Here is a 72,089-nt window from a genome sequence, read left to right as displayed (position 1 = left end):
TCTCTGTTCTGCCCACACTTCATTTACATCTTCCTTTTGAAATATTAGCAAAGGAATCTTTGCTAGGAAATAGTAAATCTCATATGTTTAGCCAGAGGGCCTTTAATCAATTAGTCTTCCCTCCTTCCCTCCCTCCATTCTGTTTCTTTCATTCTTCCTTCTTTCCTTTCTTTCTTTCTCTCTCTTTCTTCCTTCCTTTATTTCTTTCTCATTTCCTTTTGCCTTCTGTTTCTCCTTCTCTCCTTCCTTCCTTCTCTCAGTCACTTTTGCAATTGAGCTAGCAACCTTAGCAAGCTAGGTGTCTTGCTCATGGGCTGTCTTATTTTTTATTTATGTCTTATTTAAGCTTAAGGTGGAGATTTTCCTGTGCGGTGCTCCATGTTCAATCACATCATCTTGCCACTTGTGGTTCGTTCTGCAGGCCTGTGCCCATCATGGTGTTGGGTTTTTCTGCATGACAAAATATTTTCCTCTTTGCCTGTCTTGTGTATCATCTCTCTCAATGTCAGCTTTGAACCTTTTAATTTCCACATTGTCTCTTTCCCTCTTCAGATATTGCCTTAAAGAAATACAATTTTATAAAAGTAAATGAACTTGTCATCATGCTTCCAGTTTAAATGCTTTTCCCACACCTTGAAAAGCTTTACACCTTACAGCACTTAAATATGTTGTGCATTTAATTAAAGGTGGTGTTTGCTGTCATTTCTGTAAGTCATCAAGCAACAGGCTCTTAGACACAGAGTCCCCTGTTACAACATCACTTCAATGGGAAAATCAGATTCTCCTTACATCACTGTGAATTACAATGCCTTTTCCAGGAACATAACTCATGGTAAATACAGGGACTGCTTGTAAACTTAGTGAGCTGCTCCTTCCTTTTCAGCAGTGAGGGTTAAAACAGTGGGAATGGTTTTTAGAGAATAACTGCTAAATGCCTCCTGTTGGAAGGAGGGACTGTTAGAAGTTCCTGCTGGGCAGGTCTCTGGCCACTCTGAAGAGATATTGCTGGAAAAGCTGCATTCTTCTTGTCCTGCTTCTTTGTGGTCTGATCCTGGATTGGCCCATCTGAAAAGTGTTTTACCGACACCATTGTACACATGTCTTGGCTGAAGTAATAGCCTGCAAGTGTCAGCAGAGCACAAGTTGACCATGAACCTTCTGGGGACTGATAAATTCTAAAATAACTTTGTGAATGTTGACTTTTGGCTTGATTCGGTTTGAAAGGCATGGACCACGCTCTGTTTCTCTTCTAAAAATACTCAAAAGACCAACTCCAGTCTGAAGTTATCATAAATGGCCATGTCAGTTATAAAATCGTGGTCCACTTCCTCCAGGGCATATTCAGGTAAAAATGTTGAACCGTTCACACTAACATGCGCTAAGATTCAAGAATCTAAAAGCCAGTGATACCATTCCCACTTTCAACCAGCTCATATACCTAAATGGGACTTATTAAAGGGGGGAAAGATATAAGCAAACATATTTGTAATAAGATAATGAAATAAGAAAAGTGTAAAGTATAACTTAGAAAGTTCTTTAAAAGTCCAGGTACACTAGATATATAGCCAGGATGGACAAAACCTCCTTACCCTGCATCCGCAGATTACTCAAGGGGAAATTCAACCTGTAGGGTAGAAACAAACTGTCCCCACTATTAGGGGCTTCCCAGGTGGCTCCAGTGGTAAAGAACCCGCCTTACAATGCAGGAGACGTACGAGATGCAGGTTCGATCCCTGGGTCGGGAAGGTCCCCTGGAGGATGGCATGGCAATCCACCCCAGTATTCTTGCCTGGATAAACCATGGACAGAGGAGCCTGCTGGGCTACGGTCCATAGGGTCACAAAAAGTTGGACACGACAGAAGCAACTCAGCACACATAGCCCTGTTACACTGGATTATGAACATATATTGAGTCGGTGCAAATGACCTAGCTGTGTAATTTAACTTTAATTCCATTAATTACTATGAGGCTGTGGAGTGGCCATGGGCAAGAAGAAGTTAACGCAGCTGATGAACATGTGGTATTCAAACCCATATATGTACATACCTAGGCCACAGCTGAACCTGGGAAATCTCTTTCTCAATCTTTCTTATCTGAAACAGTGTAATACTTCTTACAGTTCAGTTTTAGCCAACTTAAAAAGGGAAACATTCTTTGAACTTGAGGGTCTATTTCCATTCAATCATCTGAAATAAATTCTCTCATTTTACTCTTTCAGTCTCCAAGGACTCTTCTATGAGTGGATGTCACGTTTTGTACCTGGCCCTGTGTCTTACATGTTTGGGGACCTCACTTAGCACAGGATGAAGGAAAGGTGAGTGAAAGGGTGAACGGATTCACCCACACTGAGTTTCCGTGTTATCATCTCTGCAAGAACCCATCAGCTTCCTCTTATCCCCGTTAGTCTGTGGCTCCCTATGAGGAGTTAGCATTATTACTAGTCAGTTATCTTCCATTCAGAGTCATGGGTAAGCCAACTAGTCCTTGAAAACAATTTTTACAAAATTTTCTTTCTCTTCTTTGCCAAAATCTCAAAGAGGGAAATAAGAGGAAAGAAAGACTTTAAATATGATAGTAAAACTTTTGTATATGCCCTTGGTCTCCCTGGGATATGTTTGGTTGCCTCCTTTCCCCTTCTGAGTGGATAGACACAGAAAGAATTACATTTGAAGTTTTTACATGGATGAGTAACATCTGTTTTAACCTGAATGGTTCAATGTGTTCCTGAAGAACCATGTTTACAGAATTAATTTGGTTATAAATATGAGAACAAATTTAGGCTACAAATTTAACTTGGTTTTCCCTAAGGCAAGCTAATTCATAAAATCTGAAATATTGTTTTGGCCATGAAGTAATCTTTCCTCTAACTTAATAAGTAAATGGAAGGAGAAAACGTAATAAAGCTCAAATCACAGCAGCTAAAAAGTTAACACCTTAGTGGTGAATAGCCAAAATAAGAAAGAATGGGCTGTTGCCAGCAGGCAAAAGGTCCCAAACCTGCTAAACCTCTTTCTTAGAGCTGTAACACTTTTCTTTCAAGTTATTCAACCTTTCACCCAATAGGTTTCTTTCTGTGACCTTTGAACCATAGTTATTTGTTTAGCATTGTGGTAATAGAGTTTGGAAATCTGAAAAACATTAAGTTAAATGCAAGGGTGTTGAGAAGGTGGAATTCTTTAAGTGAGCTGCAGAAATTCTATCTGGTAGATTTAAACATTTTTCTTTTTTTTTTTTGTCCTCCTTGGAGTAAGGGAAAAGAAAAATATTGTGGGTCTTTGGAAACATTATCAAAGTTTTCTTTTCTTTTTTAGTAAAAGGAAAGAATGTCATTGATGATATGTATGTGAAGAGTGAACAAAAGTAATGATCTCTTTTAGCATCTAATTTTTAAAAAATTATAAAAGTAAAAATTTAACAGGCCAGTCAAAATTTTAATTGAAGTTAGATATACTGCCAATAATCCTCAGCCTGGAAAATATACTTTAATATTCATGTGATCATAATTTCCGATCTGTAAGATTACTAAATGCACAAGATTCTTACAGAAGTTTCTCTTTCTTTGCTGTGCTTAGTTTGGAGAATTTGTTTTGTTCTTCCTTCAAATGTATATGTAGATAAAATTTAGACCCTTATATTATGATTCTTTTGAAATAATATTAGCTGTATGTGAGACTTTGTGTTCAATTTAATAATGTTGTAATATAATTATATTTAATGTTCATGTTTATTACCCCAAAATACCATGATTAAAAAGTGCAAAACTTGAGAGTCAATGTCAGTAACTTTTTCTTTACAATAATTATGATCATTTAGAATACTACCCTTCCATTCACATTTTTAGCTTCATGTATCTGTGGCCTTTCTGCTGCCAGAGTTTTAGTGCTAAGACTTTTCTGGATTATTCTTAATAATTTGAAATTTAATACCTAATTAACAAGAGAGGAGCTTCTAATTTTTTGGTCAGGCAATGAGGATTGACAATGGCCAAAATTGTTATGTTACAATCTTGTATGAAAGTAACAAGATAAAATATTTTGCAATACCTCTAGTGGTGTCAGCTTTAGAACTGTTTTTGTCTGGAATAATTTGAGGGATGCAAAAGTGTTTCTGATCTCTATTATCTGTGTCTATCTGTCTGTCTATCTATCTATCATCTACCTATATTCTCTTTTTAAATAATTTTATTTATTCATTTTTGGCCGTGCTTGGTCCCCATTACTGCTCGGGCTTTCTCTGGTTGCGGTGCGGGGGTGCCCAGTCTTCTCCCTGCAGTGGTTTCTCGGTGGCAGAGCAAGGCTCTAGGGTGCCTGGGCTCAGTAGTCGAGGTATGTGGGTTCAGTGGTTGCGGCTCCCAAACTCTAGAGCACATGCTTTGCAGCTGTGGTGGATGTGCTTAGCTGCTCCGATCAAGGATCAAACCTGTGTCTCCTGCATTGGCAGGCAGGTTATTCAGCACTAAGCCATCAGGGAAGCTTATACCCTTGTTTGTATCTACAGTACTCAGTCCCTTCATTTACTTACTTATTCAGAAAAATGTACGGAACATGTATTTTATGACTAGTACTATGCAAAGCACCAGACATAAAGACAGAAAGACAAATCTCAAAGAGCTCCGGATTAAAGCACTGAGTGTTAGTCACTCAGTCTCTGTGACTCCATGGACTGTAGCCTGCTAAGCTCCTCTGTCCAGGCAAGAATACTGGAGTGGTTAGCCCTTCTGTTCTCCAGGGGAATCTTCCTGACCCAGAAATTAAACCCAGGTCTTCTGCATTGCAGGCACGTTCTTTACCATCTGAGCCACCAGGGAAGCCCTAAAGCACTGAAGACCTTGGTGAAGTACGAAGTCAGATAGATTAAAAAATTAGGCCCTCTAAGGAGCTGTGGATCTATGTAATGTAGTGGCAATGACGTTAGACCTAAAGTAATGATACCTGGGCTTTAGGCCTATGGCTCGTCCCAGTTTGTACTAACTATTCTATGAGATACCTAGGATGGGTCTCTTTACTTCTCACCCTCCTCTTCAGTCATTAACTCTGTAAGTCTTAAAGGAGCCCTGGAAAAACAAAGGCATCCAGGCACTCCCTGGCATGAGCATGCTCTTCTTGCATTCCCACGTTGTCTTTTGTGAAGCTCCAGCGGAGAAGGCAATGGCACCCCACTCCAGTACTCTTGCCTGGCAAATCCCATGGACCGAGGAGCCTGGTAGGCTGCAGTCCATGGGGTCACTAGGAGTCGGACATGACTGACCGACTTCACTTTCACTTTTCACTTTTCACTTTAATGCATTGGAGAAGGAAATGGCAACCCACTCCAGTGTTCTTGCCTGGAGAATCCCAGGTACCGGGGAGCCTGGTGGGCTGCCGTCTATGGGGTCGCACAGAGTCGGACTCGACTGACGTGGCTTAGCAGCAGCAGCAGCAGCATCACATGGAGCACACTGGTTACATATTTGTTTAGGTGTCATTTTCTCCCCTCTTCTTCTCACCTCTGTATCCCTAGCTCCTAGTGTGATGCCAAGAATGTAGTATGAGTCTATAAATATTTAAATAAATAACTGAAAGGAACAACTAGAAGGGAAAGGAACAGTAGAAAGAGAAACAGTGTGAGTCTGGCAGTGATTATAATCTTACCTAAAAAGATGTTTTATGTGTTCTCCATATTTTATTCTATAATAGAAATCTTGTGCTTTGGCGGCATTCCGTACTGAAGGCAGCTTTCACCGGCCACATGGCCGTGTAACTCTATTAGAGTAGGCTGTATGAATGGTTGAAGGGCATATCAAAACAGAGAACTAATATATGCGCACCCAGTACCCCACGGCACACAGAAGAGCAAATGCTTCCCTTCCAATCACCATGCTACTGGTGATTTATTGACACATGGCATCAGTCATCTTCAGGACAACAAATAATCTAATAATCGGAAACTTGTTTGATCACCTGGATAAAACTCCCAGATCGTTATGCCTACTGACATTAAACATCTAGGTCTTTTCAGATATTGATTACATTGCTGTTTCTACACACATAATTAGTTTCACCATTTTTACAAATCTCTCCAGTGAGTTTGGTTAAACAACCAGATAAGAGATTAATTTGTCTGATGTGCTTTACGTAATGTGTGCCTAATAAATATTTGTTGAGTTAGTGTTTTTACTGAGTTAATGAATTTGAGTAAACTAGTAAGTCTCTGAATATCAGAAATCCCATGAGGAAGAGCGACTGTGTTGTCAACTGGATATTTTCAAATGAGTTGTCTTCATTTGAATATCCATGCTTAACCTTGGGATAAATGGTCATATGCCGAACAAATGCACATATCAATTTCACAATCCATGAATGCAGATATTAATAAAATACAAAATAAAATCCACCAACATTTTTGAGGTACATGCAGTGCTCCTAAGATCTTTGTCTAAGGATTAGGCATCCCCAAGGATTAGGAAGATATGGTTTCAAGTTTTCATTTGTTTTAGAACTTTTTTTTGAGTTGAATTCTTATGAACTCAACAGCAACCTCAGAAGTTAATGCTCTTGAAAGGGAGGCAATGCTATATATTCCAATTCTATCAGTCACCATAATCTATGCAAGGATACTTCTCAATATATCATATTGACAGACTGCAACATTTGTATGTATTTCTTCTTAAGAAAAATATATGCACAGGCACATAGAATTGTTGGGTGAACATGCTTCATTGTTACGGAAAAAAAAATTTGCAATCCAAGTTATTTGTTATACTTTTTGTTCAAATCAATTAGCAACATCAAAGAGATTGGTGTATTTGCTGTACTAGAATGATATTCAAAATTTAAACATTACTATGTTATTTTAGTAAAGGATGAGTCTATTTATGGATTTATTGAGGGCAAATTAAGGGCAATTGTGGATTTTCTTTCTTGGATGAAAAAAAAATTATCCTAGCTTTAAAGAACCATCTGTCTATCCTCTTTCCTCATGGGGTTTAAAAAATGTAGTACCAAGGAATTTCATTGATCCTACTTTACATCCCCAAGGATTTCTCAATGTCCTTTTCCAAGTATTTGCCATTTCCCATGAAGCTATATCCAACTTTTTAGTACACAGTGTCCCATTCTTGCTTAATCCCACCATGTGTCTAGAACTATTCTTAGCCATAGTCAGATTTTCTTCTAATGACTGGCTTTATACACCCCCCACTCCCCCCACCCCCATTAATCAGCATCATTGTAGAATATGACTAAGATTATATCAAAGGAATCTACAACTCACTGATCTTTAGAAGGTCACTTCTTAGCTGTAATTTTTTAAAGCATTCAATTCCAGCTTCAAACAGAATTATGACTTCTTCACTGAAAAATTATAGTTTTCTTGTCTCCTAGTATTTTCATCCTCACTTTAACTTCATGTGTTTGTGGTCTCAGAGATCCTTTTTGTTCCCTACATACATTCTACTCTACTGATATTTACTTTGTCATTGATTCCTGTCAATAACATGTTGGTAACTTGTTTTCATTTGTCATGTACTTTCCCTTTTCAACTAGATGACATGGGTTTGGATCTTCAAGAGTGCTCTACTGTTTAGACTAATCTCTTAACTGAGTCTGCAAATCTCTACCTTCTTTAAGCAATTTTCCACACAGCTACCTAAAATACAGCTCAGAAACTCTCATTGTTCCAGACATGATTTGATAAATCCTTTGGATTCTACAACATACATGAAAGCAACATCTTATCTCTTGACTTCTCAAGGCTGTTTGATTCTATGGATATCTCCACTGTACCACATACCTCTCCTGTCTTTCACCCAGCCCCCAAGTTGTGTTTCTTCTCCTCCAGTGTGGATATAGAGCCTGCTAAAGGGTTGAGAACTGGAAATGATCATCCATTACTGTCCTCACTACACAGAAGATGGGTTCAGTAAGAAGCTCAAGTACATAGGAAAGATGAAAGGCTTTGGGGTCAGACAAACCTGGGGATGAGTCCCACTTCCCATCATGTCCAAGTTATGTCCATTCAAACATTTTAACTGGAAAATGGAGATAATCCAGCCCTTGAGAGATGAAATGACTGTCCATGTGAAAGTATATTCTGGAAGAATGGAAGCATTTATTAATGAGTATCCTTTGTGTAATGATCAAGTTGAAGAAAAGAAAAAGAAACATTATGAGTTCTGTTATTGACTCTGCTGTGACTGTCTGGCCAACAGTGTTCAGTGGGCTGAGTCTGGCAGCCGTTAAGGCCAGTGGTTCAGAGAGGTCTAAGCTCCAGTCTGCTGCCCTAAGGGCTCCTGATTAGCAAGAGTCTTGACTTTTGGGTGAGATTTTCATGCCCTGGAAATTGTTTTCACTGCCAAATAGCTTCTCATTAGTTTTTTTTCTTCTAAATAACATCTCACTTCAGATTTGCTCAGAACAACAGATCAAAGACAGTGTGTGAACTTTGGCCAGGGCAGGAGGCAAAAGAAGGAAGGATGGTGACAAAGTGAAATGCATTTTCCAAACTGATTTTGTCAGGGCTGAAGACTTGTGAAGAAAGACTGTGCCCATCCTTTTATTTCCCTTCCATTCATTAAAGTCTGCTGCTACCTGGAAAAAAAAATTCTAATCAAAAATAGAAACAGGATAACTTTTATTTTACTCCTTCCTATAAATACAGATTGCCAAAGTAGATTGTTCCTATGAAACCTTTAGTAAGCAGAAATTGTATAAAGCTGAGAAGCATTTACCTTAGGACAAACTTGCTAATGGATGCATAAAATAAATCAAGACAAAGCACAGATGCTCACAGATGCAATTCAGAGCTATGGCATCTTGACACGGAGCTGCTCAGTGCTGTTCCTGGGGAAGGAGCTTGGCAGTGTTCCTCTCATGCTTGGGAGTGTGAAGTCTGTAATGGTTCACCAAGAAACACATACTGAACTCTATTTTTGCTTTTTGTCTTTGTTGGAGTTGGGGGTGGGTAGGGTAAAAGGTAAATTCCATTTTGAGTTCTTTCGGTTATCCAAAATAGGAACTAATAAAAGTCTTTTTTTAAAAACAGGAGTATGGTAAAGCAAACTTTCAAAAAGTCAGGGATATCTACAGGAATCAAAGTGAGTTGAGTACTTTAACTAAAATGTATAATAAATATATAAGTCTGGTTAAAAATACACGGAGAAATGAATTGGAATTTCCACTTATATGATAATAGTGACATGTACTGTTTTGCTTTTCCAAAGTAAATGTGCTTTGTTCATTACATTTGGCCCTCATGATCCACCCTACCCACGAAATGGAATAAGGATCACTAAAAAAGAAAATGGTATTTCCCCCAAACATTGATCTCTTTATTGCGATTTGGCTAAACAATTCTTTCCAATAACAAGTACGTAGGAAAATCACATTTTCTTTTGAGTAAATGTGATTTTTCAAAGCACAAAAAATATGTATTTTTTAGGTATATGTAAAGCTCTTATTATGGGTGAAATTTAAGGTACTGTTTCTGTTCAAGCAAAAATGTTCAGAAAATATAAGATCACTATGAAAATATGAACTAAAATTTTCTCATTTCATTTTGTTCAATTATTGCTGCATTCCTTCTGCTATGTAGTGTGGATATATGTGTGTGTGTGTGTATAAAATCAAAGTATCCATGGTTCCTCTGTTTCCATTTAACAACATGTCTTGAAATATCATTGTATCTTAAGTATTCTTTGAAAACAAAATGCTTAATGATTTCATAATTTAACATAAAATAAAATTAATCGATCTCTTCATGTTGCAAATTAAGTTTTTTTTAAAAAAATTTTTACTATTATCATGTCTTTTAGTTATTTTAAATGTTTATGTCAACTCCAGAGGCTAATGTTTTATAGTTAAACTTTTGTATCAGAGGATATAAATTTTTTTTTTTAATGTATGTGTTGCATCTAAGAACATTTTTATTTAATAAGTTCATAATTGGCCAACAGTCTCATCAGATAGTGTTTTGAACAGGTTAACATTTTTTATTCACAAGAGAAACATGTAGAAAAAATATAACACATTAAAAAATTATATATATATATATATATATATATATTTGATCATCACTGCTGTGTGAGAACCCGGAACTTCTTCAGGGAACTCTGCACATGATCATTATAAACTAGAGGAAAAGGCCAGGAGAGGAAAAGCCAGAAAACTTCCTCAGAGGACTAGTGGGCACACAAACACGTGAGTTATAAGGAGTAACTGAGCACCAGGTGAATTAGGAGTGATGTAATGCACTTTAAGGCCTCTCTTCTATTCTCACCCCTTGCTTGGCTCCCAGATGACCAAAGAGTCTCTATCATTCAAGCTCTTTGCTTCCTTTGGACCCAAGTTTGGTCTCCTTTATTGTTACACATTGTAGCATTATCAGTACATTACCTCAGGAACTCACGGAGATCAATATGTTTGTAGGGCCAAATTCTTTAATAACAAGATTAAACTGTATATCTGCATTATCATGAATATTCAGAAAACTGGGTTGACTGAACGAATTCATTTTCTGAGTTATTAGCCACTGAAGAATTTTCAATGACCAGGGCAAGTTGATGAAAATTTCTCACCTCTTCTAGAGTTCCTGATTCTACCTCAAGTTATCCCTGAAAAGGGATTGTTATTGTTCAGTCGCTAAGTTGTGGCCATCTCTTTGCGACCCCATGAATCCCGTTCTAGGATCCCCTATCTTTCACTGTTTCCCAGAGTTTGCTCAAACTAATGTGCATTGAGTCGGTGATACTATCCAACCATCTCACCCTCTGATGCCTCCTTCTCCTCCTACCCTCAATCTTTCCCAGTATCAGGATGTTCTCCAATGAGTTAGCTTTTTGCATCACATGGCCAAAGTATTGGAGCTTTAGCTTCAGGATCAGTCCTTCCAGTGAATATTCAGGCTTAATTCCCTCTAGGATTGACTGGTTGGATCTCCTTGTTCTCCAAGGGACTCTCAAGAGTCTTCTCTAGCACCATAATTTGAAAGCATCAGTTTTTCGGCACTTAGCCTTCTTATATTTCAACTCTCACATTGGTACGTGACTACTGGAAAAACCATAGCTTTGACTATACAGAGCTTTGTCAGAGAAGTAATGCCTCTGCTTTTTAATATGCTGTCAAGTTTTGTCATAGCTTTCCTTCCAAGGAGTAAGCATCTTTTAATTTCATGGTCACAGTCACCATCTGCAGTGATTTGGAGCCCAAGAAAATAGTCTGTTTCCATTGTTTCCCATCTATTTTCCATGAAGTAATGGGACTAGATGCCATGATCTTAGTTTTTTTGAATGTTGTTTTAAGCCTGCTTTTTCGCTCTCCTATTCACCTCTTAGTTCCTCTTTGCTTTCTGCCATTAAGGTGGTATTGTCTGCATATCTAGGCTATTGATATTCCTCCCAGCAATCTGAAAAGGGACAGTGGCGCGAAAAAGACTAGCTCCTTTGCAATTATGCTTTCTTATTTGTCTATAGAATTTCTCTTTTTATAGTCTTAATATAGTAATTTTTTTTGTTAAAAAGATAGTACATTTGGCAACAATTTTTTATTATAATAGAAAATAGAATCTATTAAAAAGGTTTTATGCCAGATTTTCTGGGTGGAAATAAGAAGCTACAACTTACTTTTTTCATTTGTGTGTTACAAATATCATTTAGAGACTATCTGACTGTTCAGAAAGTGTCCCTTGTGAACAATATGTTGGTTGAGTCACCATGATAAAGGTTAAAATCATCAGCTAAGTTTTTCAAAATTCAAATTTTCTTTTAAAGTATTTACTCATTCAACTACTTACTTTTTCATTCATTCACCACAGAAAAAATACAGTGCTTAATACAATTGGTGAAGGGAAAAGCAAATATAATGTATTTGCTTGAAGAAAGTGAGTCATCAAAATTTTATTTTGATATTAGAATAGAAATTTGAAAATTTGTAGAAAACTGAAAAAATGAGGCAGAGTTCCTATGAATCTTATACCCAGTTCTCCCTATGATTCACATCTAACCTTAGTATGATAAACTTATCACAATTAATTAATCAATATTTATGCATTGCAATTAACTAAAATTATGCTTTATCAGATTTTTTTTTTAAATCAGATTTTTTGGAAGTCTTTACCCACTGTCCTTTTTATACCAGGCTGTGACATTTTTCTCTCATAAAGCAGATTTTCCCCTGTTCGATGACCTTCCAAGTTTGAGAAGTACTGACCATGTATTTTGGGTAGCTTCTCAGGTGGCTCAGTGGTAAAGAATCTACCTGCTTGTATAGGAGATGGAGACACAAGTTCGATCCCTGGGTCAGAAAGTTCCCCTGGAGCAGGAAATGGCAACCCAATCCCATATTTTTGTCTGAAAAAACCCACGGGCAGAGGAGCCTGGCGGGCTGCAGTCCATGGGGCTGCAAAGTGTCCGACAGGACTCAGTGACTGAGCACACCTTCTCTTCTGGTTGTATATTTTATGGAATGCTGCTCAACTGGGATTGTCTGATGTTTTTCTTGTGGTTAAACTGGAATTACAGGTTTGGGGTAAGAAGATAATCCAGAAAAGTGCTCTTCTCATCACATCTTATCAAAGGTATCTGCTGTCAATGTGACTCATCAGATTTCTCTACTGTAAAGTTATTATTTTTTCCCTCTTTTCATATTACTCTCTTAGAGAGAAAATCACTATGCATGGTACACGCTAAAGGAACGGAGAGTTATGATCCACCTTGCTGAGAGTGGAGTATCACATGAATTATTTGGAATTCTTCTACTTGGGAGACTTTTCTATTCTTTTTTATTTACTTATTGACTTATTTACTTTTTGCATATTGATAGCCAATTATTCTTACATCACCAGTTGAAATCACTATCTTTTAACCATTGGATTTCCTTTGCATTTTTGTAAAAAAAAAAAAAAGTCAGTTGTCTGTATTTGTATGGGCTTATTTCTGGACTCTCTAATTCACAAAATATCATGCTTTCAGGAATATCACAGCATTATATTAAACGTCAAATCAGATAATTTGAGTCCTATAACTTTGCTTTTCTTCTTCAGAGTTATATAGACTATTATAAATCTTTTGTCTTTCCGAATAAACTTCAGACACAGTTTGTCAATTTGCACAAAATAGTTTGCTAGGATTTGGATTCTTGAGATTGTCCAGCATCTCTAGATCAAATTGGGTATATCTGACATGTTAACATCACTGAATCTTTCAATTCATAAATTCAAAATATCTTTCCATTTGTTTAGATCTTCTTTGTTTTTTTCCACTGTATTTTGTCATTCTCTACGTGTAGATTTTAGATATTTCTCCTCTTCAAATATACCTATTAGTGTTATAAATCTTCCTTTTTGCTCTGCTTTCACTATATTCTACAAGTTTTGATAAGATGTATTTGTTTTCACACAGTTCAAAACATTTTTTCAGTTTTTCTGATGACCTCTTTTTGACCCATTATGGGTTTCTAAACATCCATGGATTTCATTTAATTTTTATGGTTTAATTTCTAAATACAGATTTCTGTTAATTTTACTCTAATTCCGTGGTTGTCTGAGGATGTATTTTGCATAATTTCTATTTTTCTAAATTTGTTAATACAGGTCATCAGTTTTTTTAAGCCAGAATTTCTACTTTATTGATATATTCAGTTTCAACTTCTCAGATTTGAATAACCTACCATATTTTTTAAAATGATATGTTAAACATGATGCCCATGAATTATGTTAATAAGAGCCATAATAGACAAGTAGATCGTTATGCTAACATTTGCTGTGGGAAGCATTATAGGAAGTCAAAGTCACTGGCCTGGTGTAGGAGTCAGAGCCCCGAGGTATGACAAGGCACACTCTCTGAGCTGATGCTTTGACATCAAGAGGAGGGAAGCCATGAGCGGATCTTCATTTTTCTTTTCATTTACGAATGGGAAATCTCATAGGTTTAGCTAATCAAAAATTCTGTTCAAGGACTTGAATTAAGTTTTTGATCTATAAAGATCGAATTGCTTCTCAGCCTATGAGTCTGGAATCTTCTTCAACTTCAGGAAAAAACATCTCAGTAATACTAGGATGCTAGTAGGAACTGGAAGACACCCAACCCCTGACAGGTCCAAAGACACGCAACCCATTGAGATATTTCGGCTTCATGTTTCCTCAATTCCAGGTGATCATCACATTTTTTTTTTTGTCTTTTCTCCCTGGCCATTCTCTTCTGTGTCCCTTATTGTAATTGTCAGATCAAACATGGTGGCATTCCTTGGACGCATTTTGTTTCTTCATGCTTTTGTTTTCTATGTTCTATGGGAACATTACACAGATATCTTTTGGGGTTCCATTCAAATGATATCATCTTTCAAGCTGTCATAGAAGTTGGTAAGCACCTCGGTTATGACACCCTGCCTTGTTATCTTTTTCTATGTTTATCTGATTCCTGCCTGATCTACTCCAGTAGGATGCAAACTCTCATCAGGTAAGTTTCTGTTTTATCTATCTCTGTGCCCCCTATAGCAACTAAAAGACATCAGGTGCCTTTTCTATTGAATGAAAAAATAAACGAACAACCATATAATGGAGCGGAGTTTAAAGTGTGATAGTTCTCTCTCTTCCATATGGAGTCAGTAATAGTGGGGTCAGTGTTTTGTCTAAATTAGGAGATTTTAGAGAAAACATAGGACAGAAAAGACAAGAGAAAAAACTGATAACATCAAGTTCTAGTCCAAGCAGTGGAGTTCCTGTAGAGCTCCTCTTGGGAGCATTTTTTTCCCCCCAAATTGAAGTATAATTGCTTTACAATGTTGTGTTTTTTCTGTTGCACACCAAAGTGAATAAACTATATATATACATACATATCCTCCCTCTTTTTTAATTACTTAATTTTTTGAGTTTACCTTTGATTTGTAAACAATTTTTAACTGGAGGATAATTGCTTTACAATGTTGGGTTGGCTTCTGCCTTACAACAATGTGAATCAGCTATAAGCATACACAGATTCCCTCTCTCTTAAGTCTCCCTCCAAGCCACCCCCCATCCCACCCCTTTGGGTCAAAACAGAGTACTGAGGTGAGCTCCCCATGCTGTACAGAAGCTTCCCACTATCTGTCTGTTTTACACATAGTAGCAGATAAATGTGAATTCTAATCTTATAATTCATCCCACCCCCATCCCCCTTTGTGTCTGAAGATCCATTCTCTACATCTGCGTCTCCATGCTTGGCCTGCGCCTTATACTTCCTTTCATTTTGGGGGCCTTGAACAGACAACTGGGTCTGTATTAACTCCTTTCTAAGCTCCCTGCAAGTATTTCCAAACCTTAGCCTTACTGTAAGGCTACTGAAGACACCTGAATGACTTCAGGGTAAAGATTCACTTCTCACAGATTCAAAGTATAAACTAGAACTAGAGCTTTGTAGGATGAATGAAACAGTGAAAAACAAAATGCTTTCCAGGTGTTTTAGCCATCAATCCTAGCTTCCAACCCCATCCCTCCCTCCTGACTCTACTCATGGAGGGTTGTCTTAAAGGAGGCATATATAGAGTTTCTTTTTTCAAAGTTAGATGATTGCTACTTTTCTAAATAATAGGCAAGAGAATTCTGAGTCATTCAACAAAGTGCTGGTGATCAAACTCTCTTGGAAGAGGGGAAAAGCACATTCATGCTCTCTTTTTCTCTCACTTTGTAAAAAGTGACTCTGATTCAGCTGAAATCTGGGCAAAGATTGTGTGTGTGTGTGTAAGCGTGCACATGTGCACGCCTACATTTCTCTCTTTTTTGGACAGCCTCCAGTTACACAGTCTTGAAGGCTGGTATCATGTTCCCCTTCTTCCCTTCTTATTTCTTCCATCCTGATAGCAAGGCCTCTCAGTCCCCACTTCTTTCTGTGGTTCCCAGAGAGGGACGTGAGTTTTGAAAGTGTCAAGGCAGTGTAAATGCTGATGTATAGGCCACAGTTGTTTCTCTGAAAAGGCCTTCAGAGTCCTCCCCTCTCCTCTGTTCCCTTCAAGTTGGAATGATTCATCAGCTGGCCTTTAGCAAGAAAAGAGGCTGGCCTGAGGTCTTGGGCCTTTGACCTCCGTGAAGAGAAAGGTTACACCGAGTGCAACTGTGCAAGGGCCAGGGCGGCAGCCACTGGCATAGAAACCCGAGGTGGGGGCGCCAGGCCCGGGGAGGGGGCTGGTGGGAAAGAGGGGGGACTCAGCAACGAGAAGAGTCTATTTCTAAGAGGCTCAGTGGATCAGCTGACAGCCGGGGTCAGGGGTCATATTTATGCTTGATTCCCTGAGCATGTTACAGTAACATCTGCTTGTTATCGGTCTTGAGGGAGCAGGCGTGGGGACCAGGCGCTCTGACCTCCTTCTATCAAAGGAGGCGGGAGAAGAGATTAGGGGTCCCTATTAATGTTTGTGTTAGACTTAATGCCTCCCCCCTCTCCTGAGCCTGATTTGTCAGCTTTCCCCTTTTTCTTTTTGTCGTCTTGCGAAATGTTTAAATGAGCCCCTTTGTTGTCAGTGGTAGAGCAATGGAAATTGCAGAAAAGAAAGTTAGGTTTCAATCAGAAGGAAATCTTGGTGAAAAATATACAGTGAGAAAGAGAAAAAGAAAAATCAACAACCCAGGAAATTCCTCACATGCTGGAATTGAATTGTTTCATAGAAACTTCTCGGTTTTGGACATCATACACAGAATTGAAAAATCGGTTGTAATTGTTTTCTGTCAGCTTCTGCAAAAAACTTCCTAACAGGAAAGGTGGTTTGGTCATTCATTTACCAGGGAATTCAACTTTAATGTAGGATTTGCCTCAAGGTTGGTGTCATCAACTCAAAACAAGGACAGAAGCCACCATTGGAGTGGGGGTTGAGGGTGGAATAGTAATTCTTCTCTTTGATTAACTTTTTAAATTTGAGTCAGTTTTGTGACTTTTCCACAAATTTCCCTAAAAAAATTTTTCCTTCTGTCACCAATGAATTTCAGCTTTTGAATTGTTTCATAGAAACAATTCAAGGAGGAGGCTGGTGGGCTACAGTCCACAGTGTAGCAAAGAGTCTGACACGTCTGAAGGGACTTAGCAGGCATGGATTGGGGCTGCTTTTCCCATCCTTGCCCTTTTAACTCTTTTCCTTGAGGGCTGGGGCTGTGTTTCCTGGTGTCCAACGCTGAGTAGGACTGAATTTCAGCTTTTATGTGCAAATATTTCCCCATCTCCAATTTCTCTGGCCAAACTAATAATCCATGGAAACATAAAGCAATTTCTGAAAATCAGGCTAAAGAAAGAAGAAAATGGACTGAGCTGCTAAGTTCTTTTTTCTTCATTTTCTGAAACAAACAAACAAAAAAACACTTGCTGTGTGCCTGCTGGCTTCTAGACGAAACAACTATCTATAATCTTGTGTTTCCAATTTCCATGATTTCTGTTCAGAAGTTTCTGGAAGGTCTCAGTTTAGTTTTGTAAAAATCTCTTGGTCTGCTGTAGACGGAGCATACATAATTGATACCTAGTAGATGCCTTAACCACTTATGTGACATTTTGTTTTAGTCTCAAGCCTTGCATGGAGGAATAAAATTTGGGAGTGAAGGAAGAGGTTGGAGATAGAGGATATTATTTTTAGCTAAAAAAAAAAAAAAAAAAAGAAAGTTAAAATAAGCAAATGTGATTTCATGGAAGGCAGCCACCTCTCGGGTCCAAGTCCATGGCAAAGTTCACACAGTCCAACTTCCATATAACTGTATGAAAACAACATGTTTGCTATTTATAAGGAATTCCCTTGGGGAAACCAGCTTTAAAAAGGAGGATAGGTTGTTGTGAGGAAAACTGGATGTGAGTGGATGGGGCCTCTTTAAAGGTAAGGGCTTAGATGTGTGCGTGTATGTGTGTGTGTGTGTGTGTGTAGTGGTGGTGGGATGGGTGATGGGAGTCGCTGTTCAAAACCACTTTGTGATTATAAATAATAAAAAAAAATTCAATCGGAAGTGCGTTCTGCCAAACTGGACAATAAAGCTCCTAGCAGGGCATTGAGATTTTCTTAATCAGGGTCAGACCCACATGCATAAGGCCAATGAGTTCAGTGGGAAAAAACGACTCTTCTTCCCCGTTTTTTTCCCCTTTCCTTTTTTCTTTCATTTGGAAGGGACCCCCTCATAAACATGCAGAGCAATTTTCCAGTACATTAACCCAGGAGGGATCCTCTCTCTGTCGGCTCAAGAGACAGAGAAGTTGAGAACCAGGGTGAGGGGAAGATGGATGAGCCTGGGATATAAGAGAGGGCAGTTTTTCCACTGTCCTGCCCTGTACACCTAGGACAAAGACTTCATTGACTGCCATGCTTGACATCAGCCTCATAAACTAGTAGTCAGGCACAAAGGGTCTGACACTTGAAAGTACAAGTCCCTGCCTTTTCTATTGCAGCTGTGCAGGGGGGTTGGGCCTAACAGTGGTGCCCCTTTGTCAGCCCACAGGACAAGAGGTGAAGATAAATAGTATTGACTTTAAGGTAGTCACCCAATCTTGCTATTTCCCCAAAGACAACACTTCCTCTCAGGCCGCACATCATGGCCCCAGGAGATCTAGCCATCTTCCCTTTGGCCAGGGAGCTAGGGTAGAGTTGGCCTGGGTAGCAAGGAAGGTGCAGAGTGGACATGTAGCTGGAGGGAAGGAGAGAAGACAGGGGCAAGTACAGAGTCGTGGGATCCGTTCCTCGTCCTCTGTGAGGAGGTGGTATGGTTTTCATGCATTCCAGCTTGGTCACAGTGGTTTCTTTCATTCTCTTGAGATACCCAGAAATTGTCCTAGAGGGAAAAAAACAAATGCAGGAAGCAAGACTGAAAACCATGTACATTTATATGATCCAAAAGATAGGGGGGAAAAAAAAAGCAACAACTCACATTGGTATCTCTGATTATCACAAGGCCAGAAAGCACGATACTTTTCTGGGAACATTTTGGCAATAAAACTTTAAAACAAGCACATAAGTTGAATGCAATCATTTAAGAATCATATGTGCTGAAGGCAGGGACACAGCTGTGTGATTTGTTGGGGTTTGATTGTTGCAATTGCTAGTTTTTTTCATTATTATTTTATTCATCATTAGTTTTTACTTGATGCATTTTATTATTATTTTTTATTTGCAGCTGCATAGGTAAACTTTTTTGTATTATTTCTATCTGTGTTAGAAGAGAAGGGATTTAAAATCCAAAACACTGAACCCATTTGGATTTGAAGGCTTATGTGCTGTGCTTAGTCACTCAGTTGTATCTGACTCTTTGTGACTCCGTAGACTGCAGCCCGCCAGGCTCCTCTGTCCATGGGGATTCTCCAGGCAAGAATACTGGAGTGGGTTGCCAAGCCCTTGTCCAAGGGATCTTCCCAACCCAGGGATCAAACCCAGGTCTCTCACATTGCAGGCAGATTTTTTACTGACTGAGCCACCAGGGAACCTCTTGATGGCTTATGACCAAGTTCAACAGCTTAGAGAGGATCACTCTTCCTGGGTGTCTTTCTAGACCTTCTGAATGCAGGATGCTATTTCAGATGTCTTTTCATCCTCTAAAGAGGCTCAACGGACAATGATTTATGAGCCCTCCTCAATGACAAGTGTCCATCTCAAGTTAAACCTCTTGTCTTTAGAGTGGACTTACGGGTCTCAGAGCAGACAGATTCTAAAGAGCTCTCCAAAAATATTTTATGTACACAGAGAGAAGGGTGTGGTAGCTCAAATCCCTATAGGTCCCATGTTCAAGCTGAAGAAAGGTTACAGTTAGGATGTGAACGCCAGAGGGGAGTTCCATTTAAACCCTAACAGTGGAACTCAGATCAATCACACATTAGCTGGTTTATAAAATCTAGCTGAGCTTCCCTTCCCATTGCCTTTTCAAAATTTCTCAGTTTAGCCCCTTCTTCTATTGACAATGCCACTTTACATCATTTGAGAATATATCCTTTATCCAAGTCATTTCAAGAACTCTATTCTCTAAAACTGTGCTATAATTTCATTTTAGAGAACACTGCTTGAGGCTAAGATAAAAAGAGATCACATTGATAGGAAACTGAGATTAGCTCCTTTCTATGAATCTTTTAAGTAAACATATTTACTCTAAAAACTAATAGTTTCAAGTTGAGAAACAAGTTTCTTGAAAATAGAGGACATATTGACTAGCTTCGATTCACATTCGTTTAACCTCCTCTTTAAGGGAGTCCTATAGCTGATGAACTTAGAATATCTGTTTTGAACTTGATTTGCCTTTGAACAATTATGTGGCAATAGTTTTGTACATGTGTGTTCAGTTGTGTCTGACTCTTCTGTGATCCCATGGACCATAGCACACCAGACTCCTCTGTCATGGGATTTCCCAGCCAGAATACTGGAGTGGGTTGCCATTTCCTCTTCCAGGGGATATTCCTGACCTAGACATCAAACCTGAGTCTCCTGCATTGGCAGGCAGATTCTTTAGCACTGAGGCACCCGGGAAGTCTGGCAATAATTTTGACTTATTGATAAAAGCATTATGTCTTGAAGGAGGTGGATTTCATTCATTGCCTTTTGTTTTCACTTCTGGAGTTCCTAAATTCATTATTTCCAGGATCTAGTCATGTTCACTTACACTTCAATAGAGCTTTGATTATTTCCAGAAACCTACAAGTTATCTCAGAGTGACACTTTTATTTTCATATCTCAGCGATGGTTTATGGGGCAAACTGCAAGCTGAGCGTAACTTTGTCCTTCTGCCTCTGCCTAATGCCTCCTTCCTCTTCCCAGAGCCATTGGGTCTTCATTTCTCTGGGCTCTTGGATATTCCTCTGGGGTCTCTTCATCCTTCACCCTCCAGACTCTCAAACTGACATTCTGCATAGGACATCATTTGGCAACTCTCAGATGTGACGTGCTAAGTCTCCTTATAGCAGGAAAAAAAAAAAAAAGCTGAACAGAAGTAAACAGAAAGCTAGTTTGCAGTTGTAGGAAAGAAAAGTGAAGGTTATGTCTAGGGCATTTTCATGGGATGATGAGATGTGAACTTCTGGGAAATTTGTTTCACTTTTCCTTTTCCGTTTTTGCCTCTTCTAGTCCATTCTTTTCCAGAGAGTACATTGTTTCACGGGTTTTCATTGTGAAATTTCTGAAATAGATATTGAACATTCTAAGCAGATCTTCTCAAAAGCAGCAAAGTGATTAGCCTTGACTCTCCTCTTTGCCTATGCTATCCATTGTATTTCTACCTCTTGACTCAAAACACAGAAGGAACTTTCCATCAGAGGTTATCTGTCAAACCCTAGGGTAGGGAATATCTCTTAATGTTTTCTTCTGAGTCTCTTCTTCCTGAGAGGCAACAACTTTGTGGGGAAAGCTCATGGATTGGGTGCTGGGAAGGCTTCTGTTCTAGTCTAATTCCGTCCAGTCTTGTGCTCCCTTCATTGATCTTGGACACTCATTCCATCTCCCTCAGTTTTCTTACCTGTAAGATGGACAAACTACACATATCTGTACGATTGTTTTCTTTCTTTCTTTCTTGTCCCTTATGTTCTAACAGTGGACTGCATTTTTCCCCCATTATAATTACGGGAAATAAGCATGTTTAAACAGATAAGTGAACATTGAAAAATATAATCTCAATTTTAGGTATTGTTGGTATCGCAACTGGAAAGGTCCATGAATTTGATGTATATACATGACCTAACATTTCCTCTCTTCTTTATTTAGACCTGGGTCATGCACTTGGCAGAGAAGGCAATGGCACCCCACTCCAGTACTTTTGCCTGGAAAATCCCATGGACGGAGGAGCTTGGTAGGCTGCAGTCCATGGGGTCACTAAGAGTTGGATACGACTGAGCGACTTCACTTTCATTTTTCACTTTCATGCATTGGAGAAGGAAATGGCAACCCACTCCAGTGTTCTTGCCTGGAGAATCCCAGGGACGGGGGAGCCTGATGGGCTGCCGTCTATGCGGTCGCACAGAGTTGGACACAACTGAAGCGACTTAGCAGCAGTAGCAGCATGCACTTGGAATTGATATATTTTGGGAGTTTTTCTTAGTTCTAGTTGAGGACATGTGGTTTTGTAAAGACACCATTAAAAGCTAACTTACTGGGTGGAGACCTTCGCATGTGCTTGTCCCATGGGATTCAGCGACTGGCCTGACTTTCCTAGTCTGAATCAGAGTTTAAAAATTCTTTTAAATAAACATTTGTGTTCTGCCTTGTCCAAGGTCTTTCTGACAAAAATATATTTTTATTTGCATACTATTTGACATTTATTTTAGGTAAAAGATCTATTTCAGCCCATTTGTATTTATGCTGATATAGGCTGTGGGCCACCTTGTCTGTCTGGTGTGTGTACTGGGAGCTGAGTTGAACCAGGAGGCCTTCCTTTGTCTCTCACTAACTTTGTCTCCTCGAGCTAGACTGTGGCTTCAGGGAAAGGAAAGAGAACTCTCCCTGTGTAAAGCACAGTGCGGGTCCCATACCCTGTATCCTTGTAGAACCAAGGCCAAGGAAATACGAACAGAATGAAATAAGTCATAAAGAGAAAAACAAATATTATATATATTAACTCATATGTGTGGAATCTAGAAAAATAGTACAGATGATCTTATTTGCAAAGCAGAAATAGAAACACAGATGTAGAGAACAAAGATATGGACACCAAATGGGGAAAGGAAGGATGGGATGGGTTGGGAGTTTGGGATTGACATATATACACTGCTATGCATAAGATAGATAACAAATAAGAACTGACTGTATAGTGCTGGGAACTCTATTCAGTGCTCTCTGGTGACCTAGAAGGGAAGGAAATACAAAAAAGAAGGGATATATATATTCATATAGCTGAGTCACTTTGCTGTACAGCAGACACTAACACAGCATTTTAAAGCAATTATACACCAATAAAATTTTTTTTAAAGAATGGCCACCTTGGTTTTGTCCCTCTTCTCCTTGATGTTGGCCCCAAGGGACTTCTGTTAAGAGTCTGTGAATACCTATGAATCTTGATACTGAACTTACAAGGACATGGGTCACTTACATTAAAGGGTTAATTGTTGCTTTTAACTCTCTAATTTCGCTTTCCCCTCAGTGATTCAACCTCATATGACAGACTTAGTAAGCATGTCCAATTTGATAACCTGTGAACCTCAAACTCCACCTATGTTAAACTCACTTCCAGTCTCCCCTTAGAAAAGCAAGCTCTGCTTTCTCTTTCATTTTCCCATTTCTATAATTATCATTGCTTTTGTTATCCAAACTCAGAAATTGAGCTGTATCTCTGATTTTTTTTCCTTCTTCTCTTTTCCTCTTGCTCCCTTTGTGACAGCAGCGATGTGCTCCTACTGAGTCTTGTCACTTCTACATCCTGATTCTATCCTATTTCTATGGCCCTGTGTAGTTGAGACTCTCAGATATTCATTGCTAAATTACTGCAGTGACACCCGAGGTGAGTTTCTTTTTCATCGCTTACCTAACACACTTCTCCATTCCAGCCAACTCTCTTCTATGTATGTTCCAGTGACCTGTGCCTCAATCTGGTTTCCTACCCAGAAGGAGGTCATTTTTGTTCCCTTGTACCTTTCAACTCACATTCCTCAGCAAGTCTGCCTTGAATTCTCTAGAGATGAGTGAACATGCACCCTCTGGATACCCATTGCACCATTAGTCTTTATCATCTACTTCATTATTCTCATTTGAGAAAACACATAAAATACCTATTGTAGTTTTCTAGAAGCTGTTTGAATTGTGAACAAGATGGTATGAAGCTTACAAATCAGGTCAAGAAATTCAGTAGAGAGGTAGGTGGTAACAATAAGACGGTGATACTCTCACGGGCTAGGAAATATTCTAATCATTTATTGTCATTGACGATAAATGTCAATGTCATTGACAATAAGTGTCCTTTTCCACAGGACTGGAAAAGATCAGAGTGCTGACAATAACCCTATGAGGCTGTTACTCAGGATTCCATTTCATAGATGTGAAAACAGAGGTGCAAACAGGCTCAGCCCAATGAAGAACACGTTTTATAAGAATGACAAAGGATTATGAAAGCCTGGTAGGAGAGATGACTCCTGTCCACTTGAAATAAATGTTATGAAGGAGGTTTAAAGAAAGAGGAAAGTGATTTGGTATTTTCCAAGTAACTAATTAGAAATGCTCCGTCTTTCAGTCTTATATTATTGTAGTTCTATGAGTTTATCTTTGCACTCCTGATTGGATGGCTCACTCCTTAGGACAAATATTAATTCTCTTTGTTCCCTCCACAGCATCTAACCCAGTGTTTTTCATATAGCAGCTGTAGTTGATAGATGCTTAATTACCTTTTGTTGTCTTGAGCACAGAGATGCTGCATTTCAGGGTCTTTTTTTGTTGTTTTCTTTTCTCACCATTTCTAGATATATATATTGATTTAGTCATTTATTTTGATTTTGGGGAAATAAGTTATTTAGTGTATATACTATATGCCTCAGTTCAGTTCAGTTCATTCGCTCAGTCGTGTCTGACTCTTTGTGACCCCATGAATCGCAGCACGCCAGGCCTCCCTGTCCATCACCAACTCCCGGAGTTCACTGAGACTCACGTCCATCGAGTCAGTGATGCCATCCAGCCATCTCATCCTCTGTCATCCCCTTCTCCTCCTGCCCCCAATCCCTCCCAGCATCAGAGTCTTTTCCAATGAGTCAACTCTTCACATGAGGTGGCCAAAGTACTGGAGTTTCAGCTTTAGTATCATTCCTTCCAAAGAAATCCCAGAGCTGATCTCCTTCAGGATGGACTGGTTGGATCTCCTTGCAGTCCAAGGGACTCTCAAGAGTCTTCTCCAACACCACAGCTCAAAAGCATCAATTCTTCAGCGCTCAGCCTTCTTCACAGTCCAACTCTCACATCCATACATGACCACTGGAAAAAACCATAGCCTTGACTAGACGGACCTTGTTGGCAAAGTAATGTCTCTGCTTTTGAATATGCTATCTAGGTTGGTCATAACTTTCCTTCCAAGGAGTAAGCGTCTTTTAATTTCATGGCTGCAGTCACCATCTGCAGTGATTTTGGAGCCCAGAAAAATAAAGTCTGACACTGTTTACACTGTTTCCCCATCTATTTCCCATGAAGTGATGGGACCGGATGACTATATGCCTATATAGGTTAAATAGCAATGACTTTTAAATTTTTGATTAATTTCAAGATAGAATACTTTTGAAGCAGTTTTCCTTCAATCACCCTAATCAATTTTTGCCAAGTAAGAATGGACTTACAACATAAGGAATTAAGGCTGGTATAAGTGAGCCAATGTTGTTCAGGTGCTGAGTTGCGTTCAACCCTTTGTGATCTCATGGACTGCAGCACACCAGCCTTCCTTGTCCTTCACTATCTCCCGGAGTTTGCTCAAAACCATGTCCATTGAGTCAGTTAGGCCATCCAACCATCTCATCCTCTGTTGCCCCCTTCTCATCCTGCCCTGAGTCTTTCCCAGCATCAGGGTTTTTCCCAATGGATTGGCTCTTCACATCAGTGGCCAAAGTATTGGAGCTTCAGCTTCAGCATCAGTCCCTCCTATGGGCCAACATAAGTTAGTAAAGACTTTTCACAGAACCAGTGATGTTCCCTAGAGCTTCTCATTCTGGTGGTATGTCCTTTCTAATGTTCCGGTGACTTTCTCACAGGGTTGTTGAGAGGATTAAATGTAACAAAAAGTTAATCAGAAAAGAAAAGTGTTTAACATATAGTCATTTCATATTTGTTAAATGTCATCAGCAGCAGCAGCAGTATTATCTTCAGTGCTTTATCAACTTCATCGTCTTCATCACATCATCCTCATCATCAGTGTCACCATCAGCAGCATCATCCATCATTACCACTCATATACATGATCTGTAAATGTCATTGGCTCTCAGTGACCAAAATTACAACATGGTTCTAATATTAATGTGATACTATGTTGGGCTGAGTGGTCTTAGTAAAGCACTTACAATACTAGACTCCGGTGATTTTCCCAGAGCAAAGACTTTTTGTACTTCATTAGTATACAACTAGGAATCGTTGCTTCTCATGTATCACATATGGCTTTCTTCTGTGGGAGGGTGAGCTGCAGTGTCTTCTGCTTGATGAAATTAGCTATGACTCCCTGCACACTCTCACTTCCAAGTGGACCCTTATTAGTGTCCTTCATCCCCAAATGGATTCACTTACAGGCCATTCAACAAATAAATACATTTATGTTTAAAGTCCTTTTAAAGTTTACTAGCAATTGATAGCTTTGAAATTTCTAAAATGAAGCTGAATTTATGGCTAGCCAGCAAATATTTTTGTTAAACAAATCACATATCCTTTACACTAAATGCAACTGAAAACTATGCAAAAAAAGGAAATTATTTGTAATTTAACTGAAAAATAGAGGTAAGGTAAGAAATTTGTATGCAGGTCAGGAAGCAACAGTTAGAACTGGACATGGAACAACAGACTGGTTCCAAATAGGAAAAGGAGTTCGTCAAGGCTGTATATTGTCACCCTGCTTATTTAACTTATATGCAGAGTACATCATGAGAAACACTGGACTGGAAGAAACACAAGCTGAAATTAAGATTGCCGGGAGAAATATCAATAACCTCAGATATGCAGATGACACCACCCTTATGGCAGAAAGTGAAGAGGAACTCAAAAGCCTCTTGATGAAAGTGAAAGTGGAGAGTGAAAAAGTTGGCTTAAAGCTCAACATTCAGAAAATGAAGATCATGGCATCTGGTCCCACCACTTCAAGGGAAATAGATGGGGAAACAGTGGAAACAGTGTCAGACTTTATTTTTCTGGGCTCCAAAATCACTACAGATGGTGACTGCAGCCATGAAATTAAAAGACGCTTACTCCTTGGAAGGAAAGTTATGACTAACCTAGATAGCATATTGAAAAGCAGAGACATTACTTTGCCAAAAGGTCCGTTTAGTCAAGGCTATGGTTTTTCCTGTGGTCATGTATGGATGTGAGAGTTGGACTGTGAAGAAAGCTGAGCACCGAAGAATTGATGCTTTTGAACTGTGGTGTTGGAGAAGACTCTTGAGAGTCCCTTGGACTGCAAGGAGATCCAACCAGTCCATCCTGAAGGAGATCAGCCCTGGGATTTCTTTGGAAGGAATGATACTAAAGCTGAAACTCCAGTACTTTGGCCACCTCATGCGAAGAGTTGACTCATTGGAAAAGACTCTGATGCTGGGAGGGATTGGGGGCAGGAGGAGAAGGGGACAACAGAGGATGAGATGGCTGGATGGCATCACTGACTCGATGGACGTGAGTCTCAGTGAACTCCGGGAGTTGGTGATGGACAGGGAGGCCTGGCGTGCTGCGATTCATGGGGTCGCAAAGAGTTGGACATGACTGAGCGACTGATCTGATCTGATCTGAAGATCTATTTTGCTGCTGATTCATTTGTCCTTTCCAAGGGCAACTAATACATATTTAAATAAAAGAAGTGATCTGTTAAATGATATCTATTGAAAACAGTCTTGTCCAGAAAGTTACATGTTCAGAAATATTAATTTGACTTTCTTTTCTGAAATCATCTAAAATAAAAATAATGTAGAGAGTTTTAGATATAGACACTATTACCAAGGACACAATCCTTTCATCTTGACTTCCTTGAAATTTGTATTTATTACTAGTTAAATTATTGGCTACCATAAAAATAACATAAAAAATAAAGAGAAAATTTAAATGTATGTCCAAACGTATGGATTGCTAACACTGAATTTGTTGTTTTTTGTATTTGATCCATCCTGACATTCTACAGTTACAGAATTACTTAGTATATAACCTGTAATTATAAGATACGTCCACATAGCTGGTTAACAGAGAAAAGTAAAAATGTTTAACAGATTTTTTTTTTTTTTACCTTCCTAATTTCTCCCACTTACCTCCTCTCAAGCTATAGTTTAAAAAATCCTAAAAAGACTTTGAAGTTTACAAAGAATTAAAAATCAGTATGACAAGTAACAGAAGTTTTCCTAGTCCATCATTCATCATAAAAATTTAATTAAATTAGGAATTTTTGAATAAAATATATATACCATAATAGTTTATAACATTGTACAGGAGATGGTGATGAAAACCATCCCCAAAAAAAAGAAATGCAAAAGGCAAAATGGTTGTATGAGGAGGCCTTGCAAATAGCTGAGAAAAGAAGAGAAGCAAAAGGAAAAGGGGAAAAGGAAAGATATATCTATTTGAATGCAGAGTTCCAAAGAATAGCAAGGAGAGATAAGATAGCCTTCCAAAGTAATCAATGCAGAAAAACAGAGGAAAACAATAGAATGGGAAAGATTAGAGATCTCTTCAAGAAAATTAGAGATACCAAGGGAACATTTCATGCAAAGTTGGGCACAATAAAGGACGAAAATGGTATGGACCTAACAGAAACAGAAGGTATTAAGAAGAGGTGGCAAGAATACACAGAAGAGCTATATAAAAAAGGTCTTCATGACCCAGATAACCACGATAGTGTGATCACTCACCTAGAACCAGACGTCCTGGAATATGAAGTCAAGTGGGCCTTAAGAAACATTACTGTGAACAAAGCTAATGGAAATGATGGAATTCCAGTTGAGCTATTTCAAATCCTAGACAGCATATTAAAAAGCAGCAACATTACTTTCCCGACAAAGGTCCATCTAGTCAAAGCTATGGTTTTTCCAATAGTCCTGTGAGCATTGTGATGTGAGAGTTGGACCATAAAGAAAGCTGAGCACAGAAGAATTGATGCTTTTGAACTGTGGTGTTGGAGAAGACTCTTGAGAGTCCCTTGGACTTCAAGAAGATCCAACCAGTCAATCCTAAAGGAAATCAGTCCTGAATATTCATTGGAAGGGCTGATGCTGAAGCTGAAGCTCCAATACTTCGGCCACCTGATGCGAAGAGCTGACTCATCTGAAAAGACCCTTATGCTGGGAAAGATTGAAGGCAGGAGGTGAAGGGGATGATAGAGGATGGGATGTCAGATAGAGTCACTGACTGAATGGACATGAGTTTGAGTAAGCTCAGGGAGTTGGTGATGAACAGGGAAGCCTGCCATGCTGCAGTCCATGGGGTCTCAGAGTTGGACATGACTGAGCAACTAAACTGAACTAAACTGAATGAATAAGGACCTACTGTATAGCACAGGTAAATACCTCCATATCGTGTAATAACCTATAAAAGAGGATGTAAAAAAAGAATATATATATGTATACATATAAAACTGAATCACTTTGGTGGGCACTTGAAACTAACACAACATTGTGAATCAACCATTGCGAATCAACTAGATTTCAATAAAATTAAAAATAAAAATTAACATAAAATACCAAAAAATTAGAAAATTAAAAGAAATATAATATAAACTTTAAACTTATTAAGTACATTTTATTTTAGATTCATTATCTTTACATCTTTCATTTTGCTGCTAACTGGTTTGGGAAGCTTACTTCTTACCTGCGGGAAGTAAGCATCCCTTTAGTATACTTTCTGAGAAATAATGTCATTGAAATGTGAAAGAATATTCAGGTGAATTTGATGGAAATTTCTGATTGTGTGCTATTTTTCTAAAAAAAAAGGTGATAATTTTTTAAATGAATAATGGTAATTATCAAGCTATTTATAGATTAATTGATATGAATTGTTTGGTTATTTCTAATTTCAATGTATGATCAAGTCTTACATGACACATGGAGGAATCATAAATAAAGTCAACACCAAACTAGTGTGAGAGGAGAAAGTGAAAGAGGAGAGTGGAAAAGCTGGCTTAAAACTCAACACTCAAAAAACAAAGATCATGTGATCTGGTCCCATCACTTCATGGCAAATAGATGGGGAAACAATGGAAACAGTGACAGACTTTATTTTCTTGGGCTCTAAAATCACTGTAGATGATAACTGCAGCCATGAAATTAAAAGATACTTGCTCCTTGGAAGGAAAGCTATGGCCAACCTAGACAGCATATTAAAAAGCAGAGACATTACTTTGCCAACAAAGGTCCATCTAGTCAAAGCTATGTTTTTTCCAGTAGTCATGTATGGATGTGAGAGCTGGACCATAAAGAAAGCTGAACATCAAAGAATTGATGCTTTTGAACTGTGGTGTTGGAAAAGACTCTTGAGAGTGCCTTGGACTACAAGGAGATCAAACCAGTCAATCCCAAAGGAAATCAGTCCTGAATATTCATTGGAAGGGCTGATGCTGAAGCTGAAGCTCCAATACTTTGGCCACCTGATGTGAAGAGCCGACTTACTGGAGAAGACCCTGATTCTGGGAAAGATAGAAGGCAGAAGGAGATGGGGACGACAGAGAATGAGATGGTTGGATGGCATCACCAACCCAATGGACATGAATTTGAATACAATAATTGTAGTGTTGATATTTAGATTATCTAAATATTGTTTGATTGATCTGTAAAAAATAGTTGTTAGATAAATTAGAAATATAAACTTTATTTTGGGGGAAGATGGATTTTTAAATGACTTAACACCTTCAAAGCACCTGTTTATTAGCAATGACTATGGAACTGCATCTCATTCACTGTAGAACCACAGAGAATCTGAAGTATAAACTTTTGCAGGGGACATTTTTCTTGTCATTCTCAGGGGTACAGCATGGATTTTAAATAATATTCTTAACTTTTTAAGCTGTTTGCACTCTTCACCAATTAATTCCATTTTTTAGCACCATTCCCCCAGCAATTAGTTCTAAGAATGAAATATTTTACCTTATTAACATTTCATTTGACTATCCAGCTTCATTGTTTGAAAACAAATTGAGCATCTCTAGGATGAATTTAACAAATTTTGTCTTTAGAAAACAAAATTATATTCTGATTCATTGTGATTGTGTCAGTACTAAATTACACTGGAAGTTTTACAATAAGGCATCACCTTCAAGTTGTATATTAAAATATCCTTCCCCAAATAAGTAATCCTTAACTTGTGAATTCATGAGGGAGTTTTGAAGTATTTTTGAAAAATTAGGGAAAAGGGAAGGAGTTCCATCTTTCTGCTTATAACTCCAAAGAGTTAGTCTTGAAAAATCAAAAGGGATTTGTGTAAGATATACCAACGTGCTTATTGGGGTAACCATGTCCTCATCTTACTCTGAAGGAGGATTTCTTTGTTATAACACATCAACCTACAGCCAACCGTTTGGTTATCACAAAAGTACAAGTACTTGAGCAGTCATTGAGATGAGAAAGCCTAATAAAGAATCAACAGAACATTAGATTTTAACACAAACGTGCCCTCCATCACACATGGTAACAGAACGCAGAATGCATTACAGAAGAGCCTTGTCTCTCATGTGATAGGAAGGTGCTGGAAGAGGAAGCACTTTTGCATTTATTCACACCCCAAAATGTTCTGTATCAGGGAATTCACTCCATCAGAGAAGAACGATTTCTATCCTCATTTGTGTTTGAAACATGAAAACAACATAACAGCTGCATACTGCATTGAATAAGGAAGATCCACATGCATTTAAATCACTTATATCTTACTTTTTTATGATGCAATTGTGAATTATGTTCCTTTTGCATCTGTAATTAGAGGGCAGAACAGATGGCGAAGGCTTCGTTTAAAGTGATGTGTCCATTAAAATAACCTATGCTGCCAAATGATTGTTCACTATAACAGGGTATTCATTCACTGTGGCAGGCACTTTGCTGTACTGAAATATGTTGCAAAGGCCCCTGGACTATACATGACGCTTATTATTTTTAAGGGCTTTCCAATAAAAGGGTTCACTGTAGCACAGCTAGCTTTGTACCTCATTTATCTTGTGAGCATATGTTTTACTATATTGTTCTAATTAAAAAGTGACCTTGTATATAATGATCAGAACTCAGTGCTGAAAATGATTCATATAGGAGCTGGGGATACGAGAAGACAGTCCAAGCCATATTAAACCGGGCAGTGAGGCAAGGGGGCGGGGCAATCTCTTCTTGTGCGTTACTTGGAGATGATTTTTATTTTTATTTATTTTTTTTTTTTTAATTTTATTTTTTAAAAAAAAATCACATGCTCCCCATCCTGAACCCTCCTCCCTCCCAACCTCCCCATACCATCCCCCTGGGCCTTCCCAGCGCACCAGCCCCAAGCATCCAGCATCGTGCACTGAACCTGGACTGGCATCTCGTTTCATACATGACATTTCACATGTTTCAATGACATTCTCCCAAATCTTCCCACCCTCTCCCACAGAGTCCATAAGACTGTTCTATACATCAGTGTCTCTTTTGCTGTCTCGTACACAGGGTTATCGTTACCATCTTTCTAAATTCCATATACATGCGTTAGTATACTGTATTTATATTTTTCCTTCTGGCTTACTTCACTCTGTATAATAGGCTCCAGTTTCATCCACCTCATTAGAACTGATTCAAGTGTATTCTTTTTAATGGCTGAGTAATACTCCATTGTGTATATGTACCACAGCTTTCTTATCCATTCATCTGCTGATGGACATCTAGGTTGCTTCCATGTCTTGGCTATTATAAACAGTGCTGCGATGAACATTGGGGTACACGTGTCTCTTTCCCTTCTGGTTTCCTCAGTGTGTATGCCCAGCAGTGGGATTGCTGGATCATAAGGCAGTTCTATTTCCAGTTTTTTAAGGAATCTCCACACTGTTCTCCATAGTGGCTGTACTAATTTGCATTCCCACCAACAGTGTAAGAGGGTTCCCTTTTCTCCACACCCTCTCCAGCATTTATTATTTGTAGACTTTTGGATCGCAGCCATTCTGACTGGTGTGAAATGGTATCTCATAGTGGTTTTAATTTGCATTTCTCTGATAAAGAGTGATGTTGAACATCTTTTCAAGTGTTTGTTAGCCATCTGTATGTCTTCTTTGGAGAAATGTCTATTTAGATCTTTGGCCCATTTTTTGATTGGGTCATTTATTTTTCTGGAGTTGAGCTGTAGGAGTTGCTTGTATATTTTTGAGATTAGTTGTTTGTCGGTTGCTTCATTTGCTATTATTTTCTCCCATTCTGAAGGCTGTCTTTTCACCTTGCTAATAGTTTCCTTTGATGTGCAGAAGCTTTTAAGTTTAATTAGGTCCCATTTGTTTATTTTTGCTTTTATTTCCAATATTCTGGGAGGTGGGTCATAGAGGATCCTGCTGTGATGTATGTCAGAGAGTGTTTTGCCTATGTTCTCCTCTAGGAGTTTTATAGTTTCTGGTCTTATGTTGAGATCTTTAATCCATTTTGAGTTTATTTTTGTATATGGTGTTAGAAAGTGTTCTAGTTTCATTCTTTTACAAGTGGTTGACCAGATTTCCCAGCACCACTTGTTAAAGAGATTGTCTTTAATCCACTGTATATTCTTGCCTCCTTTGTCAAAGATAAGGTGTCCATATGTGCGTGGATTTATCTCTGGGCTTTCTATTTTGTTCCATTGATCTATATTTCTGTCTTTGTGCCAGTACCATACTGTCTTGATAACTGTGGCTTTGTAGTAAAGCCTGAAGTCAGGTAGGTTGATTCCTCCAGTTCCATTTTTCTTTCTCAAGATCGCTTTGGCTATTCGAGGTTTTTTGTATTTCCATACAAATTGTGAAATTATTTGTTCTAGCTCTGTGAAGAATACTGTTGGTAGCTTGATAGGGATTGCGTTGAATCTATAAATTGCTTTGGGTAGTATACTCATTTTCACTATATTGATTCTTCCAATCCATGAACATGGTATATTTCTCCATCTATTAGTGTCCTCTTTGATTTCTTTCACCAGTGTTTTATAGTTTTCTATATATAGGTCTTTAGTTTCTTTAGGTAGATATATTCCTAAGTATTTTATTCTCTTCGTTGCAATGGTGAATGGAATTGTTTCCTTAATTTCTCTTTCTGTTTTCTCATTATTAGTGTATAGGAATGCAAGGGATTTCTGTGTGTTGATTTTATATCCTGCAACTTTACTATAATCATTGATTAGTTCTAGTAATTTTCTGGTGGAGTCTTTAGGGTTTTCTATGTAGAGGATCATGTCATCTGCAAATAGTGAGAGTTTTACTTCTTCTTTTCCAATTTGGATTCCTTTTATTTCTTTTTCTGCTCTGATTGCTGTAGCCAAAACTTCCAAAACTATGTTGAATAGTAATGGTGAAAGTGGGCACCCTTGTTTTGTTCCTGACTTTAGAGGAAATGCTTTCAATTTTTCACCATTGAGGATAATGTTTGCTGTGGGTCTGTCATATATAGCTTTTATTATGTTGAGGTATGTTCCTTCTATTCCTGCTTTCTGGAGAGTTTTTATCATAAATGGGTGTTGAATTTTGTCAAAGGCTTTCTCTGCATCTATTGAGATAATCATATGGTTTTTGTTTTTCAATTTGTTAATGTGGTGTATTACATTGATTGATTTGCGGATATTGAAGAATCCTTGCATCCCTGGGATAAAGCCCACTTGGTCATGGTGTATGATCTTTTTAATGTGTTGTTGGATTCTGATTGCTAGAATTTTGTTTAGGATTTTTGCATCTATGTTCATCAGTGATATTGGCCTATAGTTTTCTTTTTTTGTGGCATCTTTGTCAGGTTTTGGTATTAGGGTGATGGTGGCCTCATAGAATGAGTTTGGAAGTTTACCTTCCTCTGCAATTTTCTGGAAGAGTTTGAGCAGGATAGGTGTTAGCTCTTCTCTAAATTTTTGGTAGAATTCAGCTGTGAAGCCGTCTGGACCTGGGCTTTTGTTTGCTGGAAGATTTTTGATTACAGTTTCAATTTCCATGCTTGTGATGGGTCTGTTAAGGTTTTCTATTTCTTCCTGGTCGAGTTTTGGAAAGTTGTACTTTTCTAAGAATTTGTCCATTTCTTCCTCGTTGTCCATTTTATTGACATATAATTGTTGATAATAGTCTCTTATGATCCTTTGTATTTCTATGTTGTCTGTTGTGATCTCTCCACTGTCATTTCTAATTTTATTGATTTGATTTTTCTCCCTTTGTTTCTTGATGAGTCTGGCTAATGGTTTGTCAATTTTATTTATCCTTTCAAAGAACCAGCTTTTGGCTTTGTTGATTTTTGCTATGGTCTCTTTTGTTTCTTTTGCATTTATTTCTGCTCTAATTTTTAAGATTTCTTTCCTTCTACTAACCCTGGGGTTCTTCATTTCTTCCTTTTCTAGTTGTTTGAGGTGTAGAGTTAGGTTATTTATTTGACTTTTTTCTTGTTTCTTGAGGTGTGCCTGTATTGCTATGAACTTTCCCCTTAGGACTGCTTTTACTGTGTCCCACAGGTTTTGGGTTGTTGTGTTTTCATTTTCATTCGTTTCTATGCAAATTTTGATTTCTTTTTTGATTTCTTCTGTGATTTGTTTGTTATTCAGCAGCGTGTTGTTCAGCCTCCATATGTTGGAATTTTTAATAGTTTTTCTCCTGTAATTGAGATCTAATCTTACTGCATTGTGGTCAGAAAAGATGCTTGGAATGATTTCTATTTTTTTGAATTTACCAAGGCTAGCTTTATGGCCCAGGATGTGATCTATCCTGGAGAAGGTTCCATGTGCGCTTGAGAAAAAGGTGAAATTCATTGTTTTGGGATGAAATGTCCTATAGATATCAATTAGGTCTAACTGGTCTATTGTATCATTTAAAGTTTGTGTTTCCTTATTAATTTTCTGTTTAGTTGATCTATCCATAGGTGTGAGTGGGGTATTAAAGTCTCCCACTATTATTGTGTTATTGTTAATTTCTCCTTTCATACTTGTTAGCATTTGTCTTACATACTGCGGTGCTCCCGTGTTGGGTGCATATATATTTATAATTGTTATATCTTCTTCTTGGATTGATCCTTTGATCATTATGTAGTGACCTTCTTTGTCTCTTTTCACAGCCTTTGTTTTAAAGTCTATTTTATCTGATATGAGTATTGCTACTCCTGCTTTCTTTTGGTCCCTATTTGCATGGAAAATCTTTTTCCAGCCCTTCACTTTCAGTCTGTATGTGTCCCCTGTTTTGAGGTGGGTCTCCTGTAGACAACATATGTAGGGGTCTTGTTTTTGTATCCATTCAGCCAGTCTTTGTCTTTTGGTTGGGGCATTCAACCCATTTACGTTTAAGGTAATTACTGATAAGTATGATCCCGTTGCCATTTACTTTATTGTTTGGGGTTCGAATTTATACACCATTTTTGTGTTTCCTGTCTAGAGAATATCCTTTAGTATTTGTTGTAGAGCTGGTTTGGTGGTGCAGAATTCTCTCAGCTTTTGCTTATCTGAGAAGCTTTTGATTTCTCCTTCATACTTGAATGAAATCCTTGCTGGGTACAATAATCTGGGCTGTAGGTTATTTTCTTTCATCATTTTAAGTATGTCTTGCCATTCCCTCCTGGCTTGAAGAGTTTCTATTGAAAGATCAGCTGTTATCCTTATGGGAATTCCCTTGTGTGTTATTTGTTGTTTTTCCCTTGCTGCTTTTAATATTTGTTCTTTGTGTTTGATCTTTGTTAATTTGAGTAATATGTGTCTTGGGGTGTTTCGCCTTGGGTTTATCCTGTTTGGGATTCTCTGGGTTTCTTGGACTTGGGTGATTATTTCCTTCCCCAGTTTAGGGAAGTTTTCAACTATTATCTCCTCAAGTATTTTCTCATGGTCTTTCTTTTTGTCTTCTTCTTCTGGAACCCCTATGATTCGAATGTTGTAGCGTTTAATATTGTCCTGGAGGTCTCTGAGATTGTCCTCATTTCTTTTAATTCGTTTTTCTTTTATTCTCTCTGATTCATTTATTTCTACCATTCTATCTTCTAATTCACTAATCCTATCTTCTGCCTCTGTTATTCTACTATTTGTTGCCTCCAGAGTGTTTTTAATTTCATTTATTGCATTATTCATTGTATATTGACTCTTTTTTATTTCTTCTAGGTCCTTGTTAAACCTTTCTTGCATCTTCTCAATCCTTGTCTCCAAGCTATTTATCTGTGATTCCATTTTAATTTCTAGATTTTGGATCAATTTCACTATCATTATTCGGAATTCTTTATCAGGTAGATTCCCTATCTCTTCCTCTTTTGTTTGGTTTGGTGGGCATTTATCCTGTTCCTTTATTTGCTGGCTATTCCTCTGTCTCTTCATCTTGTTTAAATTGCTGAGTATGGGGTGTCCTTTCTGTATTCTGGCAGTTTGTGGAGTTCTCTTTATTGTGGCTATTCCTCACTGTGTGTGGGTTTGTACAGGTGGCTTGTCAAGGTTTCCTGGTTAGGGAAGCTTGTGTCAGTGTTCTGATGGGTGGAACTGTATTTCTTCTCTTTGTTCAGTCGCGCTGTGGGGAGGGAGGGAGGGATGCTGCAAGCAAATAACACTGGCGTGCGCTCGCAGTGCCTCAGCCACACTGGGTCTGCCCCCGCTCACTGCGCGTGTAGCCTCCCTGCCCACACTGCTCGGGCTCTAGGTTGTTCCGCCGGGAACAATCCAAGGCTGGCCCTGGGTTGCATGTACCTCCCAGGTCCAAGCCGCTCAGGTTCAGGCACTCGGATAGTCCTCAGAGGCGCAGACTCAGTTGGGCCTGAGTATTGTGCTCTTCCCAGGTCCGAGCAGCTCAAGTGATGAGGTGTTTGGCGAGCGCCAATGCTGCGACTTATCGCCTCCCCGCCACTCGGTTATCTGGGCGCAAAACCGGCGCACCTTCTTAGGCAGATGTTAACCGTCCAGACCCCCAAGAAGTTTTAGTTAGCAAAGAAGCCTGCTTACAGTTTTATAGATAATGTCTCTCTGGGGCTGCGATTGCCCCCTTCCGGCTCTGGCTGCCTATCACCGGAGGGGGAAGGTCTGCAGCCGGCTATCTCTGTTCAATTCTTTGTTCCGTGCACGGGCCTGGCGGTCTTAGGTTGGGGCTGGCTTTTCGCGTAGTAGATATCCCACAGTCTGGTTTGTTAGCCCAAATTATTTCGCTCAGATAGTGCTCAGGGTATTCAGGCCAGATTCTTACTCTAAGCGATGCAGCCCGCGCTGCGCCTCCCTGCCCAGCCCCCGCTTGTTAATGGCGCCTGCAGGCGTCTGCGCTGCTTCTCCACTGGGGGAGTTACCGTAGGACTCGCAATCTTCGAGTTTTAATTGTTTATTTATTTTTTCTTCCTGTTACGTTGCCCTCTGTGCTTCCAAAGCTCGGCACAGATTCGGCAGTGAGAAGGTTTCCTGGTGTTTGGAAACTTCTCTCTTTTTAAGACTCCCTTCCCGGGACGGAGCTCCGTCCCTCCCTCTTTTGTCTCTTTTTTTGTCTTTTATATTTTTTTTTCCTACCTCCTTTCGAAGAGTTGGATTGCTTTTCTGGGTGCCTGATGTCCTCTGCCGGCATTCAGAAGTTGTTTTGTGGAATTTACTCGACGTTTAAATGCTCTTTTGATGAATTTGTGGGGGAGAAAGTGTTCTCCCTGTCCTACTCCTCCGCCATCTTGGCTCCTCCTCCTGGAGATGATTTTTAAAGAGGAAAAAAAAAATAAACACAGGAAGAAAAGGGTAAAAAAGTCATCATAAGATTTGGTTCAAAGATGCTCGTATGAAGTTTAATTATTTTACATCTGGCCAAAGCATACTGACTTCTGTGTCGTTCAAAGCTATGAAAGATGCACTTTGTTTTGCTTTGCTTTGCTTGGTTAAGATTGTCGGAACTTTTTGGCATATCAGAGTCTGGTCAGCCATAATAATAAATACTATTGAAATTTCAGATTTTTCAGCTTCTGAGGGCAAAAAAGAGCTTTCAAATACGACTTCACAGAATTCCCCAAATTTTACAAAATAGTTATTATAATTTCTGCATTATGAAGCAAAAAACAGTTTCAAAGAGATTAGGAGAGCAGCCTGACTCATCCACTGGTAAAAACATTTAAAAAGAAAGTTTTGAAAACAATAGGAAAAAAACATTGAAAACAACAGATGAAAACATAAATAACTTCTTTATGTAATTTATGGAGAAAACATTTTCTAGGTAAAAATTGGTGAAAAAAGTCAAAAGCACATGTTACAAATTTCACAAACGAAATAAAAGTACACACATCTAACTGAAGAAATTGTTTGTAACCAGTATGAAAGGAACTGTCCATCCTTGATATGTGAAGAACTCACACAACTCAATAAGGAAATACTGAGACTAGGAACATACCACAATGTTAACTATCTGTTTACAGCATAAAATACAAATAGTTTACAGATAGCTTACAGCAGAACATACAAATTAAAATAAAAAATATGTTCAACTTAATTTGCAATCAAACTCTTTTAAAATAAATAACAAGAAGTACCATTTTCAACTAATATTAGGAAGCCTTTTAAAATGTTCATGCCCACTTCTTGGGAAGTTTCGGAAAGGTCTTTGTGGTGATGCTAATTTGAGTCAGAAAGATATTTCTGAAAAGTGTTTGAATAATTTAGGTCAGAAATATTTTTTTAAAAATGTGTGCATTTTATCTATTACTTCTACAAGTCAATGCTAAGGGATCAAGCAGAAATGTGGCAAAATTTTGTGCATTTGGATTCAATTATAATGTTATTTATTTAGTTTTTAAAAATCTCCTAATTATCAATACCCTGGTAATAGTTTGTAAAGTTTTAATATTTTCATCCCCAAACACTGTAGCATTAAAAATAATGTGCTTAAAATCTGAGTTCTGTTTGCATTCAAGGAAGAAATCTTGCCATCAGGGATTTATTTCAAAATTCATTGTGAAAATTCACTTCTGGCAGACCAAATTTCATCTATTAGGGAGGCTTTTCTTAATTTTGACTAATCAATAAGAGATTCTCATACTTTGGCAGTTTTTCTCTACCTGCTTTTTTGCGAGTAGTTAATAGTCTGTAAATACCATTTAAGAAGCACCAAGGGAGTACACTATTAAGAGGAAATCTTCAGGGAACCCTTTCGTAGAGCGAAAGTCTTTGAATAATACAAATATTTACTCCTAAATAACTTTTATTGGTTTTAACATTTATTTTAAAATCCTTTAGGTGGAGCTTCCAGTCATCATGAGTATTTTTATTTCAGAAAAAAAAAAAACAACAACAATCACTTCCTTTTTTATCAGAGTTCTTGTTTCCCCAACTTCTTTAGTAAACTTGGATTTGGCTCTACAATAAGAGGATGGGCTGAGGATGTGGAGAGCTTCTGAATGACAGTGTCTGCTCTTCAGATTCTTTGAATTTGCATTTATGGAATCTGCCAACATTTTGATGGGCATTCCCAATCTGGTGTGGAGCTGAGAGGTGAAGTAGCCAGCACAAGTGAAATTAAGCAGCTTCGCCAGGACTTTACATCCTTCTGGGAGGAACTTAGACATAGCCACAGGCTTAGCACTCCCATGGAAACACTGGAAAATCACCACCACTCCCTGCCGCCAGGAGTGGGGAAACGGAGGTCCACCCCCAGACCTCCTACCTGACTCTAGGTCATCTCCCGATGTCTCAGAATGTCCCAGTGTGAACTGAGATGATAATTAGCACCTGGTCCATAGGATAATCAAGAAGATTAAGGCAAGGGTGATGTGGAAATGATTTTCAGTCTTGCACGGGGAAATCAAGCACTTACCACATTATATGCGTTTTGATTGCTTTCTTGTCAGACTCTATTCTGGGCTGGAAAATTCTACAGAGCAGGTGCAAAGTCTCCTTCCCTTCTCCTTCCCCAGAGCTTACTCCAGACCCTGTCACAGAGTCCTTGTTTTATAAATTTGTGTTTTTGTTTTTTTTTTTCTTTTCACTGTACTGACACATAAAGGAGTAGTTTCTGAGTGGAATGTGATTGTATTTTAAACTCCTTGGAAGATGCCCATATATTCCAAGGATCACTAGTTCTGCCAGAGCTTCTGTTAGTTTTATTTATCAGTATCTCTTCCATCATTGTTAACTACTTCACACAAGGCCCTGAACAAAATTTAAAGATATTTTACCTGTCTGTTAGAATCTTAGAATCTAGTTTCTTCATTGCACAATATGATTATTCAGTAATAAAGATATTAAGAATTGGACATTCAAGATTCATTCAGACTTCTCACAATGGCAAAATATTCCAGACCTATACTTTCTTGATTCGAAATGGAATCAGGGCAGGAAAAAGTTACAGGACTAATATAAAATAAGGAATAGCTGAATATACATTAAAATATGATTGCCAAACATACCAAGAGAAAATGGTTCTTTGGTGTTTTTTATTATGAAAGCTCAATTTTAAAATATCAATATTTTATGCTTTAATTTTTGACCTCTGACCAAGCTATTTGTCATTGTTGGAATAGTGTTCTGCAACCACTACTTACATGCTTTTCATTGTGAAATGGGTCTTTGGTGATCATTCTTTTTCATGGAGTGCATCTATCTTTCTCAGTTAAGATTTTCGGCTTTTACTTCCCCAAAGGTTACATCTATAATAATTGTGTTACCCTACCTGCCAGTGGCCATTTCTCAATTATTCTAACTCAACTATTTGTGGTTTCCAGTAGAAGTATGCTTCCCATTTCTTCCCATACACGGATGCTTGTTTCATGAATGCCTGTGGTTTATTTCCTCTTCTCCAGAAAATTAAGAGGCCATAGATCAGAGGAAAAAATGCTAATTTAAAGGCCAGGCATGGCATGGTTGAAAGCTTCACATGGTTTAGAATGCTATGAGTCCTTCAAAGAATTTCTTGAGTCTATGCAGCTTTCAATTCATTAAGGTCAGTCCAAGAATATTTGATCTAACTGCCCATCCAGGTAAGCTCTGTGTGTGTGTGTGTGTGTGTGTGTATGCATGCTCACTGAGGCTTGGTGAGACTTTAAATATTGTTAATTCTTTTTTAAAAAAATTTTGTATTAGAGTATAGTTGATTTACAAAGTTGCTTTAATTTCAGGTGTACGCAAAGTAGATCAGTTGAACATATACATATACATATATCCATTGTTTTTCAGATTCTTTTCCCATATGGGTTATTAAAGAATAATGAATAGAGTTCCCTGTGCTATACAGTAGGTCCTTTTTAGTTATCTATTTTATGTACAGTAGTGTGAGCTTTGTTAATTCTGATTGTGAAGCAAGGTGATCACTGACATGTTCTTACAGGGGACAGTTTTCCAGTTTTGAAGAGACCTGTTGGGATAAACACATTCAAGATAATAGCGCTGGGACAGGACAAAAGCCACTTCATTGTAAAAATGCCTTCAACCTGAAACATTCTGATGGACCTGTGCACGAACAATGGACACACACTGCCTAATGTGGTATGTAAAGATAGCAATAACCCTTAATGGCGACTGTAAAATGAAGCATTATGTTAGCCAGTAGAAAGGAAAATGCAAATTGATTCCCTTTTTGTTTAGACGTAAGTGCTTATCAAGGTTAGTAGGTATTCAAGGTCTGTGACACCAGAATAATTTGTTTTATTATAATACATGGAAAAAGAGAGTGCTTCGGGCTTTCTGAGTGACTCGGATGGCCAGAGAAAATTCTACAGTCTGGGCTCTTAACAATCTCATTTCAACATAGCTCCGACTCTATCTCATAGACAGAAAGGAGGTTCAGAACCAAACCTTTTTAAAGTGAGATGATGGTGTTATAGATGAAAGCTAGTAATATTTTTTCCTTGGAGAGAATATAGAATTGAAATTTGCATTTTGATTTGAAGGATTTTAGGATTGCCTAATAGACAAAGGCTTTCCAAGTTCATTATCTCAGGCTCCTGGACACTAGCAAGATGTTCCCTGTTGACTGTTCCCTGTCACAGGGGCTCAGTGGACAGCAGACATTATGATATGTGTGAGTTTGGCCGGAGCACAAACCACACCCAACCCAACTGCCAGGTCTCTCTATACTAAATCTAAGTCTATGGGACTCTTTTATTCCGGTCTGGTCACCAAGGTAACAGCTTAATTTTTGCATGCTGTCACACAGTGACACCTATTGTTTGACACAGCAATTTTTGGCAATGCCTTCATACATCTCTACCCAGATGGTAGCTCAGGAAGAGGGAAGGTGAGAGGGCAGAAGGAATCATATTGATGGAAAAAGCTTTTCATTTGAAATGCTGAGCCACAGTGAGAGCTACTGAATGTCTTCCCTGGGTACAAGTGATCTCTCATAGCTAGGCTAATTTACAGAGATCCTGACAATGGTAAATATGGCGGCTCAGAATTTCCTTTCAGCTGTTAAGTAGATGCAAAATGCATTTCAAACACATGAATTCTTTAACACATGAATGAACAGATAAAACCAGCTCCATATAAATGAACTTAAACACAGAAATGGATATAGCTCTCTAATTCTTAAGTAGGATTTGGTATTTGGATCTTCCTTCTAGTGGGTTACTGAGTGAAATAATTTTAATGAAAAAAATTAGCCTTTGATTCAGTGGGTTGGTGAATTATGGACATAACTAGTTAGTTACCATTCTGGGGAATTGTGTGAGTGCAATACCTGGAACAATTACCGCCCCCCTCCCCCCACCACCTTGGGAATAGATCGCTGTCTGTCAAGGGAAAATCTCCCAGATAAATAATAAAACACTACAAATGAAATCGACTGTATTAGTGGTCTTTGCTTTGCAAATCAGCAGAAAATAACTTGAGCTAGCTTATTCAAAAAAGGGTATTCATGTGAAGGATACTGAAGTTGTCATGAAAGGGCTGAATTAAGTGGTGTTAGAAAGCATGGAAACATTGATATTGAGGTCCGGATCTTCCTTCTTGAGATCTATTATTAGTGAACTCAGTTCCCAGGAATTCTCTGTTACAATAAACTCATGTAAGAAGGAAGCTGATTGGCCCAGCTTGGGCCAGAGATCTAATTACTCTGCATATGGTAGTCGGAGAAGCAGGGTTGTAAAACTTGCACATGACCCACCACTAAGGGGCCTTTCTGCAGAGTAGCGGGAGAGTCAGAAGAAAGGGAAAAGTGTGAGTTGGAGAGACACCACCAAACATGTCAATTATAATGGTAAAATAACAAAGGTTTTTGTTTTCAGCAAATAGTGATCTCATTTGAGAGACAGCGACTCCGAGTCTAGAATAAACTACAGGTACCATAGCATGGGGTTTCCCCGGTGGCTCAGTGGTAAAAGTACCTGCTTGCCAATGCAGGAGATGCAGGTTCAGTCTCTGTGTCAGGAAAATTCCCTGGAGAAGGAAATGGCAACCCACTTCAGTATTCTTGCTTGGGAAATCCCATGGACAGAGGAGCCTTGAGGGCTTTGGTCCATGGAGTCACAAAGAGTTGGGCATGATTAGTGACTAAATAACAACAATAGCAGAGTCCTTGAGCCTTTCATAGTTCATCTTTCTTCAGTTTTTTTTTAGCCCCATTTTAGGCAATACTATTCCCCTCCCACATACTGTAAAAATTCACCCTTAGAACAAAGTCAGATATAGAACTTATTGTAGTTCCCTAAACATGAAGCATGTCATCTGTACTCCTACCCCCTTGCTTATGCCATGCTCTGTGACCCAGAATACGACCCCTCCCCTCTACCTGGGTGTTGGCCTTGTAGAGCACTTAGCAGGATTTGAATATTACCTCCTCCAGGAAGACCTCTCTGTCACCACCATCAATCAAGTTCTCAGCTCACTGTGGCTTCTCTCCAGTGCCTAGAACATGAGAGATAGATTTATTTTTCATATTTGTAGCCAAAGATGAGGACAATATTTCTTTTGTACCTTTGTATCCTCTACTGCATCTGGGCCAGATGTTGGCACAAGAAGTGCTCTTTGGAAAAAGGAGTGAGGCAAAGTCAATGTGAATGCAAACTGGAGGCCTCTAGAATCTCTCTCCTTCTCTGCTGCTCCCCAGAGCAACATGGCTGTCCCCTGGACCTTCCTCTCGCAGCCTATAGGTGGCAATGGGAGGTTTCTCTCTCCAGCTCTTCTTTCCTTCAGGTCTGATGGTAATGACAAATCATTCAGGAGCATGCTGTGTTTGGAATGAAACCAACGCAGCTACAGTGTTAGACACACTTCAGTCCCTATCAATCTTGCCAGGATTTTTATATGGGGATTTTATGACGAAAGGCTTCATATCCCATCACACCTTCCCCGAGCCATTCATTCCTGGGGGAATATTTATCTACAATCATAAAAAAAAAAAAAAATTCTTAAGAAAACCTGCAACATATTGCTATTACCCAACATAAGCAGCCTCCATTGTTCCTGATATTAGCTACACAGACCCACATGCTATTTCAGTATGTGATGTACATACAATGGACATGTTTTTTATAGTTACACATTCACTTATACCAATTATACAAGCATACGCTGTATACAGCAACCTTTCTTGGACATAGAGTGGCAAAGTCACACACACACACACACAGAACACAAAAGGAAAGGAAAGAATATTATTGTTTTCACTCCTTCATAAATAAGCCTCATTTTTTATGCCAAAAGTTGGGGAGGTGGTGATAGAAACCAGCACAACATTGTAAAGCAATTATACTCCTATCAAAATTAATTAAAGTAAAAGAAGTGAGAAGAGGGGCACAGAATTCTAAATGAGGTGAGATACAGGCTTTTCTAAACATTTTACATCTTTCACCTTTTTCACTGTGTCCATTTTGCTAAATCCACTCCCAGCAATCAAGGCCAGCACACTCATTTGCCTAATTTGGAATTAGAGAGAACGTGGATTGATTTTTCAGCTTCTCTCAGAATCCAGGGGAAAGGCCATCTGTTAGGATGAACAGCGTGTGTAAATCCTTCTTGACTCATCTTCTCTGACAGCAGGGATGGAAGAGTAGCTGGTGGACCGCGGCATTCTCTGGATTCATGGTAAGAAATTCACCCTCCCTCCGAGAAGTCCATCAGTTAATATTAACAAGCAGAAAGAGCAAGAACCACTTGGCAGGAAGCTCTGAATTTCCCCCAGACTCTGAGTCAAGAGGTCATCAAGGAAGGAGTCTGGCTGTAAAGTACACCTATCTTCCTGTGATGAGAGTGACGACCGGGGTGACTGGAATCAGAGTGTAGCCTGCCCTCCTTTGGCAAACAAACACCCACTCTAGTAAGTGCCTTTTAATGTGCATCGAGGCTGTGTCTAGGAAAAGGATGCACCCTTGGCAAGTACAGAGCTGTAAGGGGATCACTTTGACATGCCGATAAAGCTTATTGGTTTACTTTGGACTTGGCTTTATCATTTACTGGAGGATATTATTAGTGTGGAGATGATAGCCGTTTTCGGACTTCTCGAACAAAAGCCAGTGAAATGCATATGAACGAGAGGTCTGTTATGGAGAATTCTACCCTGTTTGTTCAGTGACTTTGGGATCCTAATCATGCAACTTAACAGAGATAAGACTCAGAGCAGAGAAAGAGAGCCCACCCAGTTTGGGGCCCCCAGGAAGATGAAAGTCAGTCGTGTTAAAAATGGAAGCCCATCCAACTCTGAGCATGTGTGTCGTTTTCTCTTATTGCAAATATGATATTATAAAAATAGGTTTGCTCTTTGGAGCCAGATGGCACGCAATACGTCTGAAGCTAAATCCAGTCTAGTGACAGTGGTCATCGCCAGCGAGGAACCACTTGGTCTGTGACGCCAAACTATTCGGTTCTTTGTGAGTCTTTTCCATCAAGCAAGCTCTTGGGTACTTCTCTGAGTGTAAAGAAACATACATGCCCCTTAATGACTGTGGGACTATTGTTTTGCGAGGTATCATTTTGTTTGTTCTGTGTTTCATCTACCTCACTCTTCTTTAGAAAAAATAATGAAGATCACATAAATAATAACCTTGGTACTTATCATCAACTAGCTTGTTGCTTCACAATCTGATTTCAGTGCTTACTTTTCAATGATTTCATTATTGATTGAGGTATCCATTAATTCAGCAAAGTCTTCCCTTACATACAAACCAAGATTGTAGGCGCTCAAGTCAAATGATATAAGTTGGGTTCATCAACACACAGGTTTTAAAAACCATGTCATCTTGGGAAACTCTTTACATTTTTCTCAGTTCTAGCTTCTATGGCTTATTTACATTGAAGATAATCCTCCTAATTGTACCATTTATAAAAGTGATTTGTAAACTGTAAAGTACGATGCAAATACTTTTGATTCTCAGAGGTTAGGACTGGAATGTTATATAAGTTAAATATAAGCATATTTTAAGCATCTATTGCATGCTCAGAAATACATGAGGTGTTTTGTAGATAAAAGGACTAAATTGACAGAGTTTCTATACTCAAGAAAGTTTGAGTCTATGAGAAGAAAATAATTTAATCATGGAAAAGACACAAATTTAGCCACTGAGTTGTCTGAAAATTTTCTATAAAGTAATCTGTTTGCCAGGCAAGGCCATTAACATTGTGATTCTCTGTGTTCCTTGGTCTGATTTTGCAATAACCTATGTAACCAGCAATAGCTCTTATTTTAAGATAAGCTTCCTCTAAACATAATAAATTATTCACTTTTATTTAATAGTGAATTAAATAAAAGTGAATGTATTTTATTTAATTTAAATAATTTCCTACTTTCACAGCATTTTGGAAATTTATTGATGGACACTGAATCCAGGCTACTTGTCTCTGTATTTAAAAGATTTTTAAATAATAACTGAGAATATTTTTATTATTAACAGCAAATATTCAATTGTTAAGGCAAAACTTCCAAATGTAGGCTTATCAAAAACAAGTTTGCTTATATATCAATTGGCTGTTTTGTTTAACGAGTGTGCATGTGCTCAGTCCCTCCATTGTGTCTGACTCTTTGTAACCCCATGGAACGTAGCTGCTAGGCACCTTCCTCTATCCATGGAATTTTCCAGGCAAGAATACTGGAGTGGGTGGACCCAAGGATCAAATCCCTATCTCTTGCATCTCCTGCATTAGCAGGCGGATTCTTTACCACTGAGCCACCTGGGAAGCATTCTGTTTATTAGTTATGTGAATTAAAAACTGAACTTTTGGAAATTCAGTGTTCTGACATGTAAGTGGGAGAAAAATGTCCCATTTTAAAAATGAAACATAAAAATATGCATAGAGCACTTGTAGTAATTAGATGCAGCTCAGGTTTGGTAGTTTGAAGGAATAGAAGTTTCTTTCTTTATATCCACCCGGGTGACTGATCATGCCTTCCTCATGGGTTGAAAGAACTCCACTTCCACCATGGATGCCAGCAGGTCAGATAAACTAGACAGACGAGGGACACTGCTTAGTGACTTGAGGATCTGGTCCAGAGAACTGGTGCACCCAGGGACCTCTGTCTGCCCAATGGCCAGAGAATCCTCAGGGAAATGATCACCTCCAAGAAATGGGCACTGTGACATTGCCCTGTGGGTCCCCTCATCCAGCATCCTTCAGGGTACTTACAGCATTATCCTTACAGGACTAATTAAAATTTGGCTGATAGTGATTTTCTTTCCATGATGGCACTTTTTATGCTAAAGGTCACCTTACAATATTATGAAACTCAGCCTTGAAGATGTAAAGACAGCACATGTGGGGCGTGAAATGAGCAGGTGTGTGTTGAGATGGGTGTGTAAAGTGATTCATTCAACCAGGCGAAAGGGGGCAGTTGTGTATGGGAAGCCTGTTACACCAGGATGAGAACCTGCTGGGCAATCCTCAAAATGTGTCGCTAGAATCCTGGTGGGATTTTTACGAATAGGAATTGCCACTGCTATTTCAGAGCAGGCATCCACCGACTCGGGGTCCACAGGGTTGCAGCTGAGAGCCCTCTTTTCCCCCAGAGGCCAGAGGACTTCCCGGCTCTGAGTAGGTGCCACAGATGGTGCTGCAGGTAAGTGTCAGATGGGGAAGCAGCATGCGTCTTTGTCACCTTGCCTTCCCCAGAAGCCACTTGCCTGAGCCGTTCTCCACTGTCAGCCAAGGCTCAGGTGTCTGGCTCCCTGCCCTGCTCCTGGAGTTCGCCTTGACATTGCAGCTTGTGCACCCTGCCCCTTGGAGGATGAGAAATCACAGGCAACAGAAGCCATTGGAAGTGACACCAAACAGGGATTCTGGCCTTGGCTCTCATTTACATCTCTCCTCTTTTCTGCTCCCCTTGTGGCTCAGATTTGCAGTGTCACTCTGTGATATTTGGGGCCAGTGTTGGCCCCAAAGACAGTGGACCCAGACACAGTCGATCTTATAGTCCTTATCATAGTCACGTGATAGATGAACCTAGAGGAGTTTGGTTTCACCTATATTGAATTTGGGCTTCACAGGTGGCTTAGCAGGTAAAGAATCCACCTGCAATGCAGGAGATGCAGGAGATGTGAGTTTGACCCCTGGGTTGGGAGGATATCCTGGAGGAGGGCATGGCTACCCACTCCAGTATCCTTGCCTGGAGAATTCCATGGAAAGAGGAGCCTGGTGGCCACAGTCCATGGGGTCACAAAGAGTTGGACACTACTGGAGTGACTGAGCACATGCACACATCCTGAGTTTGAGAAGATGCAGAATTGTGAATGTCCAGCTATTTAACAGAGAAGGTGATGGCACCCCACTCCAGTACTCTTGCCTGGAAAATCCCATGGACAGAGGAGCCTGGAAGGCTGCAGTCCATGGGGTCGCGAAGAGTCAGACACGACTGAGCGACTTCACTTTCACTTTTCCCTTTCATGCATTGGAGGAGGAAATGTCAACCTACTCCAGTGTTCTTGGCTGGAGAATTCCAGAGACAGGGGAGCCTGGTGGGCTGCCATCTATGGGGTCACACAGAGTCGGACACGGCTGAAGCGACTTAGCAGCAGCAGTAGCAGGAGCTAGTTTAAACTCCACTGACAGAACCAGAGGGAAGGTCAGGCCTAGGGGTGTCTAGAGCCTCTCCGAGGTTCAAAGACTTCTGAACCGTTTCTGATTTTTTTTTAATATAACTGACATATTAAGAAAAAAAAGAGAGAGAACAAATAGAAACTTTGTGGCATATTTAACATTTTTTACATGTATCAAAATAACACCTTCATTAGATATAATCCAGCTGCCTTTTTAAAGAAAATTTAGATGGAGTTCCTAAAATATATATAAGCATGGAGGATTAATTAAAATGGTTTTATTTTATTTTTTTATAAGAAATGATTTTATTCCTACTTTTTAGTTACCATACAGTTTTCTCTGATAATTTGACTCTGTTACTAGCAAAGCAGTTGAACTAACACCCATAAATACAGGATGGGAGACAGTTAACATCCACTAGTGTTTCTCTAAATAGGATGGTTTTTTATTGGGGTATATATGGGGTGATTCTTCCTCTTGCTGTGCCTGGGACAGTCCTGGTGTAAACCCTTTGTCTCAGCATAATTATTAATAGCATTCAAAGAGTCTCCCAGTTTGGATGATAAATTGTTTAATCAACTTAGCAATATGTTTAAACCCCTATGCTGAATGCCTTCTTTCCACGGTCCCCACATGGCTCAGTAACTCTCTGTAAAGCCTATTTATAGAAACATCAACATTCTCAGTTGGAGGCACTTTGAGAATAATAGGCTTTGGAAATGAATATGGGGGTCATCTCCACAGAGGTGACGCCATAAGTTGAGGTGGTGAAGTTGAGGTCTTTTTCAAAGACAGCAAAGACTGCCAAAATGTCATGGTTATGCTTTGTCATAAACCCCTTGGTGCCTTTACATGGAGCCCTTTATTCTTTCTCTGAGCAGCGGGCAGAGGGATATAGTGTCTTGTTGTATCAGGTAGACTGACCCTAGAGTTTGAAACCCTATGGGAATGGATTTATGAGGAAGGAGAGGGTCAGTTCTTGTGGCTGATTTCATATGAACTTTCTGTGGCCAGATGCTGGATAAGATGCGGACCAGTCTGCTACCAGAGATGGGTGTGTGATGAGATCTACATAAGCCCTACATCAGTTTTGGGCTTGGCATTTTCCATACAGTGACCCCATATACCATCTCAGCCGATCCTCTGATTCTACTATGAGATTGGCAGTACTTGTAATATTATTCCTTGTTTACCCTTGATGGAAAAAAAAAAAAAATCAGAAGAATGTGAAATGCACAAGTAACTCAAGATGACTCAGATGTTAAAGAATCTACCTGCAATGCGAGAGATCTGGGTTCAATTCCTGGGTTAGGAAGATCCCTGGAGGAGGGCATGGCAACCCACTCCAGTATTATTTCCTGGAGAATCCCATGGAGAGAAGAGCCTGGCGGGTACAGTTCATGGGGTCACATATAATTGGACACGACTGAGCGACTAAGCACAGCACATCAGTCAGGGAAAGAACAGGGTTCAGACCAAAAAATCCTTCGGACTTGAATCCAGAGTGTTTCCGCGCTGCTGTGCAGGAGGGGGAAGTTAGAAGAGGCTTGATTAGTTCAAGTTGCTAATGCTCGGCCCACGTTGTAATCTACAGGGCCACACGTGACAACTGATCTTACCAGAGATGCACTGGAACTGTGGGACCCTGACAAACCATGGTTTGTCAGAAGCAGGATCTGTTTCCACGCAGATCCTGCCATTTCCTACAATCACGTGCAATGTATCGGTCTGAGCCATTTTTTTTTTTTTTAATCAATTGCATTATGTGGAAGGATGATCAGTCCTACTTCATGGATTTGGTTGTATTAACTGAGATTTGTATAACATGCCTGAGGCATATTATACAGGAGGCACCAAACAATCCATTTCTTCTTTAAAGTATGTGTAAAATACTTAGGATTTTAGGATGGCTTTAAGTTCCATCTGTGATTTCTAGGAGATAGACAAGACACTTGAGGCTACTTCACATTTTGGTGAGTTAAGTGAAACCAGCAGCTGAATTTGCTGGCAGATACTAACGCATGTGTCCCATCGCTGCTCCTTCCAAACATGGAATAAATCTGAAATTTTCTACCACTGGAAAGAAATGTAATATTTAAAGGTAATTTGACCTGTACATGTGTGTACCATGAATATTTAATGAAACCTATGGCAAATGTATTTATATAGCATTAAACTGAGGATATTTATTTCTGACTCATTTTCCAGGATGTTATTTCCTCAGCAAATGGGAAGTTGCCCTCTATAAAAATGCTCATTTCTAAAGGTAAGCTTAAAGATGTTAGAGTGGAGCTCTTCTTTTTCCTGGTTCAACTGCGGATGCTAACTCTGCCCCCTTAAAAAGAAGAAGAGCCATTTTAAAAGGTCAAGATGTGTCCCAAAGACATTATAGATTAAGGGCTAGTCCCAAGTACCACTCTTTTGACCCTTTTATTCTATTGTGTAGAGTGTTTACAGATATAGATGGCAGAGTCTAATATTTTATTTCCTGTTAATATAGATCATTATGCTCCTTTATAAAATTTCAATTTGCTAGTGCTTTAAATAAAACAGGCATACATGTTTCAAGTTAGTTGATATAATACCTAATTCAGAGATTTTTTTTTTTCTTCTTTTTTTTTCTTTTTCTTTTTTCCAGAGATATTTTTAAATTTATTTTTTTTTGGATTGGATAGGATAACCACGTGGAATGAAGTTATTTTTCTCTGAGGCAGCTGCAACTTTGGGATTAAAAACAGCAAAAGCAAACAAATGAGTGACATCAATAATAAAAGAACAAATATAAGGTGCTGTGTCCAGATGCAATTTGATAAATTAGGACTTCCCTGGTGGCTCAGATGGTAAAGCGTCTGCCTACAATGTGGGAGACCTGGGTTCAATCCCTGGGTCAGGAAGATCCTCTGGAGAAGGAAATGGCAACCCACTCCAGTACTCTTGCCTGGAAAATCCCGTGGACGGAGGAGCCTGGTAGGCTACAGTCTACCATGGAGTGGTTACCATTAATAACCTCAGGTATGCAGATGACGCCACTCTTATGGCAGAAAGTGAAGAGGAACTCAAAAGCCTCTTGATCAAAGTGAAAGAAGAGAATGAAAAAGTTGGATTAAAGCTCAACATTCAGAAAACTAAGATCATGGCATCTGGTCCCATCACTTCATGGCAAATAGATGGGGAAACAGTGGCTGACTTTATTTTTCTGGGCTCCAAAATCACTGCAGATGGTGACTGCAGCCATGAAATTAAGATGCTTACTCCTTGGAAGGAAAGTTATGACCATCCTAGATAGCATATTGAAAAGCAGAGATACTACTTTGCCAACAAAGGGCCATCTAGTCAAGGCTATGGTTTTTCCAGTGGTCATGTATGGATGTGAGAGTTGAACTGTGAAGAAAGCTGAGCACCGAAGAATTGATGCTTTTGAACTGTGGTGTTGGAGAAGACTGTTGAGAGTCCCTTGGACTGCAAGGAGATCCAACCAGTCCATCCTAAAGGAGATCAGTCCTGGGTGTTCATTAGAAGGACTGATGCTGAAGCTGAAACTCCAGTACTTTGTCCACCTCATGCAAAGAGTTGACTCATTTGAAAAGACCATGATGCTGGGAGGGATTGGGGGAAGGAGGAGAAGGGGACAAGAGGATGAGATGGCTGGATGGCATCACCGACTTGATAGACATGAGTTTGAGTGAACTCTGGGAGTTGGTGATGGACAGGGAGGCCTGGCGTGCTGTGATTCATGGGGTCGCAAAGAGTCGACTGAGCGACTGAACTGAACTGAAATCAGATGTGGTAGATTTGGGTTAAAAGCTTAAGTTGTGATTTGATCACTTAAAATTATTTATTTATTTATGGCCGTTCACGGTCTTTGTTGACACGTGGCTTTTCTCTAGCTGTGATGAGCAGGGGTTGCTCTCTAGTTGCAGTGCCTGGGCTTCTTGTTGCGGCAGCTCCTCTTGTTGCAGAGCAGTCTCTAGGGCACGTGTCAGCTCAGTAGTAGCTGCGGTTCCAGTCTCTAGAACACTGGCTCTGTAGTTGTGGTGCATGGGCTTAGCTGCTCCACAGCGTGAGGGATCTTCCTGGAACAGGGACTGAACTTATGTCTCCTGCATTGACAGGCAGATTCTTTACCACTGAGCCACCAGGGAAGTCCCTTGACACTTTTTACAACTAAAAAATCTCAACATAGTTGAGGAGAAAACATTACAGAAAAATAAGTGTCAGCTCTTCTTATCCTGCTGGGTAACCATGTGAGCTAGAAAAGTCAATCTCACTCACAGGTCAAGGGTACAGGAAGAGCCAAGGTTCCAAGGCAGATTGTGCCAGCTAAGTCATAATTGCAAACTTTTTCCATTCCCTGATATGGTTTCCATTTTATAAATAACCATAGTCCTCCTGAAAATGTCACTGTCTTAAGGAAAATAAATCCACTTTTTATAATCAGCATACTCTTTTAATATGTCATTAGCAAGAAGTCCTATTTTGCTATCTCTTGGCAGGGAAATTAAAACTTACTTTGAAACTTAAACAGCTTTAACTATATAAAAAGCACAGAATTCCAAAGGAGCTTTTTCAAAGACTGCATGTTTAAAAACTGTAGCACAGAGGAACTGATAATGTGCTCACGGTAGAAGTGCTTGTAGTTAACGTGGAAGTTTGGTGGACACGTGATGTCATTCTAATAGTTGCCAAGTTCCGCCCTGACTTTCTCTGATCTTCATAGTCGAATGGCTCTTAACTATGCTGCTTGGGGGTAAATTGCCTGTTATTTAAGAGTGTTTTAAAATCTCATGGTTATGCCTACTTGTCATAAACCTCTTTGTGCCTTTACATAGAGCTCCTTTTCCTCTCTGATGGGGATAGACAGTAGAATGTAGTATGGTGCTGTATCAGTCAGTCTTACCCTAGGCTTAGAAATCATGTGGAAATTAATTTGAAGAAGGAGCAAGAATCAGTTCCTGTGGCTGATTTTAGATGAACTTTCTGTTGCCAGCACTCAGTGGGCCTAGAATAGTGTGACCCAGTGCACGCGTGCACACACACACACACACACACACATACACAATAGCTAATAGAAACAAAATTCTCACAAGATACTTACCCTTACTGTGTAAAAGACAGAATGGTATTTTCTGTTCTAGCCTATCTCATTCTATTAAAAAAAAATAAAGTGGGTCACAACCCACTGAACTGATTTCTCATTCCACTAATAAGTCATGGCCTGGAGTAGGGGAAGCACGGGCCTGGCACCTAGCAAGGCACATCTTGCATGTTTTTAAATTAAAAAAAAAATTATTATTACTTTTAACTATGTATATATTTATTTGACTACACTGTCTTAATGGTGGCAAATGAGTTCTTTAGTTGCAGGATGATAACTCTTAGTTGCAGCATGTGGATCTAGCTCTTTGGCCAGCAATCAAACCGGGGCCCCGTGTATTGGGAGCATGGAGTTTTTGCCACGGAACTACCAGGGAAATCCCTGTGTGTGTGTGTGTGTGTGTGTGTGTGTGTGTTCCAATAACCTAGTGTTTTAGAACCTACTGTTATAGCACATGGAACTCTGAAAAGTGAAAATGTTAGTCACTCAGTTGTGTTCAACTCTTTGTGACCCCATGGACTGTAGCCCACCAGGCTCCTCTGTCCGTGGGATTCTCCAGGCAAGAATACTGGAGTGAGTTGCCATTCCCTTCTTCAGGGGATCTTCCCAACCCAGGGATCAAAGCCAGGTGTCCTACATTGCAGTTAGATTCTTTACTGTCTGAGCCACCAGGGAGGCCCCTGACAGTTTACTGCTAAAGAATGTTAGCCATCATCTGAGCCTTCACTGAGTCATAGTAGTAACACCAAAGTTCACTGACCACAAATCAACAGAAAAATGTAATAATAATGCAAAAGTTTGAAATACTGAGACAATTACCAAAATATGACATAGAGACATGAAGTGGGCAAATGCTGATGGAAAAATGGCCCTAAAAGACTTGCTCAGTGCAGCATTGCTATCAACTTCAATTTGCAAAAGATGCAATATCTGCAAATTACAGTAAAGCAACATAATAAAACAAGCTATGCCTATAGTAAAAAACAACAGATGGTGAATGGATAATATTAAAGAAAATAATTTTAGTTTTTGTATTTATTTTGCAATTGAATCTTGTGAGCATATTTTTAACTTGCAAAAGAATTGGATGATGGATCCCTGAGAAAGAACAATGTGTGGTTTTGGGCTATTTTGGTCTCTGTGTCTCTCCATGAGCTTGTGCCCTGGAGAAAATGAGAGATGAAACGTACAAAACTGATGCCTCCTCCCTAAGTTCTCATTGTGGGAGGACCTTGCTGGCTGTGGCAGCCATGGACTCTGCCTTGGAGATCTTTCTTTCATAGAAGACCTTGCCATTAAGAGGCAAGAAACACAATCAGCTGACAACCTGCAGTTATTACAACTCCAGGGACCACTTCAGCTTTCCAGCTGAGACCACTCTCCTCCCAGGCAGCCCCAGCCAATGCCTAAGTGTGGCACAAAGTACCAGGGTCCTTCAATAAGGTAGTCTTTTTGCACTGGAGTTCCTTGTTGGTGTGGATGTTCTCAGTCAGATTTTTATTGCAGTCAGAGGCTCTCCTGTCAAATTTTGCCTTTTTCCTTTTAATTTTTCATGTGCATTAACCCCTAGTCAATCTCATGCACCCTAGATATTTGACCCCCTCGCTCCAAGCTCTCAGAGCCTGGAGAGATGGCTTCTCTCTCCCTATTAAGAGTTAGTATTCTCCCTGTATGGGAAGAGGCCAGGAGTTCTCACCGCTAAGTCCACTGGGTCCACTACCTCCTCTGCTGCCTGCCAAACCAAAAACTGAGGTTAACTCATAGCTTACTGAAGATGTCCTGAGCCTGGTGAGAGCTTTGTGCCAAAGGGGCAATAAGAAAATCAGTATATACAGGCAAAAACCAGGGGGGCACCTACAGACTGGATTTGGAGAGTACTTGATCAAGGTGGTTAGAATACAGCCAAAAGTGAAGAGAATGGGTCGGTCTGTCAGGATGTAGGACTTGACACCAGGGGATGATGCAAACTTGTTGGGAGGCTGGCTCTGGAAGCCTGGAAAGCAAGATGGCCCCACTGAGTGAAGTTGAAAAGCTGAATGACTATGGCAGGTGGTTGAGGAAGGAACTAAAAAGTTCAGTAAAGCAGCCCGTGCTGGAGAGGATGGAAGATTATGTTCTAAGTCAGGGCCCAGAGGACTCAGTATTCACAAGGCTGCTGTAAATGTGCCAGTGAGAAAGGCACCTGCATCATTAACTCTCCTCTGCAGGCTGACACAGAGCTTGTTCATTGAGAGCAGTGGGGATGCCGGAGTCCCAAAGCAATAGATACCAGGTGGTGGCACTAACCACCAGTACTCTGGGACAGCTGTGCAATGAGTGAGAGCAGGGTGGTACCCAAGGGGCCTTGCCTCACAGAGAACTGAAGAGATTATTAATTGGATGAAATAGGGCCCATTTTTCCTAGGGACAAAATAAATGGGCAGTCATTGAGGGTTGTACCTAATGCGTATAATCAATTTAATAAAGCGCACACAACTAGGAACTTTACTTTGACCTAAATTCTATGATCTTTGAGTGGAACCTGGAGTAGGAAAAGGATCTATCTTGGGAGCAGGCTACAGGGCTTGCATCCCACTACTTGGGTCACACAGTCACATGTCAGTGGTGACAAGCGCTGCTGAGAGGAGTGCATGACAAATTTCAGAGGGAGGGTCAGAGTGCAAGACCCCAGGATTCTGAAACAAGGGAATGACATTTGCAATGAAGAATTAAACATCAGCATCCTTCTATGTGCTGAAAGAGATAGAAAGTTTAAGAACAAGTGACCGTGGATCTAGAACTTTCATCATGAACTGGTTTCTTTTACTTATATATTGATCAGGCAGGCAGCACAGGAATCTAACATTACATGGAAAAGGAACATGTAAGATAGAGCCCAAGTAGAATCAGATGGTGCTTTGACTCACTGAGAAATGTGGGGATTAATTGCATGAAATAGGGATGGTTTTCCTAGGTACAAAATATGCTGCAGGAGGGCCCAGTGGCCCCATTTCAACTCTCATCAATGACTTCATGGGATCTTCTGTAAGACAAGCTGATGGGGGAACCAGATCTCAAAGATAATTATCAGGGATCATCTTACAAGGGGCAAGCCATTAAAGGATGATGGGCTGCATCATAGTCATAGTCAAAGGTGGCTTGAAAACCATTAGTAAAATAAGCTCTTCCCAGTGAGCAGAGCTTTGAGTGATTTACCTGGTCAGCCACTTCTTTGTGGCAGGAAAAGTGGCCTGAACTGAGAATATGTATAGAATTGTGGGCAGTATCAAATTTCCTGGCTTAGATGCTCCATGCATGTAAGAAAAAAGACTGAGAGATCAGAGAAAAAGAGGTAAGAAAAACAGAAGGAATGCCAAGGAAGCACTTACAGCCACATTCTGGAATCATCTGTAAGAAGGTAAAGGGTGAAACTAACCCAGTAAATGTTGATGAAGACAGGACTCAGAGTGGGGTAGGTGGGGGGGTCACAAAATTCCAAATATTAGAATCCAGAAGGCATCATTCTTTGAAGACCCAGACATAGGCAAGAACATAAATACAAAGCAATCCATCACTACAAACACTGCATACCTAATTTGTCTATTAGTGCAAAACAGATCAAAAACACTTTAAAAATATTTGGAGCGTTAGAGAAGATTCGAAAATATTTCTGGACTGTTTGGAAGAATAAATGAAAATTAAAAGCTCAATATATATCCTTATAAATGTAAGGCTTAGATATCAACTGGCATTATTTCTGCACCATTCCTTATTATTTTATTGTAACTAAATAGATTTTTGAGGGATTTCAGGAATTTATTCTAGTTTTATTTCTCACACTGAATCATAAATTCCTTAATTGCCAAGTTTTCCACTGTGGAAGTTTCCTAAAATCATCTCCTTGTTGTTGGGGAAAAGCTACAGTATCTTAAACTTTCCACTGGAGTTCAGATCATGGGTTGAAAATATGTGACTACAGTATGAAAGCCTGTCACACTCCGGAAAAATAATTTTAAGTTCATCTTAATGTTACCTTTTCAGGCAACGTAATCTCTCTTCTTCTCTAATTTTACCCGTATGTTTGTTATCTGATGCATGTGTGCGTGCTCAGTCACTTCAGTCACGTCCGACTCTGTGACTCTGTGGACAGTAGCCCAACAGGTTCCTCAGTCCATGGGGTTCTCCAGGCAGATATGGGAGTGGGTTGCCATGCCCTTCTCCAGGGCATCTTCCCAACTCAGGGATTAAATCTGTATCTCCTGCATTGTAGGTGGATACTTTATCAACTGAGCCACCAGGGAAGCCCCTGTTGTCTGATATTATAGCGATAATTATTAGCATCACTAAATCATTTACTGAATCTTAAATCCCCCTCAGATTTTAAAACACAAGAATCTATAATAGTATGGCCAGAGTTGGTCACTAAGCATTGCAATGAAATTCTTTCCCTGTAATTTTTATGTTTCCTCTTCAAGTTATTTCTTTATTTTTGAAAACATTTTTTATTATTGCAGAAGTAATACATATATTATTTGTAGATGTCTTTAAAACTTGGACACATGAAATTTAAAATGTTTAAAAATTTTACATTACCTTTAATCCTACCACTAAGAAATCACTGACTATAAACACTACTATACCCCTATATTCTCTGATTTTTTCTTCCAGTTAAAGGGGGAAGAAAAAAGAGCCAAAATGGTATACAAATAGGTCATTTCAGTATGTGAGTACAAGCAAACATGGCAGGGAATTACAGACAGAAAAATAATAGAGCAAATGGAAAAATAATAATAGGAAACAATAGAAGAAAATTTTCCTGACATGAAGCAAAAGTGAGTTCGGATTAAGACTCACCAAATGCCTACAAAATATATCAAAGGAAAGAGAATTACATCCAGTCTTCTTGTAATAAAAAATCAGCATTTGAAAATAATGGTATGAACTATAGCACAGAGACCACAAGGTAACAGAGAAAAGGAGGAGAAACAAATTTGTCTACATTTCTTCTTTTCATAAATGCTTCACACAAGGGAACCACATCTGCATATGCTTTGAGAATGAAAAATTGTAATTCAAGGTTTCTAAATAAGGAGAAGCTATGATTCATTCACAAATGAGATAGAAAAAGTGTTCTCAGACTCAAAGAATCCCAGAAAATAGATCATTTAAACTTTTGTGAAAAAATTGAGGACATATTCTAACCAAATGAGAAATGAATCAAAATAACAGATGAAAGAACTGAAAGAATATGATGTAAATAAAAAGAGCGATGAAAAATTAAATTCATAAACCCTAAGGCTTTTTTTTTTCAAATATTGACCATAAAATATAGTCAAGGAATATAATACACATGTCAAAATTATTCTTGAAAAGGGAGATTAATAAAGTAAAAGCAGTTTGTCAGTAATAATCTAAATTTCAAATTTGAAATTATTGTGAAATATATAGGAAATTGGGAGTAAGAAAGTTGAGTCAACATACTTTAGATATGCAACACTGACTCGATGGACATGAGTCCGGGTGAACTCCGGGAGCTGGTGATGGACAGGGAGGCCTGGCATGCTACGATTCATGGGGTCGCAAAGAGTCTGACACGACTGAGTGACTGAACTGAACTGAACTGAGACAGAATATATAACTTTTTAATCACTGGAAAGTAAAGGAAAGAGTAAAATGTGTAAAGTGTTTATTAAAAAACTTATTTTTCCTTAATAAATTTTAGGGATTTTTCTGACTTTAAATATTTTCTTCAAAAGCACCACAGAACATTCTATTTAATACTCTCATGGCTTCCCTGGTGGCTCAGATGGTAAAGCGTCTGCCTGCAATGCAGGAGATCCGTGTTCGATTCCTGGGTCGGGAAGATCCCCTGGATAAGGAAATGGCAACCCACTCCAGCACTCTTGCCTGGACAATCCCATGGATGGAGGAGCCTGATAGGCTCCAGTCCATGGGGTTGCAAAGAGCCAGACACGACTGAGCGACTTCACTTTCACTTTAGTATTTAACTTACTCTTATATTTAATGTACTGAATGTGTTGTCAAACTTTATTCCAACCAGTTTATATCATTTTACAGTCCCACTAACAATGACTAAAAAGGCCTGTCACCTATATGCTAGCTAACATGCTGTTACAAGAAAAATGTACCAATACTGTCGCATTTTAGCTCAGCCACTAAATATTTCATTCATATAGGAGATTTTTCTTGACTTGAAATAAAAATTAATTTTGCTTAAAAATGAGTTAGCAATATACTTATATGCTGAGTGTATTTTTCCCCACAAATAATTTAAAATGTGTCTTTCAAAATAGACCAAATGCTAAACATTTTCTCATTTTAGCAAATGTGGTTTCTGGCCAAAATTACTGTCAAGTACCTTCAAAATATTTGGTAATAATTAATATAATTTTGTTTGATAAGACAAGAGATCTTTGGTGAAAATACTTACAAAAATAATTGTGAATGTGGTTAAGGTAGATAATCACTTTGCAAGTGATATTTCTGATTTTAGTGTGGTCTATTAAGTATAAGTAGAATATATTAGGCTGCAAGTTTTCAGAAGTCTGTTTTTATTTGTACCTGCTTACAGGGAGAAATAAAATCAGGAATTATTATGTTTCCTAGAGATCTTTTTTCTTTTAATGTGTCTGCTATCATCCTACCATAGTCTTTTCTTTTTCAGGGAAAATATAAAAACACATAAGAAGGCTGAGTGCCGAAGAACTGATGCTTTCGAACTGTGGTGTTGGATAAAACTCTTGAGAGTCCCTTGGACAGCAAGGAGACCAAACCAGTCCATCTTAAAGGAAATCAACCCCAAACATTCACTGGAAGGACTGATGCTGAAGCTCCAATACTTTGGCCATCTGATGTGAAAAGCCAACTCATTGGAAAAGACCCTGACTCTGGAAACATTGAGGGCAGGAAGTGAAGGGGTGACAGAAAATGAGATGGTTGGATGGCATCACTGACTTAATGGACATGAGTTTGAGCAAACTCTGGGAGATAGTAAAGGACAGGGAAGCCTGACGTGCTGCAGTCCATGGGGTCGCAAAGATTAGGACATGACTTAGCAACTGAGCTACTGTAAAACAACAAGATATGACACAACAAAGAATGTAAAGAAAAAAATTAAGGCTCTCAAATAAAGATAAAATCAAGCAATAATATGGGTAGTGGAATACAATATTTTTAGTTTAAAATCTTTAATGTTAATACCACAATAGAATGCCAGATAACTTTTTAAATTGAAGTAAAATTGATTTATAATATTATATTAGTTTCAAGTACACAGCATAGCAATTCAATATTTTTATAGATTATATTCCATTAAAAGTTATTGCAAGATAAGGTCTGTAATTCCCTGAACTAGACAACATATTTTTGTTGCATATCTACTTTATGCATATCTATTTTATTTAAGTAGTTTGCATCTCTTAATCTCATACCCCATCTTCCATCTCCCCCTTCTTTTTTCTCGTTATAACCTCTAGGTTTCCCTCCCCCCCTATACCTGAGAGTCTGTTTATATCTTTATATATGTTTTATTTTTTTAGATTCTACATATAAGTGATATCCTACAGTATTTGCCTTTATCTGTCTTACTTCACTGAGAATATAGGTGCATTCACACTATAAATGGCATTAATTGACTTCTTAAGTCAACTGACTTCTTAAGTCAATCATCTGTTGATAGGCATTCACGCTATAAATGGCATTATTTCATTCTTTTTTATAGTTGAGTAACATTCCATTATATATATATATATCACATCTTCTTAAGTCAATCGTCTGTTGATGGGCACTTGGGTTATTTCCATATCTTGGCTATTGTGAATAGTGTTGCTATGAACATTGAGGTGCATGCATCTTTTTAAATTAGTGTTTTCATATATATATATTCAGGAGTACAATTGCTGGATCATATGTAAGTTCTAGTTTTAACTTTTGGGAAACCTCCATATTACTCTCCACAGTCGCTGCATTAATTTACATTCCCACCAACAGTGTAGCAGTGTTCCCTTTTCTGTCCATCCCTCTGCTAAGTCGCTTCAGTCGTGTCCGACTCTGTGCGACCCCATAGACGGCAGCCCACCAGGCTCCCCTGTCCCTGGGATTCTCCAGGCAAGAACACTGGAGTGGGTTGCCATTTCCTTCTCCAATGCATGAAAGTGAAAAGTGAAAGTGAAGTCGCTCAGTCATGTCTGACTCTTCGCGACCCCATGGACTGCAGCTCACCAGGCTCCTCCATCCATGGGATTTTCCAGGCAAGAGTCCTGGAGTGGGGTGCCATTGCCTTCTCAGGTCCATCCCTCTAGCATTTATTATTTGTAGATTTTTTGATGATGGCCACTCTGACAGGTGTGAGGTGATAACTCACTTTGGTTTTGATTTACATTTCTCTAATAATTAGTGATGTTGAGCATGTTTTCAAGTTCCTGTTAGTCATTTGCATATCTTCTTTGGAAATTTTCTGTTTAGGTCTACTGTCCATTTTCTGATTGGGCTGTTTGTTTGTTTCAATACTGAGTTGTATGAGCCATTAATATATCCAAATGTCCAAAGGGTTTTGGATATTAACCCTTTGTAGGCCCTATCATTTGCAAATATGTTCTTTAGTAGTATGTCTGTATTTCTTCCTTTTAGTTCCTTTCTTTTTGGGTATCTATTGTAGGTTTTTGGTTTGTGGTTACATGGAGTTGACACTGGCCTGTAACTACATCTACTTGTTTCAATTAAAAGACGCTTGCTCCTTGGAAGAAAAGCTATGACCAACCTAGATGGCATATTAAAAAGCAGAGACATGTTGATGTATGGCCAAAACCACCATAATATTGTAAAGTAATTATCCTCCAATTAAATAAATAAATTAATTAAAAATAAAAGCAAAGACATTACTTTGATGACAAAGGTCCATCTAGTCAAAGCTATGGTTTTTCCAGTAGTCGTGTATAGATGTGAGAGTTGGACTATAAAGAAAGCTGAGTGCCAAAGAATTGATGCTTTTGAACTGTAGTGTTGGAGAAGACTCTTGAGAGTCTCTTGGACTGCAAGGAGATCAAAACAGTCAATCCTAAAGGAAATCAACCCTGAATATTCATTAGAAGGACTATGTTGAAGCTGAAGCTCCAATACTTTGGCCACCTGATGAGAAGAACTGGCTCATTTGAAAAGACCCTGATGCTGGGAAAGACTGAAGACAAGAGGAGAAGGGGAAGACAGAGGATGAAATGGTTGGATGGCATCACCAACTTGATGGACATGAGTTTGAATATGCTCCGGGAGTTGATGGACGGGAAGCCTGGTGTGCTGCTGTCCATGGAGTCGCAAACAGCTGGACACGACTGAGCGATTGAACTGAACTTTCAAACAGATTGTCATCTAAATTCAAACAAATTCTAAAAGATCTGTACTTTGTACTCCTGTTCTCTCCCCTCCATTCTGTGGTTTTGAAATCATATTTTACATGTTTATTCCTTAGCTGTTATTTGTAGTTACTGTTGCTTTTATAATTGTCTGTTCATTTTCATACTGTCTTATTTAAATGGTAAATCCCCAGTGCTTACTATATATTTGGCTTTCCTAGTGAGGTTTTCCCTTTCCTATTAGATTCTTATTTCTTTTCCATTTAAAGAAGATCCTTTAGCATTTCTTTTAGAGAAGCTAGAGTATGATTTTTTTTTTTAGTTTTTGCTTATTTGAGAAGTCCTTTATCTTTCTATTCTTAATAGTAATCTTTCTAGGCAGAGTATCTTAGGTTTCAGGTTTTCCCCTTTAAGCACTTTGAATATATCATGACACTCCCTTCTGGTCTGCAAAGTTTCTGCAGAGAAATCAGCTGACAGACATGGTGATTCCTTTATATATGACTCTGTTTTTCTCTTGCCAACTTTAGTATTCTCTTTAACTTTTGCTGTTTTAATTATGATATGTCTTGGCGTGGGTTTGTTTGGATTCATTCTGTTTGGAATCCTCTGTGTTTTCTATCTATTTCCTTTTTCAGGTTTGGAAAGTTTTCAACCATGGTTTCTTCAAATACATTTCGATCCCATTCTCTCTCTCGCCTCTTTCTAGGGCTCCTACTATGTCAATGTTTGTGCATTTAATGCTATCCCACCCAGAAATCTCTTAGACTGTTTTCATTTTTTAAAATTTGCTTTGCTTTTTGCTATTCTGATTGAGCAATTTCCACTTTATTCTATCATCTGGATCATTTTTTCATTCTTCTGTATCACTTAGTCTGTTATTCATTTCTTCTGATGTACCTTTTTTTTTTTTTCAGAAATTAGTTCAATAAAATAAAATAATTCCATTTACAATCTTGTTAATCTTTCTGATGTCTTTTTATGCTGGCTATTGACTTGTTCATTTCTGATTGAGTCTTTGTATATTTCCTAATTCCTTGTTAAAATTATCAATGTGTAGTTCTATTCTTTCCCCTAATTCAGTTAACATTTTTACAATCAACACTTTGAATTCCTTATCTGATAATTTCCTAATTTTTTCCAGGAGTTTTCTCTTGCTCTTTCATTTTGCTTAACTTTCTCTTCTTCCATGAATTTAGGTGAAACACTTACCTATTATGGTCTTGAAAGTGTGTCCTTAAGTGGATGCTTGCCTATACTGTGTATTCCCAGTGTCTCCGGTGAGAAAGCTGGATTTGATGCTGGCAGTTGTCAGTGTGGTAGAGGGGAGGGCTGGTGGTGGAGGAGCTAAGGGTAGAGCCAGGTGTGAGTGCTGAAGCAATTGGGGTCCATGTGAGTTCTCGGCTTATGCTGACCAGAGACAAAGGTCTGACCCATCCCCTGCACACTGCCTATGCAGGTGCCGGTATTTGTTTCCCTCGCTCCACTCAAACGCAGCCTCAGGTGCAAGTCCCCTTTGTCCCTCCCAGCCCTCTCCCTGTCCCCAGGCTCCACACGCACCCCATGCTGTGGACCACACTACAGGGTGGGTGGGCTCGAGTGGCCCTTTGGCATGTATCAGGAGGAGCTGTAACTGCTGTCAGAAATCTGGGCTGCAGTGCTTGAGTGAAGTGCCAACACTGACAAGCACCTACCACTCAGGCTCAACCCCAGGACTGGGTGACCTCTGTGTCCTGGGCTTGATTCTTCCTTGAGGGCAAGTCAGTACAAGCTCCTCATGAGTGGAGTCCAGGCTTGCCACAGCTCTCCTGTTAGTCCCAGTCATCCTCCAACCCTCCAGGGGAGCTTGTCTCCTTGGTGTAGGACCCCAGGACTGGGCACCCAGCCTGTGGCTCTCACTGCTCACTCCCCAGGGCAGGTGTCTACCCGTGTCATCTCCCTTTTCCTCTGGGTCCTCTCCCAGGGGCACAGATCCTGACCTGCTTGCTTTCTTCCCTTCCTACCAGATTTAATGTTTATCTTTCTTACAGCTTTGGATGTATAGCAAACCGTGGAAAATTCCTGAAGAGATGAGATACAAGACCACCTTACCTGCCTCCTGAGAAATCTGTATGCAGGTAAAGAAACAACAGTTGGAACTGGACATGGAATAACGACTGGTTCCAAATAGGGAAAGGAGTAAGGCAAGGTTGTATATAGTTGTCCTGCTTATTTAACTTATATGCAGAGTATATCATGCCAAAGGCCTGTCTGGATGAAGCACAAGCTGGAATCAAGATTGCTGGGAGAAATATCAATAATCTCAGATACACAGATGACATCATCCTTATGACAGAAAGTGAAGAGGAACTAAAAAGCCTCTTGATATAAGTGAAAGAGGAGAGTGAAAAAGTTGGCTTAAAACTCAACAATCAGAAAACTAAGATCATGGTATTTGGCCCCATCACTTCATGGCAAATAGATGGGGAAACAATGGAAACAGAGACTTTATTTTTGGGGCTCCAAAATTACTGCAGATGGTGACTGGAGCCATGAAATTAAAAGACCCTTGCTCCTTGGAATAAAACTATGACCAACCTAGACAGCATATTAAAAAGCTGAGACATTACTTTGCCAACAAAGGTCCGTCTAATCAAAGCTATGGTTTTTCCAGTAGTCATGTATGGATGTGAGAGACTATAAAGAAAGCTGAGCACTGAAGAACTGATGCTTTTGAACTGTGGTGTTGGAGAAGACTCTTGAGAGTCCCTTGGACTGCAAGGAGATCAAAACCATAAATCCTAAAGGAAATCAGTCCTGAATACTTATTGGAAGGGCTGATGCTGAAGCTGAAGTTCCAATACTTTGGCCACCTGATGTGAAGAGCTGACTCATTGGAACAGACACTGATGCTGGGAAAGATTGAAGGCAGGAGGAGAAGGGGATGACAGAGGATGAGATGTTTGCATGGCATCACTAACTCAATGGACATGAGTTTGAACAAGCTCCAGGAGTTGGTGATGAACAGGGAAGCCTGGCATGCGGCAGTCCATGGAGTCACAAAGAGTTGCACATGACTGAGCGACTGAACTGAATTGAACTTGGATGTACAGGAATCCTGCCAGTTTCCAGTTAGTTTTCAGTGAGAATTGTTCCACATGTAGGTGTATTTTTGAAGTGTTTATGGGGGAAATGAGCTTCAGGTCCATTCACTCTGCTATCTTGATTGATTTCCAATTGTAGAAATTTCCAATTAGGGTTAGGGTTAGGATTAGATATGAGAATTCTCATATGAATTATCTATAAATGTATATGCATGAAATATGAAGGGTACTATTATTGAACATCACAGATAGAACAGTAGTTTAGAGGGCAGTTTGACAGTAATCAAAACAAAAAACACCAAAAACATATAAACATATTGACCTAGCAACTCCAGAAAGATACTGTTTATATAAGTGAGTATACTAGAAAAGCCTAAAAAAATCATCTGCATACTGCTTAAATACACTGTAGTCATATAATGTGATATTATGTAGCCATAGAGAAGAATAAAGAATGACCAACTGAAAATTATTATATTTTTATACCACATAGGTTAATAAGAAAAGGCAAAACCATGTGAAAAACATGTGAAAGGTAAAATTAAAATTAATGAAAGAAAATGGGATAATCTTTGTGACTTAGCATGGAAACACTAATCAAATGACAAATCTGTAAGAAACGATGGATTTGGTTATACTTAGAATCTGAAATTAATATTAAGAAACAGTAATATGCATAAAGTTAAGGGAGAGATAAGAGAGTATGGACGAAGATATTTGCAGTGTCAAAAATTCTCAAGAAAATCTTGGAAATATGGTACAAGGAAACTCTTTTAAATCAACAGGAAAGCTGCTTCAACCCCAAGAAAAAAATAGGCAAAGATCTAAATAGGCAGTGTACTTAAGTGGATATATAACTATTTACAAGTTAATGAAATTCAAATTAAAACAACAATTAAACATCAATTTATCTATAAACCACCGAAAGTCTAGGAAGCTCAGTGGTAGCAGGTAATATGAGGGTGTGGTGGCTCTCTGCTCTGCTGGTGAGAATACAGATACACGTAGCCGCTCTGGAGAGCTACTTGGTGGTATTTAGAAAAAATAAATATGTGCATTCCAGATAAATCAGCACTTCTGCTTTTATGAATATATACTAAGAAAATTCTCGTTCAGGTCCATATGTGGGCATGCACGAACTTTTTTTTTTGTTGTTTTTTCTCCCCAGCATTATTTGTGGTGTGAGAAATTGGAAAGAATAAAGTATTAGTCACTTAGTTGTGTCCAGCTCTTTGCAACCCCACAGACTGTAGCCCGCCAGGTTCTTCTGTCCATGGATTCTCCAGGCAAGAATACTGGAGTGGGTTGCCATGCCCTCCTCCAGGGGATCTTTCCAACCCAGGGCTTTAACCCAGGTCTCCTGTATTGCAGGCAGATTCTTTACCACTGAGCCATATCAAAAGGCTTGTCATTGGGAGTCTGAGTGGCTAGAATCAGTGGGTGTACACTGTGAAGTGCCATGTGGCAGGGAGACAGAAACAGAAGCGATAACATGCAGAAATACGGATGCAAAACAAGTACTGAGGAGGAAAAAGTAAGCAGTTGAATAGTGTAACAGTAGTATTATACCACTGTACAGTTGTCATACAGTACTATTATACTAATTTGATCACTGGTAGTAGTATGCCAGTACTCTTGCCTGGAAAATCCCATGAACGGAGGAGCCTGGTGGGCTGCTGTCTATGGGGTCGCAGAGTCAGACACGACTGAAGCGACTTAGCAGCAGCAGCAGCAGCAGCAGTATGCCAGGTCCTTAAGAAGTTAAAAGTACCATTGCCACAGATAAGTAAGAAAATCAGTACAAGGGAAAATGAAGGGGAACTCAGAGGACATAAAGAATGTTTAAGAGATTTTAGTGAATCTTATAAGTTTTCGAAAAAAGTAAGACATGTTTCTGTACCATATGTATAACCATTTGTGAGTATTTTATGTGTGTACATACACACATACGCACATACATACACATATATATCTGTTCATATATACATATGCATACACACATCTATCACAGATACACATATACAAGTATACAAACATATAATGTGTATGTATACAAATATACACATATACATTTATTACATCTATCTAAACTTTTGGATAATATAAATTATTTGTCATGACTCTATATTGCATGCATGCATGCTTAATCGCTTCAGTTCAGTTCAGTTCAGTCGCTCAGTCGTGTCTGACTCTTTGCGACCCCATGAACTGCAGCACGCCAGGCTTGCCTGTCCATCACCAACTCCCGGAGTGCACTCAAACTCACGTCCATCGAGTCGGTGATGCCATCCAGCCATCTCATCCTCTGTTGTCCCCTTCTCCTCCTGCCCCCAATCCCTCCCAACATCAGTCTTTTCCAATAAGTCAACTCTTCGCATGAGGTGGCCAAAGTATTGGAGTTTCAGCTTTAGCATCAGTCCTTCCAAAGAACACCTAGGACTGATCTCCTTAAGAATGGACTGGTTGGATCTCCTTGCAGTCCAAGGGACTCTCAAGAGTCTTCTCCAACACCACAGTTCAAAAGCATCAATTCTTAGGCGCTCAGCCTTCTTCACAGTCCAACTCTCACATCCATACATGACCACTGGAAAAACCATAGCCTTGACTAGACGGACCCTATGTTGGCAAAGTAATGTCTCTGCTTTTGAATATGCTATCTAGGTTGGTCATAACTTTCCTTCCAAGGAGTAAGCGTCTTTTAATTTCATGGCTGCGGTCACCATCTGCAGTGATTTTGGAGCCCAGAAAAATAAAGTCTGACACTGTTTCCACTGTTTCCCCATCTATTTCCCATAAAGTGATGTGACCAGATGCCATGATCTTAGTTTTCTGAATGTGAGCTTTAAGCCAACTTTTTCACTCTCCACTTTCACTTTCATCAAGAGGCTCTCTAGTTCGTCTTCACTTTCTGCCATAAGAGTGGTGTCATCTGCATATCTGAGGTTATTGATATTTCTCCTGGCAATCTTGATTCCAGCTTGTGCTTCTTCCAGCCCAGTGTTTCTCATGTCACTTCAGTTGTGTCCAACTCTGTGACCCTATAGACCATGGCCTGCCAGGCTCCTCTGTCCATGGGATTTCCAGGCAAGAATACTGGAGTGGGTGGCCATTTCCTTCTCCAGGGGACTCTACATTATATTTCTTTAAAAATAATAAAGTGGCAAATATGACAGTTCTTCATATTTAGAGAGTATTGCTCTCTATAATAGTCTTTGTGATGTTATTTTTTATTGATTTTAAAATCATACTTATTTATAATGCTCTTTAGAAATAATGTGAATGATAGTTTGAATGTGAATCAGAAGTGGAATTTTGTCAAATAAGTTTTACATACTTTTTCTTATTTTTATAACTAAATGTATAATTTCACAGTGCTAAAGGAAATATGATACTCTGGACATTTTTTTAAAAGAATTTTTATTTAAGAATACCATAAATTCAGGAAAGTCCTCAACTCATAAGTGATCACATCAATAAATTTGTACAAGATTTTCACAAGTTAACTGTCACCAAGATTGAGAAATAGAATTTCCCCATCTTCACAGAAGTGTTCTCCCTGTCCCAATCACAAAGATAATAAAACTTTAGAGCTGTATATTAGTTTTCCCTTTGTATAAAATGTATATAATTGAGTCATACAGTAGGTATTCTTTGATTTCTGATTTTTTTTTTACCCATTATGTTATGACAACATTATTTGTCATAAGCCATATATTTAGAGTTCCACAAGTAAAGGGAATTTTTATTTTAGATTAAAATAAAATTTTATTTTAAAATTCTTTATAAAAATATATGTACACATGGTATTGATTAAAAAGATTCTGAATATCAGACTTCCTTGGTGGTCCAGGGATTAAAAATCTGCCTGCCAACGCAGGGGACACAGGTTCAATCCCTGGTCCTGGAAGATTCCACGTGCCTTGAGCAACTAAGCCTGTGCCCCACAACTACTGAAGCCCGTGTGTGCCTAGAGCCCGTTCTCTACAGGGGAAGCTCAGGCTTCACCATTAGGGAGCGGCCCCCTTCCCCACCCGCGACCCCGCCTCCCCGCCCCGCCACTCTCTGCAACTCCGCAACTGGAGAAGGCCCCCAGGCAGCAAGGGAGACCCAATGCAGCCAAGAATAAATAAATAATAATAAAAGATTTTGAGTATGTGTCTGGATTTAAGGGGGTAGTTTAAGCTAATTGTCTTGAAAAAACCCAAAAATCTAGGATATATACAAATATAAATATACACATACCATCTATAAATATATATTCACACACACACCACAATCTAAACACCCAGGGGCTATCTAGATGATGAAGATAAACTGGACAAGATTGAATTTATCCACGTAACAAATTGTGTAGTAGTATTTCAGTCTCATTACTGTGTAGTATTCCATTGTAGAAATATTCCATAGCTTTTTTATTTTTCCCATTGATGGACTTGTGGACAGTTTCAGAGTTTGGGACTTTTATGAGAAATGTCTCGATGACCTTCTGAAACATGCCTTTTTGTACATGGTTGTATTGCATTTCCCATTTTTATTTCTCATCTTGATTCTTGCGTCTTTTCTCTTTTATTCTTGATCAATCTTGTAAGAATTTTAACAGCTTAAATATTGTTTTCAGATATATAACAATTGGCTGATTTGATTCTATTGTAAGTTTATTTTTTTATGTCTTCAATTAATATTCATTATTATTCCTTGTGTTCTACAGTCTTTAGGTTCAATATTTTAACTTTTCATGATGTGAGTATAAAGATATTTAAAATTTTCAGCCTTTCTTCCTTTCGCAAGTCTATATACAAGGCTGAATTTTTTCTACTCAGCATGATATTAGCATCATCCCACAAATTAAATAATGTCATATACTCACTGCTATTCTGTTCAAAATATTTTTAAATTATATTGTGATATTTTGCCTCAGATATTATTAAGAAGTGCAATGCTTTGTTTACAAATAAATGACATTAGAGT

The 72,089-nt window shown here is 39.0% G+C and overlaps 1 long non-coding RNA gene across 4 annotated transcripts; it reads left to right on the top strand.

Annotated features, from left to right (window-relative positions):
• Positions 1–17,701: 17,701 nt before the first annotated feature.
• Positions 17,702–64,992, top strand: LOC147349788 (uncharacterized). 4 transcript variants are annotated; one of them, XR_015150524.1, is made up of 7 exons: positions 17,702–17,796; positions 41,812–41,868; positions 41,963–42,120; positions 45,613–45,657; positions 46,322–46,534; positions 51,805–51,862; positions 61,356–61,840. It is a non-coding gene; the product is annotated as an uncharacterized LOC147349788 (long non-coding RNA). The 4 variants fall into 4 exon arrangements; XR_015150522.1 differs by lacking the exon at positions 46,322–46,534 and having other exon boundaries at positions 17,731–17,796; positions 61,356–64,992; XR_015150525.1 differs by lacking the exons at positions 46,322–46,534; positions 61,356–61,840 and adding an exon at positions 52,272–52,393 and having other exon boundaries at positions 17,731–17,796.
• The last annotated feature ends 7,097 nt before the right edge of the window (positions 64,993–72,089 follow it).

This window comes from Bos grunniens, chromosome 21 (assembly GCF_055505025.1).
Source record: "Bos grunniens cultivar Pamir isolate PY7600 chromosome 21, Bosgru_T2T1.0, whole genome shotgun sequence".
NCBI classification, from domain to species: Eukaryota; Metazoa; Chordata; class Mammalia; order Artiodactyla; family Bovidae; genus Bos; species Bos grunniens.
This window is presented reverse-complemented; position numbering and strand designations above follow the sequence as displayed.